General features: G+C 35.2%; 3 protein-coding genes across 3 annotated transcripts; all 3 read right to left on the minus strand.

Annotated features, from left to right (window-relative positions):
- Positions 1 to 3,623: 3,623 nt before the first annotated feature.
- On the minus strand, positions 3,624 to 4,570 carry LOC129237605 (NADH dehydrogenase [ubiquinone] 1 beta subcomplex subunit 8, mitochondrial). Its single transcript, XM_054872441.1, has 3 exons — positions 4,417 to 4,570; positions 4,055 to 4,284; positions 3,624 to 3,989 (listed from the first exon to the last, which is right to left on the minus strand). The coding sequence occupies exons 1-3, from the start codon at positions 4,499 to 4,501 to the stop codon at positions 3,774 to 3,776; spliced, it is 531 nt and encodes a 176-aa protein (XP_054728416.1). The 5' UTR covers positions 4,502 to 4,570; the 3' UTR covers positions 3,624 to 3,773.
- Positions 4,571 to 11,407: 6,837 nt separating this feature from the next.
- LOC129239331 (alpha-tocopherol transfer protein-like) lies at positions 11,408 to 18,520 on the minus strand. The gene is made up of 6 exons (XM_054874768.1): positions 18,055 to 18,520; positions 12,592 to 12,751; positions 12,431 to 12,512; positions 12,054 to 12,368; positions 11,846 to 11,982; positions 11,408 to 11,779 (listed from the first exon to the last, which is right to left on the minus strand). Exons 1-6 carry the CDS (start codon positions 18,137 to 18,139, stop codon positions 11,698 to 11,700), a joined length of 861 nt encoding a protein of 286 aa, XP_054730743.1. The 5' UTR covers positions 18,140 to 18,520; the 3' UTR covers positions 11,408 to 11,697.
- Positions 18,521 to 29,597: 11,077 nt separating this feature from the next.
- On the minus strand, positions 29,598 to 58,131 carry LOC129237913 (alpha-tocopherol transfer protein-like). Its single transcript, XM_054872892.1, has 6 exons — positions 57,886 to 58,131; positions 41,623 to 41,782; positions 36,966 to 37,047; positions 30,211 to 30,612; positions 30,002 to 30,138; positions 29,598 to 29,935 (listed from the first exon to the last, which is right to left on the minus strand). The coding sequence occupies exons 1-6, from the start codon at positions 57,965 to 57,967 to the stop codon at positions 29,863 to 29,865; spliced, it is 936 nt and encodes a 311-aa protein (XP_054728867.1). The 5' UTR covers positions 57,968 to 58,131; the 3' UTR covers positions 29,598 to 29,862.
- Positions 58,132 to 72,089: the final 13,958 nt, after the last annotated feature.

Consider the following 72,089-nt stretch of genomic DNA (forward strand, 5'->3'; position numbering starts at 1 on the left):
CTTGGAATTTAACTCTGAAAATTTGTGTCTCATGTTCTTGAATATCTAAGCTATTGATTTCAGGAAAAAAAAAATCGATTTTTTTGACCTTTTAATTGGCCCGCCGGCCTTAATGTTTCCTTATCTTCGTATTGCTTTCCTCCTTCGTATACCTTCCGTGTTAGCCAGCCCCAAACATTTTCAATTACGTTAAGATCTGGAGAATATGGTGGCCAGGTCATGATATTAACGTTTTGACTCGAAATAAAAGATTTTACTACTCGAGAGTTATGAATAGGAGCATTGTCTTGTTGAAAATCCAAGGAATTGGTCCAAAGAGATCATTTAATTTTGGAAATACGGACTCCAACAATGTTTTGAAGCGATCGCCGTTCATCTTTTGATCGATAAAAATCAAGTCAATTGTTCCATAAAACGTGATAGCACCCCACACCATTATTCCCGGCTATGGTGGCGACTTAAATATAGCTAATCTTTCCGCAAATCGTGATAATAATATTGAAATCCATCAGGGCTATCTAAATTAAAACGTTTTTCATCAGTAAATACAACTGAACGCCAATCATTTAGTCGAGTGTCAGATTGGACAGTTCACGTCATGTATTCTTTCGCGAATTGAAGCCGGTTTTCTTTGCGTATTGCATTCAAAGGGGGTTTTTTCTTGATTTTTAGACGCTTCAGGTGTTCTGCATTTCTGATCGTACGCTGAACAGTTGATAGGCTTGCTTTTACTCCGGCCAATTCTTTGATCTTAGCAGCAAATTTAGTCGGTTTCGAAGCAATTCTAACAATTTGGCGTACTGCTTGTTTTGATAGTGCCTTTTTTTCCCTTCGAAGTTATTTCCATATGTCTCTGGATCCTTCAAATATCTGTCAACAGTTCTTGAGCTGCGATTTATTTGTTTGGCAATGTTCCGATTGGACAGTCCTTGCGAGTGAAGAGAGTCTACTTTTTGACGTTCCAATAAGCTCATAACAGCAGCTTTTCCCATTTTTTTCTTCAAATGTAGCTCAAAAGCACTTTATTTGTTTATTTTTGATATTTTTTCAATACGAAAGTTTACACTTGTCCACGCAATACGAAGAAATTTAAGCTGCGTCTAATTCAATGACCAACCGAAAACACGTGTGATTGCCATAGAAATTTCTATAATCTCCGAATGTACAGTTATTTTTTCGCAAATCAACCAGCTGTCAGCATTTTTTTTTGGACAAGATTCGCACTTTGATAAGAAAAGGATTTTGGACAATTAGAACAAGCATGATAATAAATAATTGATTTTGTTTAAAAAAAACGATGGTGCGTCTAGTCTAAGACCAGCAGTGTATGTACACCCAAATGGTTAGACCCATCATACTGTATGGGGCACTAGTATGGTGGAGCAAACAACAGCGATAACCAAACTGGGAAAAGTACAAAGGCTTGCTTGCCTATGCATCACAGGGGCTATGAGAACTACCCCAACAGCTGGCATGGAAGCACTCCTTAATCTCCCACCACTTCATATAGCAATCCAAGAGGAAGCAGCTACGCAAGCACTCATGCTACACATGAAAGAAAATTTCAAATTAGGCAACTTCACCGGTCACCTAAGCATCCTAAATAAAATCAAAAACACCATAAGCATGGCTCAAGTCTCAGACCACATTGACCCAATCCTCTGTTTCACAAAAGGATACACAGTTACCTTTCCTGAGCGGATCGAGTAGAAAACAAACCCGAAATGGATGAATGATGATTCACAAAAATGGTACACTGATGGATCAAAAACCCCTTATGGTGTAGGAGCAGGAGTAGTGGGGCCCAGAATCCACAAATCATACACTCTCACCAGGGACACCACTATCTTCCAAGCGGAACTATACGCAATAATGGAAGCAATAAACATCATGCAACGTAGAAACCACAAGAGAGTAAAGATCAAAATACTCTCGGACAGTCAATCACTTCTAAAAGCTTTAGATAGCTATACCTACAACTCAAAAACTCTCTTAGAATGCCACAAGGCACTCAATAACCTGGCATCCAAAAACAATTTCTCATTAATTTGGGTACCAGGACATGAGGGATATGACGGCAACGAAAAGGCAGACTTTCAAGCCAAAAAAGGGGCAGATGTAAGCTTCATCGGACCTAGTCCCATGTTCGGATTCAACAAAAACAGCCTAAAACAAAAAGTAAAATACTGGGCCAAAACTCTAATAAATCAGCATTGGAACAACGTAGAGGGTCTTAGACACTCCAAAAAAGTTCCTAAGTTTCAACGCTAAAAGAGGTAACATGGTCCTCACGTTAAACAAAAAGAGCATTCGCACTCTCACAGGCGCCCTCATGGGTCACTTCACCTGCAACAAACACCTACATAAATTAGGCATAACTAACACCAACACCTGCAGATTTTGCTGCGAAGATGAGGAGTCTTTAGAACATCTCATCATCGAATGTCCGGGGTTGACGCATAGAAGGAAAAGGTTTTTAAACAAGTTCATGCTTACAGATGAAGACCTTCAATCACTCCCTCAGAAGAAGCTGGTACAATTCATAAGCATACTTAACAGTCAATAGACAGCATGGGTGCACAATAGATCAATATGGTCGCAGTGGTAAAGGGCCATACCTTAACCCTTTACTACCATTAACCATTAACCAATATTTACGGAAAACTAGCGTAGTTTACGCACTTTTTATCCGATTATTGAAAGTAATACATTAATTTCTTCGTTAATAAATGCACTCAAAGAATATTAACAAACATCTTTAATTTTGTTGTAAAATTATGCAATAAAAAATTGTTAAAGTTAAAAAAAATAATAAAAAAAGCACTTTCTCCAGGTTTAATCAAATAAAAATCACAACTAACCAGTTTGAATAATTACTTGTTGTACATCATTTGAAAGGTCTGACAATATCATTTTCAAAACATATAAAATATTGAAATTCGCTAAAAAAATGACTGAGATATCCGTAGATTACCGCGCAAGTCTTAAAAAACGGTTTTTTATAAATAAATAAAAATTGGAGGGTACAAAAAATATAACAAAAATATTTTTATGCATTATTCGACCATATAAACAACCTACAGTGTGTAATTTATCAGGTGTATTTTCAGTGTTGCACCGTGTAATTGGCGCGTACACTCTTTTTGGGTGTTTGGCAGAGCTCCTCCTCCTGTTTGTGGTGTGCGTCTTGATGTTGTTCCACATATGGAGGGACCTACAGTTTCAAGCCGACTCCGAACGCCAGATATTTTTATGAGGACCTTTTTCATGGCAGAAATACACTCGGAGGTTTGCCATTGCCTGCCGAGGGGCGACCGCTATTAGAAAAATGTTTTTATTAATTATGCTTTCACCGAGATTCGAACCAACAACCTCTCTGTGAATTCCGAATGGTAGTCACGCACCAACCCATTCGGCTACGGTGGCCGCCTATTAGAAACTATTACAAAAGTTATTTAAAAAATATTATTATTGTGACTTCACACCAACCCATGTCTTCAATGACTTACTGGATTCGAAAGCATATACATATATGTACGTATGTGCACACTTTAGGTTAAGAAAGAACATTTGCATTTTCACAATAAACGGTTCTGAAAAGCAAAACAACCAATTGATACGACTTCATTTACTATTAACAACTTTTATTAATATTTCAATTTGTTGTCCACATTAACCACACCACATAACGTTTCGTTCATAAAGACTTGAAAATAAAAATATTCAAGAAAGTGAATACAAATGTCCTTTCCCTACTAATCTTCCCTATGATTTTATTCACGTTCGAACGTGTAATGTTTTCGGCCATCGCCAGGATATTGTTTAACGGCAACTGGTCGGTACATACGGTAATTTTCCAACCAGTAATACAAAGCAAAACAACCAGACATTACACCTAAAAAGCTAAGCCAGTATTGAGCATTCGTGAATCGTGGTTGCTCCGCCTGAGAATAACGATCTTCTCCATATAAATCAACATCCGCATGCACCTGCAAATACAGACATATATTAGAAAATTGTATAGTTTTCAAAAGCTCAGCACAGAATTCGTTACCGTTTCATGCAGATTGCGCTTATGCTCGGGAAAATCATAGGGATAGTAGGGATCTTTCGATTCAACACCAAGACCCTTGCCCAAGTCAGGGTAGTCGCCGTAGCCTAGTCCATTGTCGGCATATGGGCGATATTCCTCTGGCAGTAGATAGTATTTTTTGGCAGCCGCCTCACAAGCTTTTTCGGTTTCAGGCATTGGGCCAGGTTTATAATCCTTGTTCCAACCAGCGTCTGCCAAAGAGATACAATTATATGATGCACACAAGCGAAAGGATAAAAGCAGACGTTACGTAAAAAAGTGTGAGCATTCAACAACTTTGTGCTGTTATGCCCTCCGCAACTTGCATTCAATTCTGTACTTACAGTTTCGGGCCAAATGCTGGAAAAGCATCGGATTGGCAGCTTGCAGCCTTTGCGCTGCTTTTAGTCCATTAAATAGTGCGGACATGTTTTGGAAATGGTTACTCGGGCTGTGTGCTTCCAATTGCTATACGAAAATTACCGTGCTACAGATGATAAAATGTCAATTTGAGATGTCAGGTTTGTTGACATTTTATTTTGAAGTTAATTCTTTGTCATGATGTTGCCACCTTCTTATTTTGTAATTGAGTTACCCTGTAGGAATTGAAAAATAAAAACAAAAAATTGTTGCTCTAAAGTTCGCTACGCTTAGTGCTGACGATGTACAATTGTTTGGTGACTGAACTTTGTTGTTGTTGTAGCAGCATAAAAGTTTCCCCATATATGTAGGGGTAATGGTGTTGGAGTGACAAGTCCTTGGTTGGATATAAATCCGGGTTATTCCGGAACGTAGAACCGACTGTCGTGGAAATAATTGAATATTAATAGTTACTTTGTGTTCTCCGTCCGTTTTTGGAATACTTTACCCAAAAAATGTATAAAAGCGAACTTGCGTTTCAGACATAAATTGCTCCGATGCCTTGCCGAATATTGCTGAATGTACTCAAATAATTTCTCATTCGTTCAATTAATTCCAATTAATCTCTACTATCACATTTATTATTTATTTTTTTAATCCGTCTTCTTTAATACCTTCTATAACTTCAACTTGTTTACTACTAATTAAAATTTAAATTTTAGTTTTATTTAAAGAATTCATCTTTTATCTGGGATCTGATTATTTGAGCTATTTCTTAAGTCGATGATGGTAAAAATAATCTGCGGCTGAATGTGTGACTTAACTAAAGGAGTGAAATGAAAACATAATTGTTTTTTTATAGCTTAAACGAGGGAATGACCAAAGAAAGTAGGGGAACTAGTTCGGGGTTTCAAATGTTCTGTTCTATATCTAAAGAAAACTTAAACGAACAATAGGTATATTCACCACAACAAATTTCATAACACCAAAATTAAAATTTCTAGAAGTAAATAACATTGAGGAATGATATTTTGTCCAAAGAAATTTGCATTTAGGCTAACCTACTTTTGACGTGATAACGTCTTATAATTCGATTTAACAGGCTGCACGCACGAAAAAATGTGTCGTTACCTTGCTCATTAGTGTTACCTTGCTCATTGCCGTTACCTTGAATGAACTGCAAGCGAAAGCGCGGAACGAACGACAAAGCAAACAAAGCAAACGAACGGCAACGTTCGACATCTTGCTCTCTCCTACTTAAGTGAGCGTATATATGTATGTATATGCGCATATGTACATATATAAATTCACGTATTTGTATTTGCATATGCCTTCTTATTGATTATTATTAATTTGATTTACTTGAAGAATTTAAAATAAAACCAAGTTTGTTAATAATACCTGCTGTTTTAATGTTATTATTATTTTTTGCCGTGATAACGTCTTATAACTCTATGTAGCCGGCTGCACGCACCAAAAAATGCGTCGTTATCTTGCTCATGCGTCGTTACCTTGCTTGAACAGCATGTTATGTTATGTTATGATATGTTATGTTATGTTATGTTATGCTATGTTATGTTATGTTATGTTATGTTATGTTATGTTATGTTATGTTATGCTATGTTATGTTATGTTATGCTATGCTATGCTATGTTATGCTATGTTATGTTATGTTATGTTATGTTATGTTATGTTATGTTATGTTATGTTATGTTATGTTATGTTATGTTATGTTATGTTAGTTATGTTATGTTATGTTATGTTATGTTATGTTATGTTATGTTATGTTATGTTATGTTATGTTATGTTATGTTATGTTATGTTATGTTATGTTATGTTATGTTATGTTATGTTATGTTATGTTATGTTATGTTATGTTATGTTATGTTATGTTATGTTATGTTATGTTATGTTATGTTATGTTATGTTATGTTATGTTATGTTATGTTATGTTATGTTATGTTTTCTTATGTTATGTTATGTTATGTTATGTTAAAGTATATTATGTTATGTTAATGTTAACTCATTCTCTATATCCATACAAAATATCTATCAAACAAATAAAATTAAAATTTTCTTTTGAAAAATGCAACCATTCAATCAGTGGCCCTTATTATGAGCAACATTCGATCTTCGACTGTAGTCGAAAGTGCTGATCGAACGAATTTTCATTTGGTATTATGGTGTTCATTCGTTGAAGAATAGGACTATTGTGAATTTCGATCGCTCGACGCACTTACAATAGATAATTTTTTATCAGCTGATACAGCAAATCAAAATAAAATAAAATAAAATTCTTTGTTAACAACATTTTTAAAAGTTAAAAAAAGTATTTTTTGTGAAAATGAGTACAACGGGGTTGTGGTTCGCCGATTCATCGCAATGCGAATAATGTAAATTTTAGGTTTGTGATCATACAATGAAAATAACTTATATAAATGCGAAGAATCCAGGAGCTACTCATGATTCTACGGCTTTCAACATGTCCCCATTGAAAGCGGATTTAGAGGAGCAGCATCTCAATGGCCGTCGCAAACTTGGCTCCTCGGTATGTAATAAACACCAATTGAAATTCCGTTTTTAATAATTTTTGTCTGCCTCAGGTGATGCTAGATACGCTCCAAAACCATATTTAATGACGGCGTTCAGAAACGGAGGAAGGGTCTCCAAAATGGACATCCAACAAACAACATGCTAAAGCGAGAAGTATCATTGAGAGAACAATTTGAGTCTTGAAAAACCGATTTAGATGTTTGTTGCAGGCAAGAGCTCTCCATTATTCTCCAAAAAAAGCAAGACAAATTATTAATGTGTGTGCAGCTTTGTACAACAGTTGTCTGCTTTACAATGTTCAACTTCCGAATGAAGAGTTATCCGATGAGACCCTCAACGATGATGCTGGAGATATTGAAGTGGAGTCAAATAACGGAGAAGCAGAAAACATAAGAAATGAAATTCTTAGAATATTATGGAAAAAACTAAAAAGTATTAAATAAAAACCTTTACGCCATAGTTTCTTTTTTATTTTCGTTATAAATTTTCTTTATTCAAATATTCGTCATTCGTCAGCCCATACCTACCAAGGGAAAATAAAAATGTATTTCTATAAACATCACAAAAAAAAACCATTATTAACCTTAATCCATTTTGCTGCCGTTCTAACTGGTGGTCCCAAGCAATTCAGCTCCGTTGTAAATTCCTCCCATTTTTTGCTGCTTGAACTTTGGTGCAAATCCCTTTTGCGAATTGTGGATTCTCTTCCATTAATGAAACTAGCCTTTCTAATTGCTGTTTGGTACTCACGACCTTCGACCTGCATAAAATTAACAAAATTAGTATATATTTATTATTTGGTTACTATAAAACCATAAATAATCGCAAACAACTTACATTTTAACAAGTTTACCTACAATACGCAACACAATCGAAAGCAAAATTGCATTCGACTCTAAATTCGGTATTCAACGAAAATTTCGACAGGGCTGCACCGCTCATAATACCAAATTGACATTCGATTTTCGATCTTCGACAACCAACGAATATCGAAGATCGAATCTAACTCATAATAGGGGCCAGTATTTTCTTATGACGTTATCACGTTAAACTATCGTCAGTAAACCGACTTTACAGACAACCTCTTTTTTTCCTTTCTTTTTGGTGAAATTAGCGGTAAATTCGTATAATTTGTAGAAAGTAATCACCTGATTTTGACAAAACTAAAACAAAATCCATGTAAATTTGGATGTTGTACTACAACTCCACTGTAGCCGAATGAGTTGGCGCGTGACAACCATTTTGAGTTGTGAGAGAACGTAGGTTCGAATCTCGGTGAAAGATTTTTCTAATAGCGGCCGCCCTTCCACAGGCAATGGCAAACCTCCGAGTGTATTTCTGCCATGAAAAAGCTCCTCATAAAAATTAAAAAAAAATATCTGCCGTTCGCAGTCGGCTTAAAACTATAGGTCCCTCCATTTGTGGAACAACAACAAGACGCACACCACAAATAGGAGGAGGAGCTCGGCCAAACACCCAAAAAAGGATGTACGCGCCAATGATATATAGGGTTTTTCAGTAAGAGCGCTTCAACTTTTGAACTTTTTTGAATTAAACACAAACGGTTTGACTTTTTTGACTAATTTTTTTTTTATTATCGAGTTTGAACATATACATTTAAGTATGAAATTCGATTTCTTTTGCATGACCACCGTGTGCACGTTTTACGAAGTCCAATCGTTGAACCCAATTTTCGACCACTCTTTTGCATAAATCGGCCGAAATTCCAGCAATTTCGCGTTCAATATTGGCTCTGAGCTCACAAATCGTCGCCGGCTTGTTACTGTAGACCAATGACTTCACATAACCCCAAAACGGGACGGCTAGTTAAATGGACCGTAAAATGGCCGTAATGCTCTTAAAGTAGCAGCAACAGAACGATTATTTTCATAAAAAATTTGCACGATTTGCAATCGTTGCTCAAGTGTGTAGCGTTCCATGATGAAATGTAAACTAATGAAGTTTACAAATGACAAGCGAAAAATAAAAAATATTGCGTCGTTCGCCCTCCCTATCGGAAAAAAGTTGAAGCGCACCTATTGAAAAACGCTATACTACAACTCTTACCTTGTATCAATTCGCTTTGGATTTAGGAGGCGAAAACATTTCAGTTACTAATAAATTTAACCTAAATTTTAAGACGTAATCTGGGAAGAAAGTTCGTATAAAGTTACGAAGCTGTAATTTCGGTGAGATTGTCTAACAAAACTCTAATTATGATAAATTTTTAATTTGGTGAAATTTACTATCTAAGTTTGGTCAGGGAAACAGACGAGAATTGTAGCAAAGCATGAAGAAAAGAAACTCTAACTCCCGTCCGTTACGCTAACAAAACTAGTGTGGGAAATTTTACCAAAAAAAAAAAGTAGAACCAAGTATTATCATTTCAGCTATTAATTTTTATGTGGTGTTTTCTGACCGAGTTTCGTTAGAGCAATGAACCAGAAGTGCAGTCTCTGGCTAACTTAGTCGACATTCATCATCAGTAACTTTTCTAGATCTACCTTCTAAATTTATGAGGTTTAAAGAATGTGTCCCACAAGCGAGCTTGGCGGGCTGATGTTACCTGTCACATCCGACTAACTGTCGCAGGTTCTCCTGTCATTAAGCGGAAGGGACTGTAGGCAGCTGGTTGTACTGATGACGGGCCACTTTCTATGGGCGAAGCACATGGAAAAGGTAGGCATCTCAGACAGTGCACTCTGCCCAGCATATTGAGAGGAGGATGAGACGGCGGATCACTTTCTGTGCGTCTGCCCCGCCTTTGCCCGAATCAGGCTTGAGGGACTTGGCACTGATGTGTTAAGAAGCGACCACCTTGGCTCCTTGGCACCATAAGATCTACTCAGATTTCTTCGGAGGTCGGGTCAGTTTAAAGAAAATTAAAAAGAGAACTCGAGTGCAGTACAATGGACTTAATGTTGCTAGTTGTTCTGACAAAAAAAAAAAAGAAAAACAAAAAACCAATGTGTTCACCCAGATAGTATCTTCTACTCCAAGGATGATATACATACTACCAGTTTTTTCCTTCAGCTTTGGAATGAAGTAGCATATTTAGGGGTTGTGCTGAATTTTTTCGTATACAGTCTTATTCGATTCAGCTGATTCTTTAAAATTCGCTGAGCGCCGGTTAACGGTTTTATATAAGCTCCACTTTCTGAACCTTGTAACCTTATTCTACCCACTTCTGCATTTCCAAGGTTCTCCGCCCATCATCACTATTGACTTTTTAACGCACTAGGAGTGGAGGACTTCATTTACAAGCGGAACTCTGATATCAATATGCCAAATGCTACTCTGGACTGAGCAGGTAATTGAGCAGTAAAGCTCTTTTGGGTTTACCTTGCCGAAACGACCCGGATCCGGCAACGGAAGGTTATTACTCAAGCAGCATTACTCAAAAATTGTTGGGGGAAAGAGGTCGTATTTGTTATTTTTTGCTGTTACAACAAAAACAACATGAAAGCCAGCTTTTTAAGGGGGGAAGCTGGTCTAGAATTAAAAAAAAATCGAAAAAATTTTTTTTTGTCTTAAAAGGTGCTTTAGGGTCTTAGAAATAATATACCAAATGAGGGATGCCAGCAAAAATGTCTAAATGCCCAAATTTTTCATTCGACGGCAGTGCCTCGCAGGTATGCCCCGAACGCTATTTACAACTTTAAACGCGTTTTTCTCGAAATCACTTTTTTTAAACTGGCCGAAGACATAACTCGAACAAATCTTTACCGATTCTTACGAAATTTTGACAATACATTCGAAATACCTTTCTCCGGAGACGTACGTAGGATTTTTTATTTATATTACATAGTTTTTTTTTTAATCAACAATTTTATGTCGTTCTTTATAGTGAAAATTGTAACTTTTTGTTCAAACGTGCACCATTTCGCGAAAAAACAAAATATCGAAAAAATCCTACGTACGTCTCTTTCTGTTGTTATATAGAAACTAAAAAAATTTTATTTTTTGATCCAAGACAAAAATTAAGGAGTTTACGTCTTCGGCAATGGACCCACTAGAAAAAAAGGCGCCTTAGGAGAACTGCTGGACAGCGGCCATTTTGAAATTAATTCAGACGAAAAATTTTGTATTTGTACCATGAAAGCTATATTATTAAACCTATTTCACAGATTTTCGATTGATTCCTTTGTTGAGTCAAAATAAATTCATAAAATATGCCCATTTTTTGCGCTCTAGACCAGCTTCCCCCCTTAAATAAATTAACATAGTCCAGCAAATACGAGTAAAGACCACGCGGCTCACGTGTTGTGTGAAGAGATACAAAAGCTCCAACCCATAAAGAATATGACGACATACCGGATCACAGCATAAATTATTTTGTACTCGTAACATTTATTTTTGTGAACCTGAACAGCAGCGATAAGCTCGCAAATATAGATAATTCCAGTAAATATAATTTGTAAGTATGTATGCATAATTCCTTTTATTTTTATATTGCTTTTGATTTATTCAGATTTGATTCAATAATTTTAGTGTTATATAAATAGGTACATATACATTAAGGTTGCTCTTATTTATATGAAAAATATATATGTATGCCTCTCCTTGAATAATTGAAAAGCACGAACTGATTGGCATGAACTTTACCGGGTACTCTCTATTAGTAGGTATAAGAACATCAGTTTAGAGATATATGTAAAAGAGTTTACATTCTAAAATTTTAATAGTTGAATTTTGTGAAGTAGAAAAATGTATTATAGAAATGGCCATCGGCGACGCTCAGTATTTCCTTTGTCCTCGTCAATTTTCCAATGATTTGGATCCATTAAATATTCGCTAAAAGTAAACACAAAATATTAAATAAAAGTAAATGTTTTTTTTGCTTGCATTCACTACACCCACCGCTTGCTTGACAAGTCTTTTAAAAGTTCCGCCTTTAAATCTGTCAATTTTCCATTTGTTCCGCCATATTCCTCCGGCAATATGCTACGAGGTACATGCTCGTACAGGCTATCCAGACTGACGGTATGGAAGCGTATCTTTTATAAAAATTGTAAACTGTAGTGTTTGTGGCTTCATAAAAAAAGTATAGAGTGTTTTTGGTATTTACCAGTTTGAAGACTTCACGACCAATGAACGGTTTCATAATACTAACTATTCTATCCAGATAAGGCGGACAGTTGATGATATGAATGGCTTTCAAATGTACTGGCAACGCTTCTTGCAGGAAAGCCATATATATGCGTAATGTGCTGAAGGTCATCTTGCTGAGATGTTTCAATGTGTAGCCGTCCATGTCGAATATTTGCACCTCACCATCGGCGAATGCTTCGGCATCCGCTTCGGTAGACGCAGCGCCATCGTACATATTAAAACGGTAATCGCTGATCATGAAAAAAGCTTTGGTATCAGCCGTATGATTCACCTATCGAAATTCCAAGATATCTAAAAGATTATGAAATACGAAATGCTAAAAAGTTAAGCAACCTTTGCCGGATCAAAATTAACCAAGCGGTAGCAGCTGACTTTGTAGCCTTCTGGTGTAAGACCGGGCAGCGGCACTAAATCACTGTGAAATTTTGAAAAGGAAAAAAAAAATCCATTTCAATGGAACCTCCCACTCTTTTAAGAAATACACATTTACTCACGCATAGTCGAATGTTCGTTTACTATCGCCATCGGTTGGGTCACGTTCGAGGAAGATGTGCGCATGCTTATTGCGCATACTGTAATTAATTTTTATTAAGTTCTTGGTGCCTTTTATGTCACCGTACATACACTTGTAGAAACGCTTCAATAGAATACGGTCTGAAAATAGTTAAAATATTTAGTAGCTCCAGTTCAAATTGGGTTTGAGAAAATAAAAAAATTAAAATATTTTAGAAAACATGCACGGCATCTAACGTGAATTGTATATTGATATTGATAAATGCCACTTGGTCTCATATGAGTCTCTGATATGGCGTAGAGGAAACAAGTGCGATATTCCTAAAGCTAAAAATTGCGTAACACTTAAGGGTGCGCTGGGTGCATAAAAAATAATTTTATACCTGCTTTAATTATTTTTATTTCATATAAAATTAGGGCCATTCAATTAATTTTACATTCAATATACGCCCGGACTCGTCTAGCCATACGAAACTCCATGCGAAATCTTCTATTGTTCAAAAAAATGCTGACACTTGAAATTTAATTCCAAGGCGAAACACTGATTCTAAGACGAACGAGGGCTCATGGTGAAACGATTTCAAAGGTGAGCTCTTTAACAGACCGTTATTCGGCTCTGAGCGAATTTGACAGGATTAGCTGATGGGTGGGCGTCAATTGAGGTGAGCTGAGATTGTGTTGCTGATCTACGAAAAAATTAACCAATGACACCTCTTTGCCGTCTGAACAACGACTGATTGGACAAGTGTGTGAGTGTGAGAATATGTGTGAAATTATCGTGCAGAATTCGGCTGCCGAATCCACAAGTGACGTGGCAGCCAAAGTTCCTCTCACAATTTTCTTTTTCACCATTACTAAAAAGAAAACCTGGTGATCTATCACTGCCTTCGAAAGAGAAGGCTTCACGTCCAGCAGCTGGCGTTGGGCTCATTTGTACTTCTGCTACAACAGCGTCAGCGTCATTGCATAATAGTCACAACTTCCACTTTATTTATTTAATTTACATTTTATTTTGCTTAATTGATAATAGAAAAGTTTAGTAGTTGCCAAGAATGCGATCAGATGCAAACTTGAAATAGAAAGGACGACGATAGAGCAAGTTATGAAATTTAAATACCTGGGGACAGAAATATCCAATAACCGCGACATTATTAAGCAAGTCAGAGAGAGAGATGTATGCAGGGCGCACGTATTGCAGGTTGCAGGAAGTTGTATGGTGGAACAAATATATGACCACTGAAAGCAAGACGCGTATATACAAGACTGTAATAAGACCATTCCTGACCTATGGAGGCGAAGCACGAGCTGAAAACGCAAATACAAAACAGCTACTGCGTACAGCTGAAATGCAAGTTCTACGATCCATCGTAGGAAAAACACGTCTTGACTGCATTAGAAACGAGGTCATTCGTGACGAAACTGGCGTTAATGACGTAGTGAAGTTTATAAGAACAAGAAGACGAGCTTGGAATGATCACGTTTCTAGAGCTAGTGACGACAGAATTATCCGAATAGCGAGGGACTATATACCATATCGAAAGCGCGGACCTGGAAGACTACCAAAGAGATGGCGCGAAAGCTGAATTTCGACATCAGCGGAAGGACAATAACATTGCGTCATATTGAATTTGAATAGTTCTTTGTAATACTTGTATAATTTATAACTATGTAATTGTGTGAAGAAAAACAGGGGAAAACCTATAACAAAAGAAGAAGAAGAAGAATATAATAGAAACAGTGTTCTCAAATAGCGATAACTTCTCAGCGGGCAATGGCATACCGCCACATGTATTTGTGCCATGAAAAGGCTTCTCCTAAAAAGCCATCTGCTGCTCGAAGGCGGCATAAAATTTTAAATAAATACTTCAACTTGTAAGACAAAATCAGGTGGTATACCACGAATTGGAGAAGATGCAAGACCAAACGGCTGACCGAGGACGTACGCATCAAGTCTATAAGTTTATGTATGCATTTTATTTGATTTCATTTTGTTTTATTTTACTTTGTACCATCTTAATTCCCTTTGTTTTTCAATTTAGTTTAATTTGCTTTAATTTAATTTTATTTTATTTAACTACATTTTGTTAAATTTTATTCCAGATTTTTATTTAATTGGATTAAAAATGTTTTTTGTTTTTAAGTTAATAACAACTTACTTTATTTTTCAATATTTTTTTATGTTTTATTTCATTGCATTTTAGGTTTTTCATTTTGATATATTATAATTTTTTTAATTTTATTTTACTTTAAGATTTTATTTAATTCAATTTACTTTAATTTAATTTTATTTATTACTGAATTTTATTGCGTTTAATTTTATTTATTGCAGGGTTTTATTTAATTTAATTAAACTTACTTTTTTATTTAATTTTATTTTATTTCACTTTATTCTATTTTATGGTATTTTATTTCGTTTTGGTTGGTTGGTTTAAGGGTGACCCCGCATCGGAGTGCCACATAGACCGCAAGTTGGGTCCGTTGTGTTGCCCTAGAGCTCATTATGTTATATAATATGATTTATTTCGTTTTACTTTAATTTAATTTTGTTTTACTACATTTTTTAAATTTCTTTTTCTTTCATTTTAATTCAATTTAAATGTACTTTATTTTTCAATACATTTTTACGTTTTATTTCATTGCATTTTACGTTTTTTATTTTAATATATTTTGTTTAACTTTATCTTATTTCAGGTTTTATATTTAATTTTATTTTATTTATAATTGTATTTTATTTCGTTTTATTTTCATTCAATTTTATTTCAGGGTTTTATTTAATTTAATTTAATTTCACTCTATTCTATTTTACGTTTTCTATTTTAAGGTAATATATTTTATTTTATCTCGTTTTATTTTAAATTAATTTTGTTTTACTAAATTTTTTAAGTTTCTTTTTCATTCATTTTAATTTAATTTAAACTCACTTTACTTTTCTATGTTTTTCTATGTTTTATTTCTTTGCATTTTACGTTTTTCATTTTAATATATTTTGTTTAATTTAATATTATTTCAGGTTTTATATTTAATTTAATTTAATGTATAATTGAATTTTATTTCGTTTTATTTTATATTATTACATTCTGCTGTTTAATTTATATATATATATATATATATATAATTGGCGAGTACACCCATTTTGGGTGTTTGGCCAAACTCCTCCTCCTATTTGTGGTGTACGCAGGCCCGACGAGAGGGGGGGGGCGGGGGGGGGGGATCGGGTACTTTTTCCCCCGGGCCCGGAGTTTTCAGAGAGGCCCGGACTCGAGATTATACGTATTTATATGAATTAGACATCATAGGAAAGGGCCCGCATTTGCAATTTTCCCCCGGGGCCCGGATTTTCCCCCGGGGCCCGGATATACTCTCTACGACCCTGGGTGTACGTCATGATGTTGTTCTACAAATGGAGGGACCTACAGTTTCAAGCCGACTTCGAACGGCAGATATTTTTATTAGGAGCTTTTTTATGGCAGAAATACACTCGGAGGTTTGCCATTGCCTGCCGAGGGGCGACCGCTATTAGAAAAATGCTTTTATTAATTTTGCTTTCACCGAGATTCGAACCAACGTTCTCTCTGTGAATTCCGAATGGTAATCACGCACCAACCCATTCAGCTACGGCGGCCGCTGTTTAATTTAATTTAATTTTATTTTATTTCATTTAACTTAACTTTTTTGATTTAATTTAAATTTACTTTGCTTTCCCATATTTTTCTATGTTTTATGTAATTCAATTTAATTTAATTTATTTTATTTTTATTTTTATTTTAATTCAATTTTATTTTCTTACATTCTGCTTATTATTTTTATTTTATTTCAGGTTTCCTATTCAATTTAATTTAACTTATTTTTTTAAATTTAGTTAAATTTTATTTTACTTTATTCTATTTTATGGTATTTTATTATTTTATTTTACTACATTCTGCATAATATTGTTTTAGGTTTTTATTTAATTTGACATAATACTTTATTTTTTTTATTCTGTTTTATTTTACTTACTTTTTTTTTGTTTTATTTCATATTATTTATTTTTTATTTAAGTTTTTTTTTATTTTAATTTATTTTATTTTATTTTATTTAATTTTACCTAACTTATTTTGTTATACTTTATGTTTTTCGTTTCTGTTTTCGTTTTCGTTTTATTTTGATTTTATTTTATTATGCTTATATTTTTATTTTATTTAATTTAATTATACTTTTCTGTTCCATTTTATTTTATTTTAAATATCTTATCTCGTTTTATTTTATTTTACTACATTCTGGTTCTACTACTACATTTTTATGTTTTGATATAATTTAACCCTTCGTTGGGCATCGGGATCAGACTTTTTCGACTTTGGACGTGAATTTAACATTTTTCTATTATAGCTAACGACTTGAGCTTCCAGGTAGCTTCCTAAAATTTAATTTTCTACCGATTTTTGAATATAACCTTTTAAAAAGAATTCTCGTATAGGACGCAAAAAGGCCAGACCCGGGTGCCCAACCACAGGTTTTAAAATAAGTTTCTAACGGAGGGTTAATTTTTACTTAATTTTCTGTTATTTAATATAGTTGAATTCCATTTTATTTTACTTTATTTTATTTCGTTTTATTTTATCACATTCTGCTTTATATTATTTCGGGGTTTTATTCAATTTGATAAAATTTTTTATTTATTTACTTGCTTACATTTTTATTTAATGTAATTCTATTTTCCTATACATCGTTTTATTCTTTATTTTATTGTACTTGCTTAAATTTTTATTCAATATAATTTAATTCTATTTTTCTATGTTTCATTTCATTTTCTTATATATTTTAATTAATTTAATTTAGTTCCCTTGGTTTAGGACTGCTTTATTTTAATTTACATTGTTTTATTTCATATGATTCATTTTTTCAATACATTATTTTTTTTAATTCATTTCATTTTATAAAAGTTTGTCATATTTTTTGTTTTAATTTGCTTTATTTTACTACTAAACTTATTTGTGAATTTCCCATTTATTTTTCTAACCTTAAAATACTCGTCTTCTCATAACATTACTAACATTAACAGAGAATAATGGTGTATCACTTGTAATTGCCGAAACTGTCATCTGTCTTATTTGAAATAATGAAGTAATTACTTTGATAGAACACGTAACGGTAATTAGCACTTAATTTCAAATATGGTCCATTACGAATTAAACGCGCTTGTATTCATGTGTGCGAATGTATGCGTGCGTATGTTGACACTTATGACTATTATTTCCTAAAGTTCTCGTAAAAATCAATATGGAGAGTCACAAAATTCGCTGCCCGCACTTTGTTTTGCACACACACTTTATTTTGCCAAAATAGCACTTACGATTATCACTTAATTCAGACTTGATTTACCACCGTTATCAATTTGTCTATACATACATATGTAATAACATACGTACACACATAGACGTGCAGTGGTCTTCACAGCTAATACTTACCGATTTCTTTTGGCAGTTTCGGATTTTGTTGAAACCACTCGTATAATTCATCAATTTCCGCTTCTGCAGCTGCGTCGAATTTCATTGCGTATCAGTTATTAATTTATGTATTACTTTGGCAACTATTTAATTTTAATTTTTTTTACTTCCTTATTATTTGAAAAAATCCCTGCTTATCCTTCAATTATGCATTTGTGTTTTCAGCTTCTTCCGCAGTGTTGCATCGCTACGAAGTCCATTTCATACTGAGTTGCATGGCTCAAACGGCAATTTATTATTCTTATTTTTTTCGATTATTATTTATTTCTTTACTTTTGATTGATATATTGTGTGATTATAAGTAAATAGGTACGTCTGTACGTACATATGTATGTATGTATGTGGCTACTCCGCCTTTTCCTTTCGTGCTTGCTTTATGCGTTCAGTTGCACAACTGTCGAATCTAAAGCTTGGCGCTTCACTAAATAAAACGCTTGAGTTGTTCAGCTTGAGCTATTGTGCCCGCGAAATTCGGTGCAACGGCCGTTGTATAGCTGAAGTGTTTCTCAAACTTTCGTGCTGTTAATAATTTGTTTTTAAACTTAATTTAAACGCAATGAAATGCCGGTTCATCCATAAAATAGTAAATTCGCTAAATTCATCCATTATATAGTAAATGCAGCCAAAAAAACAATAGAGAAAGAGAATGTGGAATGGGCCTTGTCTGTGTATCTTTTTAACCGACCAAGTGGATTTTGCGAAATTCGATTTTTCTTTGCATTTACACAAACAACAAAATCTCGACGTAAGTGATGGGTTGATAAACGGTTTGAACTTTGAACGTTTGAGACAAGATCAGAGAAGATCTTTCTTTACCAGCCCGTTTTGTTATGTTTGAAACGGGTCAATGGTACCGGCGCATGAGAGAGTAGTCACTCTAAGAACTGTTTACTTTTCATGAAAGCAGAGAGAGATCTTATTAAGGGATATACTTTCTACTCAAATATGAACGAGACGTTATCAATAAAACGGTCCGCGGATGACATATGGCAAAAATAAATTTTTTGTTTTTTTGGTAGGACTGTTATAAGCTTACATGGCAAATTTCAGCGTGATATGTCACATAGTTTGTTTTCTGTGCTACTGTAAACAAGTCAAGCTCGAGTGTGTTCTTCGAATTTAACGATGGAATTTCAAAGAATTTGTGTGAAATTTTGTTATTCCAACAAAATTTCGGCTTCAGACGCCTTAAAAATGTTGCAGACAACCTATGGGATCCCAGTGGTTCAAATCGTTCAAAGAGGGCCGTACATCAACCCAGAAAACCACGCCAAAGTCGCTCAAAAATTAAGGTTATGCTGACTGTTTTTTTCGATTACGAAGGTGTGGTGCACTCGGAGTTCCTTCCGCAAGGCCGATCGGTTAACGCTGAATATTATTTAGACGTTTTAAAGCGTTTGCGCGAGAACATTCGTCTTAAAAGGAAGGAATTGTGGGACAACAAGTCATGGTTCTTGCATCACGATAATGCACCAGCTCACACATCACGTCTTGTTCGCGATTATTTGAACAAAAATAATGTTAATATCGTTCCGCAAGCACCGTTATCGCCTGATATGGCTCCATGTGACTTTTTCCTGTTTCCCAAGCTCAAGTTGCCGCTCCGTGAAAAACATTTTGAGACAATTGAAGTCATAAAAGAGAATTCGAAGAACACACTCGAGCTTGACTTGTTTACAGTAGCACAGAAAACAAACTATGTGACATATCACGCTGAAATTTGCCATGTAAGCTTATAACAGTCCTACTAAAAAACAAAAAATTTATTTTTGCCATATGTCATCCGCGGACCGTTTTATTGATAACGTCTCGTTCATATTTGAGCAGAAGCTATATTTTTTAATAATAATTCAGCAAATATTTCTTTGTTACTCCTTCCTGGTGACTTTGCTATAAAATAGCGGCAGTACTAGCAATCTTTAACTTTAACTAAGGTTGATGGCGAAAAAGTAACGTCACTAACAGAGGTTGCCATGAATACTCACAATTTAACCGGTAACGAACATATGCAGAACTTAGTGAGCCTACGCAACTTCTGTATGCTACATGAGGAGATATATCGGGTGTTTATTTTAGCTGTATGAGCTCCGTGATCGATATGGATAACTATGAGAATGACAAACTGTGTTGACATTTCTGTTTAGTAAAGTTTAGCAAGTCATCATGAATCGTTTAATACCAGAATAATTGTGAATGGCGAACGCTATCGAGCCATGCTGAATAAATTTTTGTTTCCAAAAGTTAATTAGCTGAACATTGGCGACATTTGGTTCCAACAAGACTTTGAAACAAGCGTGCCATATCGCCTAAATAAATAAAAATAAATAAATAAATAATTGGCGCGTACACTTCTGTTAGGTGTTTGGCCGAGCTCCTCCTCCTATTTGTGGTGTGCGTCTTGATGTTGTTCCACAAATGGAGGGACCTACAGTTTCAAGCCGACTCCGAACGGCAGATATACACTCGGAGGTTTGCCATTGCCTGCCGAGGGGCGACCGCTATTAGAAAAATGTTTTTATTAATTTTGCTTTCACCGAGATTCGAACCAACGACCTCTCAGTGAATTCCGAATGGTGATCACGCACCAACCCATTCGGCTACGGCGGCCGCCTATCGCCTAACAATCGATTAATTGGACTGATCGAATGGACCATGTAACTCGTAGCTGCGGCAGACATGTGCCGGATATGATATTCAATAAATAAATGTCATGAAATTATCTACCAGATTAAAAATGACAAAAATAAAATAACATTCATTCCAATAATATTTTTGTTTTTTATTATCATTTTAAGTTCTCAAACTCTTAAAAAGCACCCGATGTATGCCTTCGGTAGTTAGAGGCCCCCTCTTATTCTTGATTGGTGCGATAACTGCTTACGCGATTTTGGCCGAGTTTAACAAAGCTCGTCAGTCGTTTCTTTCTCGTCAGTCGATTCGTTCCAAATGAAGCCAAGGTATTTTTCACATGACCTTTCCAACGCAGAGGAAGCCTTCCTCTTCCTCTACTACCAGCAGCTGGTAACGCATTGAATACTTTCAGAGCCCGAGCGTTTGTATGTCGCAGTAAAGCTCATACAGCTCATTGTTCCATTGCCTAAGATACTCGCTATCACCAACGTGCAAAAGCTCAAAAATCTTCCGCAGAATCTTTCTGACAAACACTCCAAGGGACGCCTCATCGGATGTCGTCATCGTCTAAGCTTCTGCGCCATACGTTAGGACGGGCATGATGAGAGCCTTGTAGAGTGTTAGTTTTGTTCGTCAAGAGAGGTCTTCACTACTCAGTTACTTATTTAGTCCAAAATGGCACTTGTGGGCAAGAAATATTCTTCGTTGGATTTCAAGGCTGACATTGTCATCGGTGTTAATACTGGTTCCTAGATAAATGAAGTCTCTTACCACCTTGAAATCATAACTTTCAGCAGTGACGTGGGTGTTGATCCGCAATGCGTTGACTATTTGTTTGATACCAGGAGGTACTTCGTTATGTCCTCACCACCAGACCCATTATCTTTGCTTCTTTATCCAGTTCGAGAAAGGCAGAACTAGCAGCGAATATCATCGACATACATACGCCGAAGAAGTCACACGACAGCGAGTCAGCCTGTCTGAAACCTCGTTTGGTATTAAGCGGCTCGGAGAGGCCCCTCCCAATTCTGATGACGCCGCTAGTATTGAGCAATGCTATTTTGCATAGCCGTGTTAGTTTTGCGAGGATACCAAATTCAGACATTGCGGCATACGAGTATAGGCAACTCCTTTTCGTGCTGTCGAATGCAGCTTTAAAATCGACAACTAGTATGTGTGTGTCGATTCTCCCTTCATGGGACTACAAGAAAGCAGCTACTCGTATCGTTGGTTACACTGCTGTACAAATAATTGCCAATTGATAACGAGTCCGAGAATCCACATAATTTTTTTTCGTAATATTAAACATCCTATAGGAAGACGTATAAATTTTTGCAAATGCCGTCGTACGTCACACTTGACATTTATGACCTAGACAGCTCCAGTATACATACAAACAGACAAGCAATGGACTGCATTTAGGTCGAAATAAAAATTTCCATCACTCAAAACCATTTTTTTTTTATAAAGTAAAAAAGTTATTCGACTAAAAGGCGGCCGACATTTGAAAATGCGTAGGTTCGAAAACCCGTGCATAAAACACCAATTAATAGAAAAAATAATAGCAGTCGCCTCCCTGCAGGCAAACATGTGATTGTATTTCTGCCCTGAAGGAGCTCCTCATTAAAAACCATCTGCCGTTCGGAGTCGGCTTAAAAGTGTGTAGGTCTCTCCATTTATGGAGCAACATCAAGACGCACACCACAAATAGGAGGAGTAGCTCGGCCAAACACCCCAATATATGTATATACATGTACAATATATATAAGGATGATTAATTTTGCACCACCTTATTATAAATGAAAGTCTCTCCTACAACAGATATAAAAGTTATCGCATAAGAATAAAAATAATAATTTTTGCATTGGACATAAGTAAAATTAGGCAAGTAGCCTAAACAGAATCGATTTTTGTGATACCTAAACAGAATCGATTTTTGTGGTTTGTTTTCCTAGTAACAAAGCCAGCAAGGCTTCAGTCAAATGGTTGTCGCATATTGCGAATCTGATGACAGCTTTTCAAAAGTTAAACTGAGTTAAACAAAAAAATTATCGCTCGAAACTCGGTGCAGGGGTTCGCTTTTGGGGTCGCTGATTACGAAACTAATAATCGTATCACGTTTCTCAATTAAAATTAGCGCATCTAATAAGGCTAAAAAAAAATACATTAAATTTTATTAAAATTGAAATTAAGATTAAAATATTTTAGAAATTTCTAGAATTTATTTTGAAACATCGTGTCGATCCGCCTTTATTATCAAGCATTATTCTTTATGCAATTATCGCATAAGAAGTTTCAATAAATTTATTTTGTAAAGATTTTGCAAAGTGAATATTTTTTGAAAGGGAATCAAATTCGATTGAAATTCGGGACTCTGGTCTCTTGCGAAGTCAGTATTTATGAATTTAATGCCAGATTCGTAAAATCACTGAATAAAGAGTTTCAAATGAAGCTCTTCAGTTAAACTTTTCCGCCATCTTGAAGATTTGAAGCCAGATTCCCAATCAGTGACCCGGAAAAATTGCAAGTAACAAGTTTCAAGAGAATCCTAGAATTTTTGGACTTTTATTTAACCCTCCGTTGTGCACCTTCTTTAAAACCTTCGGTTGGGCACCCGGGTCTGGCCTTTTTTCGTCCTGTTCGAGAATACTTTTTAAAAGGTTATATCCATAAATCGATAGAAAATTAAATTTTAGGGAGCTACCTAGAAGCTCAAGACGTTAGCTAGAGAAATGTATTGAATTCAGTCCAAAGTCGAAAAAGTCTGGCCAGAGAAGTCTGACCCGGGTGCCCAACGGAGGGTAAATTTTTATTCTATTGGCCTTTTCAAGTTAAGTGTCCGCTATTTTGAAACGTAACTGCAAAAAAACTAATGAAACTATCAAACTGCGGTAAATGCAAAAAATAAATAAAATATTTTATGATGCGTTGGATGATAGGACCGTTTATTCAGTGGAAACATTCATTATGAAATTAAAATGATAAGATAAAACATAAATATTTTTCGAATTAATTTTTTTTATTATAATCTGGTAGATAATTTCATGGCATTTATTTTTTGAATATTATATCCGCCACACGTCCGCCGCGACTACGAGTTACAAGGTGCAATCGATCGATTGTTAAGCACGTAGTGTGGCAAGTTGCGCCGTTTTTTTGGTACCAAATGCCTTCGATGTTTATCTGATTCATTTTTAGAAACACAAATTCAGTCAGTATGGCAGCCGCGGCTATGAACTTCGTGAACAGATTTATTTCTTTCAAGTAAATTTCCGCAATTTGGAAGCGTTTTTCTGGCGTTAAACGATTTGATGACTTTGCAAACCTTAAATAAATAAATAATTAGCGCGTACAGCTCTGTTAAGAGTTTGGCCGAGCTCCTCCTCCTATTTATGGTGTGCGGCTTGATGTTGTTCCACCAATGGAGGAATCTACAATTTTAAGCCGAATCAGAATGGCGAATGGTTTTCTGTGAAATACTTTTTCATGGCAGAAATACACTCGGAGGTTTGCCATTGCCTGGCGACGGACGACCGCTATTAGAAAAAACTGTTTCATTCATTTTGGTGTTTCATTCACAGAGCTATTTAGGGAACCTTATATCGGTTCGAGGTTCAAGCGTTGATCTCAAAAGCCGAATAAAGAAAGCTGTGAAGGCAATTGGCTCTCTGCAAGCAATTTGGAAAACATCACACATTTCACGGCGCACAAAACTGCAAATGTTTGACTCTAATGTAAAGGCGATTTTATTTTATGGTTGTAAAACATGGAATGCAACGTCAGATGACACGAGCTCATTACATGTTTTTGTAAATAGATGCCTTCGAAAAATTGTCAAAATATTCTGCCCAAAGATTATCTAGAATGCTGACCTATGGGCCAGACCCCAGCAGAAGCCAATACTGGCCTCGGCGCGTACACTCGTTTTGGATGTTTGGCCGAGCTCCTCCTCTTATTTGTGGGGTGCGCCTTGATTTTGTTCCACAAATGGAGGGACCTACAGTTTTAAGCCAACTTCGAACGGCAGATATTTTTTATGAGGAGCTATTTCATGGCAGAAATACATTCGGAGGTTTGTCATTGCCTGCCGAGGGGCGACCGCTATTAGGAAAAACTTTTCTTAATTTTGGTGTTTCACAGAGATTCGAACCTACGTTCTCTCTGAATTCCGAATGGTAGTCACGAATCAACCCATTCGGCTATGGCGGCCGCCAATACTATTAGAGATGCGAAAAATATGGGGCCGTATTAGCCACGTTCTGTCCACTGTCAATAATCTTCTATAAGAACTTGAAAAAATGGGAGGTAAAATAATATCATATGGCGATGATATTGTTATAGCAATCTCGGGGAAACACCTTTCAACATTATATGATCTCCAACAAAGATCTCTCAACAGATTATCACTTTGGTGTAAAAGTCGAGGACTAGAAGTAAATCCGGAAAAAAACGGATCTGATACTGTTTAGTAGGAAACACAAAACACCTGCTCTTCAACAAATATTCCTAGGAGGGATACCACTTAGAGTAACAGAAAGGGCAAAATATCTAGGACTTGTAGTAGATAGGAAGCTAAATTGGGGGCTCACAGTCGCAGACAGAGCACGCAAAGCTATGACCGCAATGTACTCCTGCGGAAGGCTTATTGGGAAGAAATGGGGATTGGAACCCAGAATGATACATTGGCTCTACACAGAAGTGGTTAAGCCAATTCTCTACTATGGTATTGTAATATGGTGGGATGCCCTTCAGAAGGGTGTGAACATCAAAAAACTTGACAAGGTTCAAAGACTAGCATCTGTTCTGATAAGCGGCGCCATGTCAACCATACCATCGAAAGCATTATATGCAACACTAAGCTTCCTTCCGGTAGATCGGCAGGCAATATACAGGGCCTGCCATCTATCGTTACGGATTTGAACTAGGTATTATTTCAAGAATGGTAACACTTAGCTGTCATCTGATTTGACAGAAAATTAGTTTTATTCTTCTGCTGAACGAAAATGGTTGTGTATACGCTCAAAGAACGCTGGAAAATATTGCGTTTTCGCTTCGCTTCATGGGCTTGGGATCGACTTGAAGAAGATGAAGACTTTTACCGAAATCATCTTTTCGGATGAAGCTCATTTCCATCTCGGCGGGTATGTTAACAAGCAAAATTGCCGCACTCGAAGAAAAGCCGATGCATCGAGAGGCATCATTGGTCCATTTTTCTTCGAAAATGAGCGAGGAGTGGCCGTAACCGTCAATGGAGAGCGTTACTGGGCCATGTTGAACGAATTTTTGTTCCGAGAAATTGAAGAGGAGGATATTGGTGGCATTTGGTTCTAACAAGATGGCGCTACTTGTCACACAGCGAATGCTACGATCAATCTTTTGCACACTGACTTCGAAGATCGCATTATCAGCCGAAATTCTGATATCGTTTGGCCGCCTCGGAGCTGCGATTTGATGCCGTTGGATTATTATCTTTGGGGTGCCGTCAAAGACCAGTGTTATGTCAACCAACCAGCAACAATTGATGCACTGAAGACCAACATACGCGATGTCATAGCTGAAATACAGCCGCATACAATCGAAAATGTGTTGAAAAATTGGACCGATCGTATGGGATGGTGCATGGCTAGCCGAGGCAGCCATATGAATGAAGTTGTGTTCCATAATTAATCGGAAGGATTGTACTTCAAAATAAAAAAAACAGTTTGGAAAAATATTGAGTAGTTTCTTTTGTATAGCATTTTTAATTCCGTAAAGTTATATGGCGGACCCTGTATAACGCACGCAGTGCGGCAATAAGGCTGAACACTCTAAATAAGTGGTCAAACACGGATTATGGTAACGGTAAAATCCTGGCTGGCACTTTGGGGCTGCCCGGACTGGTGGACTATGCACTCCCGCCTATACTTGCCATTACATCGTTTACGACCCTCCTACCCTGAAGGGAAGAGTGGGAACGAAACGATGTGAGACAGGGCGAGTTCATCCATGTATACACAGATGGCTCAAAGCTCGAGGGCAGGGTGGGCGGTGGTGTATATTCCGAGCATCTGGGGATCTGCTTCAGTTTTCGGCTCCCCGACTACTGTAGTGTCTTTCAGGCTAAACTGATGGCAATAATAAAAGCCGCGACACTAATACAGTGTGATGCGATATCCGGAAATGATATCTACATTTTCACTGCTGATAGCCAAGCGGCGATAAAATCCTTCACAAAACATCGACCACCTCTAAGGTAGCCATGAAATGCCGCACAACTCTTAACGAGATGGCTGAGTCATTTCACCTAAAGGTAACATGGGTTTCTGGCCATCGCGACATTGAGGGTAACTGTAGAGCCGATGAACTAGCGAGACTCGGCACTAAATTGACTGATGAGCGCATAGATAATGACATAGGGATACCCTTACAAACATGTAAGCTATTCATCCTTGAAGAAATTGTAAAGAAAGCAAACGAAAGATGGCGCAATGAAGCCACCTACAAAATCGCTCGTCAACTCTGGCCGACTCTAAATGCTAAACGCACAGAATCTCTGCTAAGTCAGAATAAACACAGTCTTAGCACACTGATTTCAGTCATAACGGGACATTGCCGAATAGGTAGGCACGCCCAAAGGATGGGTGTGCAAACACATGACTTCTGTAGAAGTTGTCTAGATGAGGACGAGGAAGAGACAATCTCGCACTGTGCCACTGTCCTGCTCTATCCAGACGCAGGTTTACTATTCTGGGTGAACAATTTTTTTATGAGTTGGAAGATCTCAGTTCTACAGAAATCAGAGATATTTTAAAATTTTTGAAAAGCACACACTGGTTTTAGGAGAGATAGGGACAAGCTCCCCACGCGGCATCACAATGGGATATGAGCCTGAGTGTGTCCCACAGGACAACCGCTTCAACCTAACCTAGCCACGTTATGCACAAAGGAAATGGTGACTTATTAAGGGCCTGGAGACGACTGCTGGAGTCAGAAAGCATGCAGCTTAGCTGGAATGAAATTAAGAGATAGGCGCAAAACAGACCTGAATGGCAGAAGTTCGCTGTAGTCATATGTTCTACACTGGAACTCTAGGAATTTATGATGATGACTTCCGAATAGCAGTCACGCACCAACCCATTCGGCTCAAACTCGATTTTTTTTAATTATATAAGAAAACATTTTTTTTAAATGCCCATAACTTAGTCAAAAATGAACCGATTTTAATAATTCTGGGTTCAAAATGATCGTCATTACTTACAGGAGCGACTTAATGTAGAAAAAATTGCAAAAAAGTAGTTAAAAATTTTTTATTTAGCAAAAAAGAAAAAAAAAATGAAATTTTTTTGAAATTCAATATTTCAAAAAGTGTATTTTTTTTTTTATAACTTTTTCCAAATCAAAAGGACATCTCAAACTTTAATTGAGCTGAATGCCTAGTAGCTAAAATGAGTTGTTTTTGAGTAATGAATTTTTGAGTAAAAACCCTGTTTTGCACTTTTTGTTTTTTGCAAAATAAAAAATTTTCAAATACTTTTTTGCAACTGTTTCTACATGATATCGCTCGTGTAAGTAATGACGATCATTTTGAACCCAAAATTATTAAAATCGGTTCATTTTTGACTAAGTTATGGGCATTTAAAAAAAAATTTTTCTTATATAATTAAAAAAAAATCGATTTTGAGCCGAAAAACAAAATTGCCGATAACTCTTGAAAAAAAATTTTTTCGGGCGAACAAAAAAATACGTGTCTCATTATTTTGACCAGAGAGCAACATATTTCAGTTACATCGAAATCGAAGAACATGTCTCGAATAGCCCTTTTGAATTGAAATGGAAAGAATCTATATAAGAAATTTTTTTTTAATTACTCATAACTTAGTCAAAAATAAGCCGATTTGAATGATTCTGGGTTCAAAATAATCGTAATTACTTACACGAGTGACTTCATGCAGAAACAATTGCAAAAAAGAAGTTGAAAATGTTTTATTTTGCAAAAAACAAAAAGTGCGAAACAGGGTTTTTACTCAAAAATTCATTACTCAAAAACAACTCATTTTAGCTACTAGGCATTCAGCTCAATTAAAGTTTGAGATGTCCTTTTGATTTGGAAAAAGTTATAAAAAAAAAAATACACTTTTTGAAATATTGAATTTCGAAAAAATTTCATTTTTTTTTTCTTTTTTGCTAAATAAAAAATTTTTAACTACTTTTTTGCAATATTTTCTACATTAAGTCGCTAAGTAATGACGATCATTTTGAACCCAGAATTATTAAAATCGGTTCATTTTTGACTAAGTTATGGGCATTTAAAAAAAATGTTTTCTTATATAATTAAAAAAAATCGAGTTTGAGCCGAAAAACAAAATTGCCGATAACTCTTGAAAAAATTTTTTTTCGGGCGAACAAAAAAATACGTGTCTCATTATTTTGACCAGAGAGCAACATATTTGAGTTACATCGAAATCGAAGAACATCACCCGAATAGCCCGGTTGAATTGAAATGGAAAGCATCAACACAGTTTGCCTGAGTTTGTTCTCAGCTATTAAACCATAGTTCTCGTTATCGATAAATCTCATACAGCTAAAAAACACCCGATAAAATACACCCGCTTGACATATTCGACCCGTCTTCTTCGCAATGAATTGACTTCTATCGGTTTAATCTTAATTTAATTGCAAAGCTCTTTACAATCTGCCAACTATAATAAAATTTACAAGCAATAACGGTTGTCTGATAGGTTTAGTTTGAGCTTCTCTATCAATTTGAGGCGGAAATCGCTGTAATTTTATACTCGTGGCAAATTCTTTTTACATTTTTCTATGGCAGAAATAAAACTAAATAATAAACAAATTGCATATCATTTAAAAACATTTTCTGTATATTAGGAATGACAAATATTAATGTACAATTGTGTAGTATAATAATTTTCAAAGTATAAAAGTGAAAAATTCACTACAATTTAATCTACATATTGATTATATTAGGCGTGTAATACCCCAAACAACAACATTAACGTTATCACATAAAACATTAGAAATTCAAAAAATGAATGCTTCAAAACATTACTAGTTATGTATACAGTTGCAGGAATTCACATATTTACATACATACATTAATATATATTATAGACGAATGAGGCAAGAAAAACCGGTGAAACTTCAAAACCAATACCACCGCCGTGCGTTTTGAGTTTGTGCAATTTTCCACTGCTTTGGGTCCATTAAGTAATCCCTACGCGAACATACAAAAATTATACAACTTTTGGCAATGCATATTAAATTACTATTAGCCCTTTACCTCTTAGTTTTTAGCTCCTCTGCCCATTTCTGTTTCAACTCCGCTATTCGTCCCGCTTTGCCGCCATATTCGTTGGGCAACAAGTCGCGTGGTACTTTTTCATATAAGCTATCCAGTCCCTCGGTGTGGAATTGAATCTGTTGGTAAACAGGAGAAATTGAAATCAATACACTACCAGTAATATGTGTGTATGTATGTGTAATATATACCATATTATAGACGTGATCATTTATGAAAGGTTTGACGATAGCGATCATTGAGTTCAAGAATGGCGGACAATTGATGATGTGCATAGCGCGTAAACGCACCGGATATGCCTCTTGCAGGAAGTTCATGTACATGCGCAAGGTCGGATACGAAATGCGTGTCAAGTGGGATAAAGTATAACCGGATATATCACAAATCTGAACTTCACCATTGGATATGAAGTTATCTTCCAGCGCGTCATTTTGCAGCGAGTCCAGCGTTTCTTTTTCAGTGGCAGACGCCAACTTCGTATCTTCGTTCGATTCCTTTGCGTTTGTTTGTGGTGGCTGCTCTTCCAAATCGAGATCGGCAAAACGACAATCGGCGAGCAAAAAGGCTGTCTTACATTCTACCTTGCTATTTAACTATAATTGAAGTGCGTACATATTATCATATAAAAGGCGATTAACACAGGCAAACATTTGGAAGGGAAATATTTTGTTCCTCCGAGAAGGACGGACGGGGAAGACAGAGGGGATTTTATCTCCCGTACTTGCGATACGCTTTGTACTCTTATTCAATCTTAACGTTGCACAGTGCGGCCGATTCCCGAAAAGCTGGCCAAACCTCAAAAAATTAAGTAATTGATTCAAAATTTCTTACTCGGGGGTTGTCGGGGTCGCTGATTACGAATTTGATCTTAAAATTTTGAAAATCCACCCCCTTCCCCCCCTATTGGCCACCCCCTCACGTGAAATAGCGTATATTCAAGAACATAATCAAGATGCATGTAAATTTATATGTTTTCGGGGTCGCAAGGTAGCAAGTGGTAGCAGCTGAATCTTGTTTTATTCAGTAACCATTACTTTTTTGAGTAACCTTTAATAGGTTTCAAAGCAGCATATGACGGCGTTGTATTACTATACAGTTTGAAAACTCAAATTTTATAAAAAAAAATGCAAAAAATGTATGTACGTATTGCTGCAGCTAAAAATTTTGTGTCGAGGTATTGATATGTACTAAAGATTTCTCGTATTTTACTAAGCTTCCGAAGATGATTCCATTTGGTTTTGTTCAATTTACTCCATTACAAAATCTTTCAAATGTGTACAACTTTCACTATTCATCGACAGTAATACGATGCTCAAACGAAGGCCACGTTGCGACTGAAAACACAGAGGATACTTAGGGTACAGGACGTTGCTATGAACGGTTTTCACTACTCAAGGCATTACTGTAGCCAACCCAAAGACAAAAAAACTCTATCTAGAAACTTTTTTTTTCGACTGTTGGCCAGCTTTTTGGGAATCGGCCGCACTGTGCGTTGGCTGCAAAACGATTTTGGACAGTTGGTTAATTCGTTCTGCTTTTGTGGGAGGAAGTTCTGAGTTTTGTGTTGGTTTCCAATCGAATGAAAGAAATCGACGATGACAAACATCAGAACACTGCTTGGGATATACAGGATGATTTTAACTAGTATTCGTATAGTAGGCATGATTTAGAAACTTTTGGGACATATGTATTTATGTTCAATTCTATTTTTTCCCATTCTAGATATTCAAGTTACGTTTAAGTCAAGTATTTCTATATGAAGTATTTTAATTTTATTTTTTTTACTCAAGTATAAACATTTATATATACTACTGTGGGCAAAAAGTAAGGTGTTGTAAAATGAAAAATCTTTATTTATTCTTGTAAATCAATTTCATCCCCTTCAAAATAATCCCCTCTCGATGAAATACACTTATGCCAACGATTTTTCCAATCCCCGAAACATGCCAAATAGTTCATTTCCGGTACGAGTATAGCCATCAGCACCTTCTTCGATTCAGCTTTTATCTCCTCAATCGACTCGGAACGCGTTCCCCGGAGTGGTATCTTGAGTTTTGGGAATAGCCAGAAGTCACACGGAGCCAAATCAGGCGAATACGGTGGTTGCGGAACGATATGCGTGGAATTTTTGGCGAAATGGTCACGAAGAACGAGTGCAGTGTGAGAAGGTGCATTATCGTGATGCAAAAACCAAGAGTTGTTGGCCTATAATTCTGGTCTTTTTAGACGAAATGCTTCATGTAAACGACTCATAACGCTCAAATAATATTCCTTATTAACAGTTTGGCCAGGTGGAAGGAATTCATAGTGCACCACACCACGAAAATCGAATAAAACTGTCATCATGACCTTTATTTTTGAACGACTTTGACGTGCTCTTTTCGGTCTGGCCTCGCCTTTAGCACTAAATTCGCTTGATTGGTCGGTTGTTTCAGCGTCGTAAGCATAAATCCAAGTCTCATCTCCCGTAATGATGCATTTGAGCTTGTCCTGATAGTCTGAAAGCATTGTTTCACACACATCAACGCGACGACTTTTTTCCAAGAAATTGAGAGTTTTCGGTACCAAACGAGATTTGACTTTTCGTAGGCTCAAATGGTCTTTCAAAATGGTTTTCCGATCATATCAGTAAGGTCTTTAACAGTCAACCGACGATTTTTGAGCATCCTTCACTTTATTGACGTGTTGGTCATCAGTTGACGTCGATGGTCGTCCGGAGCGCTCCAAGTCATCAACACGTTTTCGACCCTCTTTGAAGTCTTTGCACCACTTATAAACATTTTTCTGCGATATGGTCGAATCACCAAATGTCTTCTGCAACATGATAAACTTTTCCGCAGCCGAAATTTCATTCCACAAACAAAATTTGATGGCACTTCTCTGCTCAATTAAATCAGTCATTGTAAAAATCGAAAAATGCACTCTTGGTCGTTTGGTAAACACAAGCGTAAATATACGAGTATTACTGATAATGACATTCACATGAAAGTTGGCCCAGATGTTATTAACAGTGCTGCCAACTCATGAAAAAAATAACAAGAGCGAAATTTTAAACCCGCGAAGTTTGACAAATAAATTCACCTTACTTTTTGCCCACAGTAGTATGTGACCTGGTCTATGAAAAGGTACCTTACGTGTCAAAAAATCATTTTTCACTTTTTTGTTGATTCGAATAGTGTGTGAAAGGCTCTTTAAAATGGTGAAAACCAGAAAGTCATAATTTGTTTAAAAGTTTGTTAAAAGTAAAAAAAAAGAAAAGTACAAATACGAAAAAGACTGATTTTTTTGTCATGATACAAATTAGAATAACGAAGACAATAATTTGTGCAAATAAAAAACTGAACCATTCCTGGACAGTCTGAGGTGTAATGAATACGATACTGAAGTCTGTTTTCAAAAAATTTTTGTCACCGGGTCTTATAAGTGTTTTTTGGCATGGATGTCGGTACAAAAGCTAACTTATTTTTTAAAACGATTTCTACGATTTGCATTAACTTTTTCTTATTTATTTATATATGTATAAAAAAAATATTTTTTCCACTGCTTCTGTGATTTTATTGATACTGTGATCTATGCTGAAGAAAATAAGCCAAACCGAATTCAAAAATATTAATATTTAAAAAAGTTACAAGGGTTTTTAGAAGTTTAAACTTTAACTGCTGTTTTCTCGAAAACTTGTTTTCGCACGTAAGAAAAACAACAAATTATTTATTATTTATCCAATCCAGTTTGCCTTCTTCATTGAAATATTTAAGAAATTGTTGACGAACGTTCTCCGCTTTACATGTTAGCGGGTTGTAGAATATGTCCGAACCAGAAGATGGTAAAGAAGTAAAAGTCAAAAGCAACGAATGAAGTGAATGAAACATCAAAAGAGAATTCCCAGTCTCCCTTCCAAATGGCTATGTGTGTAAATCGGCACTAAAAATACTTTGAATGGTAAGGGTTTTAAGGGGTTAGTTCCAACGGAAATTTTGAAAAAATTGATTTTCGCAAAAGTTCAAATACTTACTGTAAACATTCGTAGAATTGTTGAGGAAAACGTTATTTTGGTAAAAAACGCGAACTAACGTAAGCGTATCAGAAGAAGGCGTTAAAACGAAGGTGAAGGTGTTAAAGGCGATTTTCTCGAAACAATGCTTTACGACTTGGTTGATATGATTCATGAGCTTTAAAGATTACGGTACGCATATATCATTTAAAACATGAACTATTATCATAATTATTAATTAATATTTAACCTTTTTTTTAACAATTTACGGTTAAAAAAAAATCGAAATTTTCAAAGCGTCAAATTTACTCTTTACTAATACCTTTTTTGTTTTTGTTTCAGAGCCTACAAGCTTGACCCACCGTATCAGCCGGACTTACTAATGAAAACAATATAATTCATGTAAGGTTTGTTCATGAAGCTAATAATTTTTAACAATTGTGTGTGCCAAATTTTGGCGTTCATGTATGCAAAATCTTTCAAAGAAGGGGAAAATGAGAGAGCCAAATGGCATTTCATTTTGAGGGGAAGTTGCCAGTTTTTACTGGATGAATTTCTACTTGTAAGAACTTGTAAGTGAGAAAAACCGCTGATCGCAAAGTAAAAATAAACACGAATTAAAATTTTCGAATTGAGTAAAAATTTTAAATTTAAATAAAAATGGTAATAAAAACGCAGAGTGTAAGTAAATATATTTTAGATAAAATTTATAAAGTTTATTTGAAGTCATATCCTAAATACAATCGGCCAATGATATAGATGTATGTAAAGGGTGTTTTTTTTAGACGTTAGGTTTTCAAGATGAAATAAAACGTATATAATTTAATGTTATGGCCAAGAATTTAGCTTGCCATTATGTTTTAAAAATGATTTCGGGCAAGTGGCCGCCGCGGCTGGCTCGAATAAATTCCAGCCGAGAGGCCCAATTTTCGACCACTTTTTGCAGCAATTGGGGCCGTATGTCAGCAATAACGCGCCGAATATTCTCTTCCAAGACGTCAATCGTCTCGGGCTTATCTGCGTAGACAAGCGACTTCACATAGCCCCACAAGAAATAGTCCCGTGGTGTTATATCGCACGATCTTGGAGGCCACGCCACAGGTCCACGGCGCGAGATAATGCGCTCACCAAAAGTTTCCTTCAATAAATCGATTGTTGCGTTGGCTGTATGGCATGTAGCGCCGTCTTGTTGGAACCAAAGGTCGTCCACATCAACATCGTCCAATTCAGGCACGAAAAAGTCATTAATCATGGCTCTATAGCGCTCTCCATTGACTGTAACATTATGGCCGGCTTCATTTTTAAAGAAATATGGACCAATGATTCCCTCTGCCCATAGAGCACACCAAACAGTGACTTTTTGAGGATGTAACGGCGTCTCAGCAATGGCTTGTGGATTATGTTCACTCCAAATGCGACAATTTTGCTTATTGACATACCCATTCAACCAAAAGTGAGCTTCATCGCTGAACAAAATTTTCTTCGATGCGTCGCGCGAACCGAACCATTATTTTCGTAATAAATTTGCACGATTTGCAAACGTTGTTCAGGTGTAAGTCTATTCATTATGAAATGGCAAACCAGACTGAGCATAAATCAAGTGACAGCTGTCAAAAAGACCATCTACGAAAAAAGTAGTGCCAACTTGAAAACCTAACCTCTAAAAAAACACCCTTTACTTCTGAACAACAGCCTCCACTCACAGTTGCTGCAGTTTCCGAAATACAAATCGAGAGCATTGAAGGTATCTTTTGTGTTTTATGCTTGTACGAGTACTTCTTGGTTATTAACTAATTTGGGAATATATACATACATATGTATATGCATAGACGGAAGCAAGGAAAATATAATGAAAGTTCTGATTGCTACAAATTATTGCGGACAAAATAAAATCATGTGATGTTAAGCTCTTTTTGCATTTTATTTGTTTTATTTTTTTGATTTAATACGAGGTAAATCAACTGAAAAAAATTTTAATTTTTGTGATTTTTCACGCCAACAGTCTATTCAGCTTTTCGTAAAACTTGCAAATTATTACTGGTTTCGCGTTCATGTACTTTTTTGATATTTTTCTTTTTGAGAAAATTAAGTTACTGGCAACATGAACAGACCTATACTAAATATATTTTTTCGGCATTGATATTTGATGTCAATATTCATGTGTTAAATGCTTAAATCAACAAACTAAATTTTAATAAAGGGTCTTTCAAAACACGCGCTTAGGTGTTGTTTTAAAATAAATACACGTACGAGTTTAGATCTTTTAAGTTGTACTATTTTTATTAAAAATCCAGTTCTTAGCAATTATACGTGAAAAATGACATCATTTAAAAATCCGCCATGAACGCGCCTACAGGAGAGTTCGTGAAAAATTTGATTCATGAATCCCTAATTATTGAGAATGTCGGGACATCGATGTGGAAGGTTAATCTGGAACTATTCGGGAACATCAATAAAATTCTTAACATCACATCCAGTTTTTGGTCTGGTCTGTCAGTCCTTTTCCTGTTGTCGACAGAACCAATTTCTTGACATTTTTTCACCAACCTTTGATTTGTCGACTATGACGATTATTTCACAAAAAAAAAAAAAAAAAAATAAGAATTTTGCGATATGTTTTTCTTAACCCTCCGTTGTGCGCCTTCTTTAAAACCTTCGGTTGCGCTCCCGGGTCTGGCCTCTTTTCGTCCTCGTCGTTTAAAACGTTATATCCATAAATCGACAGAAAATTAAATTTTAGGAAGCTACTTGGAAGATCAAGTCGTTAGCTATAATGGAAATATGTTAAATTCATGCCCAAAGTCGAAAAAGTCTGGCCATACCCTAGAGCCTAACGGCCTGTGCCTTTCCCGCCTAGGAAATATTCACTACTAACATTTAGGCGTCACTTTTGAAAGACTCTTTATAAAACTAAAAGTGAAAAAATTTGATACTAACCCCTTAAAGTGTAGTTACCTTTTTGGGATCCGAGTCTGCTAGCCGATAGAATAGAATTTTATATCCTTCTGGTGTTAGGCCAGGTAGAGGTATCATGTCCCTAAATTAGAATGTAAAATTAGAAAAGAAATATGTACTTATATATATATGTATATATATATATAATTGGCGCGTACACCTTTTGGGTGTTTGGCCGAGCTCCTCCTCCTATTTGTGGTGTGCGTGTTGATGTTGTTCCACAAATGGAGGGACCTACAGTTTCAAGCCGACTCCGAACGGCATGTATTTTTATGAGGAGCTTTTTCATGGCAGAAATACACTCGGAAGTTTGCCATTGCCTGCCGAGGGGCGACCCCTATTAGAAAAATGTTTTTCTTAATTTTGGTGTTTTACCGAGATTCGAACCTAAGTTCTCTCTGTGAATTCTGGATGGTAGTCACGCACCAACCCATTTGGCTACGGCGCCCGTAAGGGTAGTTCAAATAAATAAACCATTAATCCAATTTATAGAGCTTTAAGTGAACTTAATTCCCTTTCAAATTATTTAGCTTTTGATTTATTATCTCCTAAGTTTAAGTTTGTACTATTTTCTAATGAATTTTATACAATAATTAATTTTAATTTGAATAATATCCACTAAATCTGTAAAAATACTTGAATTTCTAGATTACAAGATTAATAAAAAAATAAATAAACAAATAAATAAATAAATAAATAAAGAAATAAATAAATAAATAACTAAATAAATAAATATTATTTTTAATAAGTAGTGTTCAAGTCGGAAATTTAATGCCAGGCATCGCCTTAAGACTCTGAAGATGACTTCAGACTGGAGTCGAAATATCGACAGACCAAATAAATAAAACAGTATAAAAATAGATGTTTTACTTGAGTTCCGGCCGTTTGCTCAACTTATTAAAAATAATGTTTCCAATTTGATGGCCAAATTCAGACTAAACAATAAAGAAATAAATAAATAGAATTCACTTTTGATATTTACAAAGATCAGCCCGCGATAGGTGATATACCTACTTGTAGATCAAGATGAGCCCATTCGACGGGCTCAAACTTAGAGTTTGGCTTAAGTTTACTGGTGAGCGAGACAATAATTAAAACCATTAAAAAAGATGCATGCTCCTAAAGAGAATGCAGTCTGAGGCTTTCGTGAGAGAGAGTTGGAAACTATCAGCAAGGACTTGGAGCATTGGATTGAAAGGATGGGCTATTGAGATTGATAAATCATGAAAAAATTTCCAATTGGAGTTCAGCTGAATATAAATAAATTAAATTGCTTCGATAGGGAAATACTTCAAATATTCGAAGGGCAGAAAAGCATTGTTCGATCGCTTTGGACAAGTTGCATGAAACCACTGCAAAAGCGATTTATGCGTTCTCAGAAGCATTTGAGCAATTCGATTAAGATTGAATTAAATGAGTCTACTCAAGTATGCCAGCAACATTTTTTCACACCTCTTTAAAATGCTCATGTCATTTAAAATTGAGTGAAAACTGACAGTTCGTGTACAAGTTCGAATACTCCGAAGATATGCCATTTTTAAGCGAAACGTCTTCGCAAAGAGCGTAATTAATTTATATTTTTTGTGTCAATACTCGTATATATCTGTATTAATTTGTATAGAATCACTTTTCTTATCAAAATGTGCCAATTGCTTCTGAGGCGATGCTAATTAATTTTACGTTTCTTCTCATTAGCCAACAATGTTGCTAGCAACATCTCACGGCTGCAGTAGTTGTAGCCATAGTAAATATTCATGAGTGTACATTTCTCTATGTGCCTCTTTTTTCGCCCAGCATTAGCAAGTGGCGAATAGATGAAACAACATACATATATTGGCAGCGCGGGATTATAGCTGCCTTAAATGACATGTGTTTGTACGAGAGTGAGTTATACCAGTCTAATGAGGTATGACCACACTCGCTAGCGGGAAATCTTGCTCCATGACTTTGTTGTTGCTTTCGTATGCAAATTTGTCGTTGAGTTAATCGGGCATAGAGATAGCGAGCGGAGAAATAGCGAATAGAAGAGGTCTTCTAATTCTTGATATGTGTTCATATATGTACATTAGGGCAGGTAAAATTTTTCGACGTCGTTCCAAGCAGATTAGGATTCTACAAAATATTATAGGAAAAAGTCAATTTCGAGCCCCAAATTAAAAAAAAAATATGTTCAATTAATGGAGATTAGTATTTAAATTACATTTTGATCTTAGCCAGAAGGCGAAAGGAAGAAAGGCGAAATTGACATTGAAATACAAAAATGATTGATGTCCAGTTGTAAATGTTCCGTGTAGTACTTTTTCCGAAATGCTGCTTAGTATTTCGTGATTAATCTTCTACTCTCTAATTAATTTGTAAGTCGCTCGTTTAGTGTGCCCATCATGATTTTAGCAATGCGATTCATGAATGATATACCTCTGTAGTGCGAAGCTTCGTCCTTATTATCTTTCTTAAAGATCGGGAATATGATACTAGTTTAAAAGCAACTTCTGCGTGCCCATTATTATATTCCAGTGTACAGGGTGAACGCTACCTATTCAAAACACCATAACTTTTTTGTGTGAAATTAGTTTTTATTGATTTCAAAGACAAAATTGTTCAAAAATGATTACAATTTTAACATATATTCACTTTATCTCGATATGACCACATTTTGCCTTGACTATAGCCTTAAAACGGTCAAAAAATGAGTTGCATGCTGCACGAATGTGATCTTGAGGTATTTTGGCCCATTCTCGTATAATTGCTTTTTTCAGCGCATCCATACTGGCATATTTTTTAGTCCTCACCCTGCTCTACAAAATGGACCAGATGGAATAGTCCATCGGATTTGCGTCTGGCAAATTCGAAAGCCATTGTGTGGACGAAATGAAGTGTGGAACATGATTTTTTAACCATTCTTGGTTCACACGATCTTTATGAGACGGTGCCGAGTCCTGTTGGATCGTCCATGGTCTACGACCGAAATGTTTGCGTGTTCACGGCTCTAAAGCAGCTTCTAAAACATTTTCCCCATAATAAGTCGCGTTCACTTTGACACCAGGCTCGATAGAAACGATTGGAAAGCGTCCATCTGCGGTCACTGCGGTCCAAACCATTACTTGCGATGGGAAATTGCTTCGAGTGGCCATACGTAGGCTCAAATTCTCGTATGAGCGATCGGTCAAGCAAACACGATCGTTTTGAGTGTTTATGAACTGCTCAATTGGGAAATTTTTTTCATCAGAAAACACAATGTTAGGAAATTCGCCACGTTCGTGCAAGCGCAACCACTACTTTGCTCTTTCGCACCGAACTTTTTTTTGCTGGGGTGAAAGATCGTGTGCTTTTTGTAACTTGTAAGTCTTGACCTTGAGCTCATTTTTCAATATGCGTAGAATGCTGTCTTGCGATATTTTCAGTTCTTTGGCTATTTTTCTTCCACTTCGACGTGGATTTCGTTCAACTCGAGCCTTCACTTTCCGAATTATTTCTGGCGTTGTTGCGGTTTTTTTTGGTCCACCTCCATAGCGTTTTGCAATGCTACCAGTATCATTGTAACGTTTTATAGTGCGATACAAAAACACTTTATTCACTTTGCGGTGACTGAGCTCACGAACAATGGCTGGTTGTGATTTTCCAGCCAAATATAACGCAAACACACTATTACGTTTGAATTCCATCGCAGAAAAAAAATTCAACAAAACTGAGACGCAAATGCTTTTGATGGCTTATAAACAATATATTGAACTGTCATTAGAACAATTTTAGCGTTGATGTCATGAGCTGTTTTACTGCTGATACAAGCAGTGTGAAGTTGGATTCTTGGCAGAGCTTCTTCTCAAAAACGGGGCTCCCTTAACGGTTCTATCAGGAATCGACTTGTAAAGCTTCATACGGACGCTATACACTAGAACAAAATTGGGAAATATTGAAAACCTATTTCCAAAGTGGTGAGTCTTCTTCTTCTTCCGCGGTTACAGTAAATGGCGAGCGTTATTGTGACATACTCAACGAGTTTTTGTTTCCAAAAATTGAAGAGGATGCCATGGAAGACATTTGGTTTCAATAGGACGGTGCAACTTGTCACACTGCCAAAGTTACACTCGAACTTTTGGCTACCGTTTTTGAATTCCGATATCAATGGGCCGCTTCGGAGCTGTGATTTTAGCCCGTTGGACTGTTTTTGTGGGGAGCTGTTAAGGACAAATTATATGCGAACCATCCAGAGACGATTAAAACACAAAATCGAAGTTGCCATTCATGAAATTGGAGCCAAAAAAATCAAAAATGTGCTTAAAAATCAGGTTGATCGAATTCCCTACTGTAAAGTCAGTCGAGACAGCCATTTGAACGATATTATTTTTCATTCATAAATGACAATGTTCAATCTTCAAAATAAAAAAAAAATTGAAAAAATATTGATTAGTGTTTTTTTATAGCCGATTCAAAAAACAAATTTTACCTGGCCCACCCTACATAAAACAAATGGTACGTGCTGGACTGCAAATTGGTTCTACAAAAGTGGTATATGGTACGATATACTTCCAGTCTTATACATATGGGCGATTTTCAGTTCTGATAAAATAATATAAATTTCCTCTATTTAATTACATGCTAAATTTTTTTGAATTTCGTATTTGACAGAATGCAACTTCTTTGCATAAAATTTACTTACGTTGCTTCTCGCACTGCTTTAACCGCATCCTCCTCGGGATCCCGATCGATAAATAATTGTGGATTTTTGTTTCGCATTGAAAAATTTAATTCAATGAGTTTTTTGGTATCCTCCATATTGAAGTACATACATTTGAAAAAGCGGCGCAAGAGAACACGATCTAAAAATATAATATTTATAATTAATAATATTTAATTTTATAATAATATTTTATATTTCGTATTTATATAGTTAATAAAATGCCATTAATATATTTTACTGATAAGTACTTAGACTAGACTAGAAAATTTCATTCATTTAACTTTAAATTTCCTTTGAGAAATATCTCTGGGTGCTTGGGAAACCTGGAAAGGAATTATAGTCCGGCGGTCGTAAGGTCGATGTACTCCTACATATTTTCAGAACCCCATATTGATTACACAGGCCTGCAAAATCTCGCTCTTTTACAGTTTCTAAAACCGCTATGGGTGTTTCCTGAAGGTTTTTTATGCTGAAAACGAATATGACCTTGAAAATGCTCGAGCACGTCAGGATTTTTGGCAATTTGAGGTTAAATAGTCAAAAAATGCAGATTTCGGCCATTTTTAAAATTTTTTTTGAGCAAGGTAAAGATTTTTTTTAATTTTCCACAACGGCATCGCAAAGTACTACTCTTTAGCTTTAAGGTCTTTTTTAAAAATATTTTTACGATTAATATAAAAAAAGATATTCTATTTTGAATTGGAGACTTTTAGATATATCTATGCAAATTCAACCTTTCTAACTCTCTAACGCCCCTGTAAAGGGCGAATTCAAAATAGTATAACTTTTTTTATATTAATCGCAAAAATATTTTTAAAAATGGATTTTAAAGCTGAAGATTAGTACTGTGCGATGCCGTCGTGGAAAATTAAAAAAAAACTTTACCTTCCTCAAAAAAAAAAATTAAAAAAATGGCCAAAATCTGCATTTTTTGACTATTTAACCTCAAATTTAACTAACAAATTTAACTCAAATTCAACTATTTAACCAAAATTCTGACGTGCTGGAGCATTTTTAAGGTCATATTCGTTTTCAGCATAAAAAACCTTCAAGAAACACACATAGCCGTTTTAGAAACTGTACCTCGCAGGACTGCGAAATATATCCGATACATTTTGGTACATAAACTTTATTTTTACTTAATTGTAAAATGTGAAAAATTGATGGGTGATATAACTTTTTAATAATTTTTTTCGTAATCAGGACACCAAATTACAAAGTAATTAGTTAAAATGATCGAAAAAGTTTTTTGGCTGTTGGCCTGTGTTATCAATCTCGCCTTCCTTGTTACGTTTATAATTTGAGCTATCAATTTTATTGCCTTTGACAGTGAAAATAACACCCGTTTTGTGTCAGAAATTTAGTATATGGTTAGATATTTACAAAATGGATCGCTTTACGTTTGACAAAGTTGGGAAATATTAGAATCGAATATGAATTAATCAGTCGAAACGGTGATGCCAACTGGTCACCTAGAATCTACGATTCTTGTGGGCCGCCGTTAAGGGTACCTGTAACGACAAACATCCAGAGATAATTCAATCTTGAGACATTAATTGAAGTTGCGTTGTTGAGATAAGTGCCAAAAGTCGCAAACTGTCAAATTGTTTTGACAGAATGGGCTGCTGTAAAGCTAGGCATGAAAGTTATTGGAATGAAATTACATGTTTAATGGTAAAGTTTACTCTTTCATTCGAACGTCTTTTATTTATACTCGAATTAAATTAAATTCAAAATGTTTGATGGAGCACTATGTATCTCTAAAGCTGCAACATTACAGTATTTGCCGATTAGTCATGGCGTAACCATAAACAGCTTTTCCATTTTGTCATAAAAACAGGGATAATTTTCCACTAAGTCAATTAATTTTCCGTCGTTCATTTTGAATATTCAAATTTTTATCGCAAATATCAAAACAAATGTAGTATTACGGATTCGGCGGGAAACCAAAGCTCAATAGATACATACGGCTACGGTAATGGTTACGGCGTTATGGTGCGGCACCTATATTCGTTTATAGTGATGTCCATATGTTTGATCAGAACAGCTGATTGCTGTGGTTACGGTTATGGCTAAGGTACGGCACCACTAATCGCGGCTTAAAGTTGGTTTGGGAAATTTGGGAACTCTCCGCAACTTTATTGCAGACCCACATCCTTATTATTACAAAGCTGACTTCCCCTCTTGTAGCGGTTACTATGATTAAGAAAAAAGACGACAAGAGTTGAAGCTTGGAACGAGACAGATGACACTTCTGCATAGAAGCATAAATCTATACTATAAAGTTGAATGTCTGTATGTTGTCCGCGCATCACTACGAAACGACAACACCAAATGACGTAAAAATTTCTATACATTCATATTTTCACCCAATGAAGATTATAGGCATGTTTTTATGATGGAACTCACTCCCTACAGCCTCCAGGCCGCGCCACCACTCTCATTCGTTGCTAATAATCGAATATTTGCTTAAATTTAATCTAAAAAATCTTAGTTTTTCCTATTTCCTACTATTTATAGCACACTCTAGACTTCATAATCCGCATAAGCTGTTCAGCTATGACCCAAATGCAAAGTTCAAAAACGGTTTGAGATAGAAAATTAATAAAAATAATTTTGCTTGATATTTTTCTGATTGGTTATTTTGATTTTATTCAACGAGGCATAGCAACGGATGCTGGGTATTGTAATATTATGGTTATTATTAAAAAAATATTTTCTATGAAATTATTGTTTGTAATTCTTTTATATACATATCCTAAATCCCTCAAAACTACTCCTACGCGAGCGGGGCCCCGGGTTAAAGCTAGTATAAAATATAATATAAATAAATAAATGATCTTAAAAATAGCAGACACATTTATGATGAGCAGCTTCCAATCAATTAAAGAAATTTAAATAAAACCTCTTCAGTTCTGACACATTGTTGTTTCTAATAGTAAAAAAAAACGTGTTATACTATTTATTAACCAGTTGAAAACAAATGCTGTAAGCATTGTTATCTGCTACTGACATTGTTATCAATCCCTCTTTTGTGGCGAGCTTACGTGAGTTTATATTATATTTCCGCGATTAAACCGCTGATCGAATATACACGCATGCACATCCATACACTATACATATACATACATATTTACATAAATATGTATTTACATATGTAAATATGTATTCTAGTGCATTGCACTGGGTAGAAAATCGCGAATATTAAAAACTCTTCAATATTAATAGTTTGCTTGTAAAAGCACGCAAGCCCCTAGCAAATAAATGCAACTAAGTACCAGCTGTCGCAGCAATACGCGTAAACGTGTTTTAATAATGTATGCAGACATTAACAATGCACCAGTTTACAAAATTGAAAAATTTTTCTGTTTCCCAAATGGGTTTTATGTCAATCAACTTGAAAATCACACTTACATAATTTTTCACAGATATGTTTTTTCGAATTTTTTCCTCCGAAGTTTATCTACTAATTGACCGATTAGACAAAGAAAAATTGTTGAATGAGCACACAAAGTAAATTTTGTAAAATTTTTACTTTTCAAGACTTATGAGCAAGAATTTATGGTCGCGCACACCGTCTACGACTACAGTAAATTCTATTAAAACCCTTTTTCGTTTCACTTAATTTATAATATATTTCACAACCAATGAAATATAATATTTGCAATTAAATGCGTCCTCGCCGAGGCCGGGCTGCCATCTATCCTTGAACGATACAAAACGGCCACTTTGAGGCTCATTCCGAAAATATTGACCACAACCAACAGACCTCTATTTGATATCTTGAAAAACGCCTCCATGCACAAAGGAACTTACAAAATAAAGTCCGCCATACGACATTGCATCTCCAACCTTAACGACCTGGATATAAAAATACTTCCAACCTGTTCGACGGTAAGCCGCCAGGCGCCATGGCTCCTACATCCTAACATAATCAATTATAGTCTTCACTCCTTCAAAAAAAATGACACCAGTCCTGACACATTTAAACAGCTGTATCATGAATTAGTCAACAAGAAAGATTTAGCCAATAGATCCCTATTATTTACCGATGGGTCCAAAATCGACCACAGTACAACTTTTGCTGTCGTTGATAACAACGGTAAACTATTAACAGGTGGTCGACTACCAAGTTACAGCTCTATCTATTCATCAGAAGCCTTTGCAATTCTGAAGGCAGTAACCCTCGCATCTAATGCAAAAGGCAAGTTCGCAGTCTTCACCGATAGTTTCTCTGTCCTCCAGAGTCTGGACAATATTCACAACAGCAATCAAATAATCTCCCAAATACGCGACCATTTAATAAAAAAACCTGGCTAAACAAAAATAATATGGACCCCAAGTCACAAAGGTATTACCGGAAATGAACATGCCGACTCTGCAGCCAAAAGTTTACACCTCTCTCCCGTCATCACGTTCAACCCTCTCATGCAAAAAGACTTCCGCAAGCTTATCACTCATTACCTCTACTTACAGCAACATAACACCTGGACTCATTTCAACCACCCTTACACTAACCTCAACCCTGAATGCAAAAAGTCAATTTTTCCATCTACACTATCGAAAACGCAAACCAGTATCTTCACCCGCCTAAGAATTGGCCACTCCAAACTAACTCACGAACACCTCCTCTCATCCACACCCCCTCCTGCTTGTCCATATTGCAGAAACAACCTAAGCATACTACACATCCTCGACAACTGTCCTCCTCTGTCCACCAAAAGACAACTCCACTTCAATTCCACACAACCTTCCAAACTCCTAAAAAACATAACCGTAGACAATGTACTTAAAATATTCAATTTCATAAAAGATACCAACCTAATCAACAGCATTTAACCAATATCGACGATTTAAAAAGCTTAACAATTTTCTATACGTGTAAAATATTTAGCATATAAAGTTATATTTAAAACAATAGTACCGTAGGCCTAAGTAGCTAGTGTGCTCTATCAATTAGTGTTATATTTCATATTGCTCTAATAAATAATAATAATAATAATAATATTTGCTTTCACGACAAGAACATCTATTTTTTTGTTTATATGCGGCACAATGAAAGGGCACCACGGTATGTGTGACACATCACGTAAGTCAAATACGTTGCCGCACCGAACGTAAAGGACTCATTCTGACAGCCCTATTGCTCACGCACTTGCTTCATCAGTCGTTGTTCCGGGGCAACGAAGCGATTTAATAATACGTTTACATATGCATTAATCACCTATAAATCCACCAAATTAATCTACCCGTTCACAAATGACAGATTACCTGCAAAATTGACAATCAGCTGTCAATAGTGCTTTGAGAGGTTTTTCTTCATAGAAATTATTTTGGTGGAATATTCGGTGATTTTGGTTTCTTTAATTATTTTTAATGATATGAAGAAAACAATGCGTTTTTCAATAGGTGCGCTTCAGCTTTTTTCCGATAGGGAGGGCGAACGACGCAATATTTTTTATTTTTCGCTTGTCATTTGTAAACTTCATTAGTATACATTTCATCATGGAACGCTACACACTTGAGCAACGATTGCAAATCGTGCAAATTTTTTATGAAAAGAATCGTTCTGTTGCTGTTGCTGTTTTTCCAAAAAATCATCTTCAGTGATGAAGCTCACTTTTGGCTCAATGGCTTTGTCAACAAGCAAAATATGCGTTACTGGGCAGAAAGCAATCCACACGTGATTCATGAGGCACCGTTGCATCCCGAAAAAACCACTGTTTGGTGCGGTTTACATGCCGGCGGCGTAATTGGGCCATATTTTTTCGTTGACGAGAACGATCGCCATGTTACTGTGAATGGAAATCGATACCGCGACATGATAAACGATTATTTTTGGCCGCAATTGAATGGTTAGACGACATGTGGTTTCAACAGGACGGGGCCACAAGCCACACAGCACACGCTACAATTGATTTGTTGAAGAGTAAGTTCGATGAGCGCATTATTTCCAGAAATGGACCGGTCGAATGGCCGCCGCGCTCGTGTGATTTGACGCCTCTAGACTATTTTCTTTGGGGTTATGTGAAGTCATTGGTCTACAGTAACAAGCCGGCGACGATTTGTGAGCTCAGAGCCAATATTGAACGCGAAATTGCTGGAATTTCGGCCGATTTATGCAAAAGAGTGGTCGAAAATTGGGTTGGTCGATTGGACTTCGTAAAACGTGCACGCGGTGGTCATGCAAAAGAAATCGAATTTCATACTTAAATGTATATGTTCAAACTCGATAATAAAAAAAAAATTAGTTAAAAAAGTCAAACCGTTTCTGTTTTATTCAAAAAAAAGTTGAAACGCTCTTACTGAAAAACGCTTTACAAGGAGAAGGAATAGCTAATTTAATTGCGCAATCCGTATGCGACGTTTACTAAGGTTGCAACAAACAGTTGATTTTGTCTTATTTTATTATTTTTTTTTTTTGAAAAATATAAATGGATAGTGGTTAAAAAAGCTCCAATGCTTAATAAAACATATAAATTGAAACGAAAAATTCATGGATGATCAGGAAAAAAGACGATTGTTTCTTAGTTATTCATATGCGTTGATTTGAAATTTAAAAACAATCTTCTTTTTTCCTGATTTTCAATTTATATTTTATATTTACTCAAAAACAAATAGAAAAATAAAAAATATTGTTTATGCCAAAGCGCTTGAATAAAGAATAAAGAAATAAATAAAATGAAAACCATATATTTTCTGTTCTAAACCATATCTATTCTATTTTACTGTGCCCAGCGAAGGGGGCCGGGTTTGCTAGTTTCATTATAAAATGGATTACCGAATAGCGAAATCGTTAAAATTGTGGTTAAGGAAGGATAACAATGGGAATATCGTTAAAATGTGTTAGGCAATCGCACTACTGGTCTCATATCATTTATTTCAGTATTGTCCTATTCATGTTTGACAGTTATCGAAGCCAAGCACACAAAGCCAGCCTGCATGGGCCTGCACTGTTACATACATACATATACTCTCGCCGCTAACAGTTTCGTCGCTCTAACTTTTGTCGCCTATTTGTTGTAACTGTAAATACAACAGTATACCATCTCAGATGTAGGATCATTCCCCATTTTTCTTTTTGTTGCTGTATATAAGACAACTATTACAGAAAGTCATTCTCTATTTTGTTCTGTACCATTATTTTAGTGCTAATTAAAATCTTGAATATAAATATTATGACAAGAAGACTCAGTAGTGTTTCCGGCGCCTCGGCAGTGTTACGGTGCCATTATCGAAATTCGGGGAAAAATCTCTTCAAATTAGTAACTACCTTGAAACTTATATGAAATACACTTGATTTTCCTAGAAAGAAAGTACTTTCTTCACCACTAAAAATCTTGTTAGCTATACATACATACATACATACATACATACGTAAGTACATATATTACACTGTAAGAAATAAGTAGAAAATGCTGAAATTAGAATTCCAAATCAAGTTTGAGATCCATATATTATATTCTTCAATAGGTTTGTCTTTTGGGAGCATTTCTGCATAGTTTCTATACTTTGGTAAATAATCATAAATTGTGGCCCAAATCCTTCCGCAAATCAAAAATCAAAAATCAACAAAGTTATAGAGAATTGTGATGGTGATGATATGACTCCGTTATATTGTTTTCTGTGGGAATGTATTATAAATCTTTTTATACGTATCGAGCCATTAAATTTTTTCTTCGAGCAACCCTGAGCTTGTTTACGTTCTATACTATGTTTAGGTATATTGGAAAAGTGAAATAATAAAAATTTAATAAAATCAATATTAGTAGTTTTTTGGCAAAACCTCCGAGTGTATTTCTGCCATGAAAAAGCTCCTCATAAAACACTATATAGGTCGCTCCATTTGTGAAACAACAACAAGACACACGCCTCAAATAGGCGGCCAAACATCTAACAGAAGTGTGCGCGTCAATTATTTATTTATTTTTAAATAGTTTTTAATTCTACTAAAATTTAATGAGCTATAAAACTCTTCGTACACAAATTTTCTTTTTTAAATCCGGATTAAAAATTTTGAAAATTTGATGAAAATTTCTCTAATTTTTTTTATACATCTTGTACAAAGTTTTTATAAAAAATAATTAATTAATATTAATAAATAAATAAAATGTCAAATCTTGTCAGAATGTTTAAGTATATTTTTTTTCGTGCGCTGGAACTATAAAATTTTATTTATAGCATGAAAGTTTACTAAAAAAGTTACTTGAGCTACTGAATTCCGAATTGTAATGTTAAAGAACTCGGCTTGGGGACCACTAATTTTTTACGTGTGATTAATGAAATGAGGCGATAAACTTAAACTAGGTTACGGGACGCATTTGAAATAAATCATTTCATTAAAATTATACACTAAACTTTGAACGGGAAATTTTGTTCTATTTATGCCACTACAAAATGAGGAAATTTTTATTGAAGAGTTCTATAAATGTATATGGGGCTCAGTTGTTGGGTCCATAAATTTTATATGTGAAGACGTATATTTAGTGCCATTTATAAAAGTTTGCAAAAAAAGTTTGTTAAAACTATTCGTGTAGTGTATTTACAGTTAGTAACATAAATAAGTATACAGGAGCCTGATTTATGGAATTGTTTGACGCTAACGCCTTCCTTAATATGTAATCAAAATATTTCACATATGGTAATTGTGCACTGGGATAAGCTTTCATATGCGCCTTAATTTATGTGTACATTTTAGGTACCGTTAACCACGCTTTGCTTTGTCTTTGATGCCAGCCAAATTTATGTCACAAAAGTTAGTATACAGGAAACGATTGTTCAGTTAGCATAACATTTATTTTTACGCATTGATTAAAAAAGTTAAAGCTATTAAAACGAAATATTCAAAGTGAGTATAAAAATTTATGGAAGTAAGTTTTGTATTAATTTTTGCGACATTTTTAGTAATGACACCAAGAGGAAAAGAGCTTTCTGATGATTTAAAAAAACTGATTATAATATATCACAAGGTACATACATAAATCATTGCGAGAAATCCGTTGTGTGATAGATAGGAGTTTTGCTACAGTTCAAAAGATAGCGAATGAATATAAAAATGCGGGAAGCACCACTAATAATGAGCGTTGTGGGCGTCCGCCGCTCTTAAGTCCCAGAGGAAAAAGCTTAGTCGTACGGAAAATCAGGACAAACCCCAAAATAAGTGCCCCCAAATTGAAATCTGAAGTTGAAAATGAGACTGGAAAACAAATTAGCAACCAAACTATTCGCTAGGTTTTGCATAGTGCTAGTTATCATGGGCGCAATGTTAGGAAAAAGCCCTTCGTGAGTAGTGTCAATCGGGGTAAACGGATTTCATTCGCCAAAGATTATGAAAAATATGACCAAACGTTTTGGAACCAAGTCATATTTTCTGATGAGTGTAAGTTCAGTATCTGTGGATCTGATGGCCGTGAAGGAGTTTGTAGGCACTGTGAAGCATGGAGGGGGCTCTGTGATGGTGCAAACAGGGTTGGAAATTTGGTATTTATCGAAAATATTATGAACCGATATGGTTATTTAAATATTTTGAAAAATAATTTAAAAGAAAGCGCTACGAAATTAGGCGTTGGAGGAACGTTTATCTTCCAGCAGGACAATGACCTCAAGCACACATCCAACATTGTACGAGAGTGGCTGTTATACAATATGCGAAAACAGCTGAAAACACCGCCATAGTCCCCGGACACCAACTCAATCGAACATTTATGGGAACATTTAAAGCGACAAATACGTAAACATCCGATTAGAAATAAGGAGCAACTGAAAAACGTCCTTCAAGAGGAATGGAATAAAATACCAACAGCTGTAACTGAAAACTTGGTGAAATCAATGCCATCACGACTTAAAACGATTGTAAAGTCTAATAGTTAACCTACCAAATACTAGGATTTGATTTTAATTACGTTTTTGATTTCACAAATTAATAATATGATGAACTGTATACTTACTTTTGAGACATGCATTTTTATAAAGTTTAATATAAAAAGCTATAATTTTGTTCCTTTTTAAAATTTTGTCATTATTTGGATTAAATATGATTTTTGTATTTCATCCATGTAAATAAAACACAATTTTGTTATAACTTAGGTTGTTTGAAGGAATCGATTGTGGGAAAATTGAAAACGTGTCCGGTGTATACTTACTTCTGTTACTAACTGTATGTGCCCCAACTAGCAAAAATCATAATATACTAATTGAATGTTTGTATGTAATAATTCCATGTACATTAGGGTGTGCCACTTTTCATACGAAAATAAATCGCAGAATTCTAAAATTTATTCTAGTTTAAGGCTTTCACAAAAACGTGATATTTCGGAAAATAGTAAGATTTATAATACATTAGCTGGAAAAAGAAATACATTATTTTCTCGGTAGGTGGCTGATATCTCGTAAAGTATCTAACAAACAATTTAAAGCTTATGCTAGTTGTTAAGACGACATTTCACACAAAAAATTCGTTTGCTGTTTTTTGTTTGTTCCATTCAGTTGTGAGTTACAGGGTGTTAACAATGGAAGTCAACAAAGAGAAAATGCGGTACATTTTACAGTTTTTCTTTAATAAAGGCGAAATTGCAAGCCAAACCATTGTGATTTTGAATGGGGTAACAGCTAATTACGTGCAATTTCGTGGTTCGTCGCCGTTCAGGCATTTTTGATGTTAAAGAAAATATCGATAATGTCACAGAAATAAGCGGAGTTGACCGATATGTTAGTAGTCGAAGCATCGCCCAGGAGCTAAAGATCGACCATAAAACAGTTTGGGGATTCTGCTGTTTCCGTGGCGCCGCAATCTTATGGCGGATTCTTATAGAACTCGACAAAAGAAAACGAAATGAAGGAGTAAGATTTTTTGATATCTCGCTTAGTTTTCGAGATATTGAATAAAAAAGGCCTTCAAAATGCCCTTTGGAACTTCACTATAATTTGCCACATTACACTATATATTTTTTAACACTTCACTAAAATTCACGAAATATACACTCACACGCGTGTTTTTACTTATTTTTATCCTTATATTCGAATTATTTTTATTAAAATAAAATGCAAATGCATTTGTCCATACAGTCACTTTCTAATTTTAAACGCGAATAAGAAGAAGATTGGAATGACAACAGTATGGTGTTGCCGGATGCCTGCAAATGAAACAAAAATATGAACAAAAATTAAGTATTTAAGTTTAGTGTTAATGTTGGGGATGGGGGTTATTGTGCCTCCTTACTACATACACGCATATGATGTTTTAATTTTGGGTTCAATGGTTTTAACACGGAAAGAAGTTCTACGCAAAAATACTGTGGATTGCGTAGCCGGAGTTGGCCGAAGGCCGTCCACGCGAAAAGAAGTTCTACCCAAAAATACTGTGGATTGCGTAGCCGGAGTTGGACTGATGAGGGTTATTTTTTTGAAGGGCGCCGAAGGCCGCCCACGCGAAAAGGAGTTCTACGCAAAAATACTGTGTTAATTAATATAATTTAATATTAATTACTTTATTATTTTTGGAGATACGCTTAATATCATTGTTTTTTATTTTATTTATTTTATTTTTTTATTTTCAAAATTATTTCTCAACTTAAAATTACAGCAAAAAATACTGCAGTTTTACAATGAACCTTCTACTGAACATCTCTGCATACGAACTTCGTTTTTATTTCAGGTGTATGGCAACACCAACTTTTCGCTAAATTAGAGAACTTTAACATTAAATTACTTAAAAACTAAGCGAGATATCAAAAAATTTCACTTCTTCATTTCGTTTTCTTTTGTCGAGTTCTATAAGAATCCGCCATTAAATTGCGGCACCACGGAAGCAGCAGTATTGCCAACAGTTTTAAACCAGTTGCGCAAAAACTTTACGGAAAAATAATGGATTTCCTTTTCCCCAAACTAATATTATATCTCATTATTTTCATTCCGCTGATGAAATTTTCAAATATTTTTATGTACATCGACATTTTATGTATGAACTCCTCTATCAGCTGAGTTGACTTTTTGAAAATATAAATATTTTTTAAAATAAATTTTATTTATAAAAAACTCGATTTTGTTTTAGATATTTTCAAGTGAGTCCCGCTCACGTAAATCTTAATATTTTTCGGAAATATTTCACCAACATTTTTTGTTGAGCACCTTAGCGTACATTTATAACATTGATAAACGCGTATCTTGATTATATTTATTACTTGTACATGTGTACATATTTTTTGCGTGTGATTTTGAATACAGTTATATACATACATGTGTGTACATACATACAAATTTAGATCGCTACTTAGTTGATGCTGTTGATAAGCCTAATTATCTACATACATACTACTATATATGCCCATATTTCAACGCATGATTAAGTTCGGCTTACGTATTGCTTCATATAAATAAATAAAACATATTTTCAATATTGCACAGACCTTGAAAAGTAAAATTTTTGGTTTGTTTTGTTTTTTTTTTTTTTTTTGTAGAAGAAGAGTCTGCGGTTGATTCGCGAGTACTTTTGCGCACTGATTACAAATCTGGCACAAGTGGTGTGTCGAGCAGATTTAAGAGTAGTTCTGTGTTAAATGTACGAAAATAGCAATTTTTGTGATTGTTTAGAAGGGTAAATTACATTTTTTGATTTTAATTTTGTAAGCATTCTAGGCTGTAAAACCCATTATTAAATAGTTAATTGCAATGATTTTTTTAAGTTATAAATGCTTGAAATTATGACCTTTAAACATTTGTATGTTTAAAGCAAATTAACCCTTGGGGGACCGCCGTCATTTTAAATGACAAAGTATGCAAGGCTTTGCACTCCGATCTATAATGGTTGGGTTACTCTCTGATCTTCCCTTCAATGATTGGGTACTGTGTTCCTTTAACTTTGTAGGTTGGAATATCTCCCGATCTAGCCTTGGTTTGTTGTTGTTGTTGGTTTATTCATGCAAATTATAATATGAATTAGAATATTTAAAAACTTATTAGAAAAGATTGTTTATAAAAATTTCCTTAAGGAAACCATTTAATGTTGTTTATTATTAATTATTTTATTTATTATTTATTGTTTATTTATAATATTTATTATTCAGTATTTGTTGTTTATTTATATTATTTATTATTCATTATTTATTATTTCTTATTAAATAATTATTATTAATTATTCATTATTCATTATTTATTACAATATTTATTATTTATTTTTATTTATTTATATTATTAATTATTTATCTATATATATAAAAATTAAGCCGAAAAAAAGTGTGCATTTGTCCGGGGTAATCTCAGCAACGCGTCTAAGGAAAACAATGAAAGTTTCACACATTATTGGTGTTGCCTTGGCAAAGGTTTCTGTGAAGTTTGATTGAAATCCGATAACGCGTGTGTGTGCGGTGCGTCGGTTAAGTGAGTGTGTTTTTGCTATTTGCCGCACGTATTTTTTGTACCGCACATAGCATTCATTAGAATTGAATACATTTTGGTCGTGTGTGTCTGGGCCGATTATTACGAAATTTGTTATACATATATATTTTTCCACGGTGAGGGTTAGTATAATATGCTTATTGATTGCACTTGCCACCAGGTGGCGCTGCCGAAGGCCAAAACGAGGACCCGGGTACCCCTAGGATGTGTTTTTACATTGTGGGTATCAAATCAAAGCTACTGATGAGTGCTTTAATACAGAGTATTTTTTAGATCTCTGAGTGACCAGGGTCTCGAGATGTAGCCGAAAAGGTGGACCAAGGTACCCTTGGATGTGTTTGTACAATATGGGTATCAGAAGGAAGCTGTTGATGAAAGCTTTTAAGTGAAATAATTTTTCCTGCCCGTTTCCGGGATAAAGAAAGGAGATGGAGCTGGAGATGGAAGAAGAAAAGGAATAGCTACAGGAAGAGGAAGAGGAAGACCACTTGTTATTAAAAATTAAAAAAAAAATTCTAAAAAAATTTTAAAATGTTACATATACGCTTATTATATAAACGTTAATCTGAAGTCAGTTATAGTGAAAAATTCATTGTATCATTGCCGGCGTGATTGGTGATCGTTTTATTAATTTTTTGCAGAAAGGTTATGCTAATATGAGGTATTACCTATATCATTCATATATTTACGTATTACCTGTGTACTCAAAAATATACGGTTGAAGCAAATATATGTCAGTTTTTTTACTTCGTCTGGAAAAATTTATATAAATTTAAGAAGAGTAAATAGAACTTATTTTATATCAGACTTCACGCAAAAAAGTCATTTTCACCTGAACACATAGCTGGGTTAAAGCGGAGGGGAATAGAACAGTTATCTTCTCCTTTCCGTTTTTTCGCACACGTAATTGTATGGGATGAGTGCACGATGGCACATAAAAAGTCACTGGAAGCGCTTGATAGGACATTACGAGATTTACGTAGTAAAAATGAAATGTTTGGTCGTGCCTTAGTGCTGCTGGCAGGTGATTTTAGACAAACACTGCCTGTTATTCCTCGAGCAACTGTAGCAGATGAATTGGCTGCATGTTGGAAATCATCATATTTGTGGAGACATGTTCAAACACTCAAACTAACTACAAATGTACGTGTTCTAATGCAAAATGATCCATCAGCTGCTGAATTTTCACAGCAATTATTGGATATTGGAAATGGCAAAGTTCCTGTCGATAATTTAACTGGCTTAATAACTTTACAACCAAACTTTTGTCAAATAAGTCAAACGAAAGAACAGCTAATTCAAAGTATTTTCCCAAATTTGCCTCAAAATTACAAAAATCATGATTGGCTTAGTGAACGAGCCATCATGGCTGGCAAAAATAAAGATGTGAATGAAATGAATGCGGCTATTTTGGCTAACATACCAAGTCCAGAACAAACATATCGATCCGTTGACACTGTTACAAATCAAGATGATATTGCAAATTATCCCACTGAATTTTTGAATTCGCTTGATTTACCTGGATTACCGCCACACATGCTAAACTTGAAAATAGGAGCACCGATTATTATGTTGAGAAACATACATAAATCAACCACGACTATGTAATGGCACTCGATTAACAGTTAAGAGATTGATGAATAACGTCATTGAAGCAACACTTTTGAATGGAAAATACTCTGGTGAAGACGTTTTAATGCCGCGAATACCAATGATACCATCGGATATGCCATTTGAAATCAAACGTCTTCAATTTCCTGTTCGCCTTGCATTCGCGATTACTATTAATAAGTCACAAGGCCAAACTTTATCAATTTGTGGTATTGATTTAGAATACCCATGTTTTTCTCATAACCAACTTTATGTTTCATGCTCAAGAGTTGGTAAGCCATCGGTATTGTTCATTTATTCAACAACGCATGGAAAAACGAAGAATATTGTACGTATACCAAAGAGCATAAAAAAGTAATAAAGTAAATCACATCAAACGTTTTTTAATTGCTACTACTATTCAAAACTTCTTTCATTACTATTCATGCGCGAGAATTTTTATAAAAAACACACAGTATTTTTCGGCTTAATTTAATTAATTAATCTAGATTTTTTTAAAGACGACTAGCGAAACGGGCGGGTTTTCGCTAGTTTAAATTATTTTTAATTTATCATTTGTTATTTAATATTTAATATATATTATTATTTATTATTAATTATTCATTACTTATTATTTATTAATTTTGTTTATTACTTATTTATTTTATTTATTATTTATTTTTTATTGCAATACTTATTATTTATTACTATTTATTTATATTATTAAATATTTATTTAAATAATTTTTTATTTATTATTTGTTATTTAATATTTGTTATTTGTTATTTATTTACATTATTCATTATTTATTGTATATTATTTATTATACACTTAGACTTTAATGTTTTTTATAAATAGTTAAATGTCTCAAATAGGAAAACTCATACTCGTAACCCCTTTTAGAAATCATTTATAAAAAATTCACAAAAATTACTGCTTTGGCCAATAGACCTAAGAAGTACTCAAAATCCTGGAGTAATGGATAATTTTAGAGCTCACACTTGATTTCATTAGGGATAAATAAATAAGAAACACCTCCAACTATTCTTGTACGTGACTCTCATAGGCTTGTGTTGTTAAAAAATTATTAAATTAAAAATTCATTGCGAACTCATCATTAAAACAACACCACGAAGAATAGCTAAGTTCAGTAAAAAAATTATTTTCACTGTAATATTGCCATAACATTAATGTTTTTTTAAAGTTATTTTTAAACATTTGTCAACACATACATACATATGTACATGTATGCGCACATACCAATTTCCTCCGGTAAATTAGGATTTTCCTTGAACCATTGTTCCAATTCATCCAGTTTCTCATTCAGCTGTTTCCCAGCCATACTTTATTCTATTCTTCAGACCCTCGCAATAGTTTTGTTTATCTTTGTAGACGTTATTTTATTATTATTTTTTTAGTGTTGCATTTATTTATACTTTGTCAAATGCTTTCACAATAACCGCTTTCTCGGACGCAGTCCCTATCACAACTGACCAGATTACGATTGCATTTGAATATACAGTTGATTTTTGAGCTGATTCCCACCAATATATAAGTAGTAAATATGTATGCTAACCGTTCAGCAGTGGGACTGTGTGCAGGTTAATAAATACTTACATACATATATCTATATTTATATACATAAATACATATGTACAGTGGTGGTCACGATTTTAGCACACTATAATGCAGTAACATTCATTTTGCGTTTATTGCTTATATTCAAATAATCTAGCGGCAATATTTATCCCTGGCGGGTCTTTGTAGAAAGGAGAAAGAGAGGCCTTATAATCAGAACCTTGTTTTTTTCTCCTTACTTATTAAAACTGGTGTAAATACAAGCACCCTATAATAATGGAGGACACGAATTTAGCACACATATGGATATTTCTCATTTATTTTCAAAGAACAACACATTAGTGAAAGAAAAACTTAATATTTAATTGGATATCCACCACTCTTAAGAACAGCATCGCATCGGCGTGGTAGACTTTCCACTAGGGCAGCACATCTCGTCTGGGGTATTCCATACCAAGCAGTCTTAATCTCCGACCACAAATCGTTCAAATTCCTCGGTTTCACGGCTCGAATATGTTTCTCGACATCATTCCATAAATTCTTATTCGGATTGAGATCCGGTGATTTAGCTGGCCACTTCAAAATACTAATTTTGTGATCCTCCAAGCAACTCTTCACCAATCGTGAAGTGTGCTTAGGATCATTGTCATGCATGAAACGCCATATTAAGGGCATATTTTCCTCCGCATAAGGAATCATAACATCAGTTAGTATGTTTTTGTAAACATATTGATCCATACGCGAATCTATTTTTTGTATGGGTCCAACACCTCGCCAGGAAAATGATGCCCAAACTATGACGCTTCTTCACCGTTTTTAATGTGTAGCGAGGATCATGTTCCTTATTTTACGGTCTCCAAACATATTGTTTCCCGTCAGATCCGAGACGACAGAACTTCGATTCATCGCTTCATAAAATATTTTTCCAGAAGTTTATTGGTTTATGGATATGTTCCCTTGCAAAGTTCAGCCTGGCCTCCAAATTTTTTTTTGACACCAAAGGTTTGTGTTGAGCTATGCACCCACGCAACCCGTCATTTAAACGCCTTCTAATGGTTTTGGAAGAAACATTTATTCTATATTCCGATAAAACTTACGATTTTATGGCATTAGAACTCTTAAAAGGGTCTGTTCGCGAGGCTTTGCATATTAGTAAATCCTCCTTAGCTGTTGTCTTTCCGAGTCGTGGGCGTTGTTTTACCTTCTTAAATGTCTTATGGCGCTTAATATGAGCAAGAGCATTATAAATCATTTTGCGTGAACACCTTAGAAGTCGGGATATCTCAGACACAGAGCTCCCAGAAGAATTCATACGTTGAATTACTTCCCGCTGCGCTTCGGAGCACCAAGAACCTTTCGCCATGTCAAACATATTTTTTTTCACATTAATTACCTTCAACATAATAGCTAAAATATAAAAACTTACCATAAAGTTCAAATACTTTGAAAAAATTTAGTGGGAGGAATTATTTATTGATATGTGCTAACTTCGTGTCCAGCTCAAACAAGCAGCTCTTGCACTCAACTGAATTTTAAGAAAAAAATTGCAAAACAAATGCTACGGATTATAACGGTTCTTGTTATTTTAATTGTAAACAACACCCAGAGAAAAATATTCGTAGTGAATTGTCGAAAAGCAAAGAGGAAAGTGGGACAGTGTCAAGGTTGTGTATAGTGTGCTAAAATCGTGACCACCACTGTATGTGTGAAAATGACGCTTATATTAAGCACAGTGCTGGAAATACAGTACTTGACCAATTTATTATATCCGCGCAAATTCTATTATACTTCTGTTCAAAAAGTTAGAATTTCTCACGCTTAATATTTGATTAGGCGAATTCATATAAGGTGGTATCACTAGAGCAACTGATTTGTGCTATCTTCTTTCATTTTGGTGGTTTGAATGTCAAAGTGAACTGTTTTGTTTACATTTTGATTGAAGTTCGTGAAAAGTAATCGGCTGATTTTGACATTTAAACCACCAAATTACAAAAACAAAACATATATAATTTTTTTTTGTGCTACTGCTACCATCTTATATGAATTCGCTCTGTGTTTGGCACTATCCCACATCAAGAATGATAGAAACAAGATTGCGCCCATTAGAGAGTGCGTGACGTCACATTAGCTGAGTTGTGCAGTGTTACCTACCATTTGCTCTTCGCAAGCAATTTAGTACTTTTTTATACCCAAAATGCGAAAATTTTTAAGTTTGGTGTTTGTTTCTTTTATTTAATTTAAAGCTACCGAAACTGTAAGTTAAAAAAACTATATTATTAAACAAAAGAAGATTATAAAAGTTTTCTTCGATCTTAACAAATTTGATATTTTGAAAGCGCAAATTTAATTTTTTTTTGCTGATTTCAAGATTATGCAAGAATATTAAATCTTCTTCTCTCAATTCTTTTAACATTGAAAACCTTTTTACACATTTTAAAAAACGTTTGAACATACTAAATGCGAATTAAAACCATAGAGGTGTAATCGTTTCTTTCGATACTCAATCTTTAGTAGGGCATAGGGCGTCAAGAGGTGTATTCATGGTAAAAATAAGCAACAAAATACTGAAGAAACCATAACGGCAGTTTTACAAAAAGAGTACCTTACCTTGTTACATAAACTGAAATATAGCAAAAAAGTCGTTCTCGTAACAAAAAACCCATAAATTAAATTGTCCATAACCATAACACATTTATTTAAAAAAAAACACACATTTTTAAGACAATTTGTCACGCATACAAAGTTCTTTAAGTAATTCAATAAAAATTTGGTATTTTATTTTCTTTAAATGGGCATTTTAGTGCGTTTCTGTATCCAAAGCTAGGCAACACTGCAGTAGGGAGAGAGAGATTTGACTGCTGGAAGGAGAAGAACATGAACAATAACCGCAATCGCGGGCAATGAGACCAGAAGTTAAACAAAAAGAAGTAAAGCTAAATAAAACTGAGTGAATTATTGAACTAATTTTTAAATTAGAACAGGCTAGAAAAATGTCATGAAGAAAGAACTAAAACTCTGAGACTAAATAACAAAAAACAAAAAAGCTAAATCAAGTTACGAAAATGGTAACTGTTTTCAGAAAAAATCTCTTCACGATGGCCTCGAAAAGCAAGATTTTGTTCGGATAAAAATAGTGTTACATCTAAAAGTCGATGTAAAATGTCTCTCCACTTCTGAGTTTCTCTGTTAATTATTTTCAAGTTATCTTTATCAATGGTTTTATTAAGTTTCAAGCCCATAGTTAATGATTTCCATTTTTCTAAATTTGATAAAAGTTTATTGGATGATTCATGTTGTGAAACGTTTGGATTTAATTTCCATCATTGACAAAAACCAGAGACAAATTTACTTACACTTTTGTCCCCCTCAGATGCAAATAACCGACAGCAATAACAGTATAACTTCTTTGATGGTGGTGAATATAGCATCCATATCCTTAAATACTTAGTTTTGTTCAAACATGAGTAAAACCAAGACGAAGTTAAACAACGAGTGTTTGGTCTTTCTATAGATTCAAAAGGTCCGTCCTTGTTTTGAAATACTTCACTACTTCTTTCGACTATTAAGCTTCTAATATGATCGGGTAGTGGTATGGGACAGTCTGCAGCATCATTGGGTAACCAGAAATTTGAAGCAGTATTCTCTTTCTCAGTTTGTTTTCTGATTTTAACAGTCTCATCAATTTTATCGTCCTGTTCTTCATTGTCGCTTACGCCAGAGTTTTTGTTTGTATCGCAAGACGTTTCACCTGTTTTAGTAATGTCAGCCTCATTTATCTGTGTATTGGGGACTGATTCAACAGTTTCATGAATTTGTTCGCCGACGGCATCTTTCTTTATTTTACTATATATCTAATAGGTATTTAGATAAAGTACCAGCAATATCTCTTTGGCCTGTTCAGTCTTTGCTTTTTTTAGCTTCCTTTTTTGAGAGCCAGATGGGTCAATTCTTTTCACTAAAAAAAAATATGAATAAATATCCCAATATTATCAATTAAGCTCCGCGAAGCTAGCTACTAATATGAGGATAGTACTCACTGTTTCTTCAAGGGCACGACAGTATGATCACTATTAAAACTCTTTTGTTCATATTCCGCAACAAAAACAAAAAAAGAGGGTGTCTGTAAAGTTTACTGGCGATAGTTTAACGTGACAACGTCATAAGAAAATACTGATGGAATGGTTCCATTTTTCAAAACATAATTTAATTTTATTTGTTTGATAGATATTTTGTATGGATATAGAGAAGGAGGTAAATGGAATCGCAATGGAATTGATTAAGTTACATTTACACAAACGTGGAAAATGACGAAACATTTATCAAATTCATGAAAGATATCTTCAATTTCGATTGTGCATCAGACGTTAATAAGACAACAACACTAAGAGGCACCATCATCGATTTGACTTTTTCAAGACACATTACACTCGAAACAGTCCCTTTCATTTCCTACTTTTCCTATCATCGTCCTATTCTCAACAGAGAAATGGGTTATTACCATGCACACAGGAAGAAGGCATATGGAAATACAAATTTGTGAATTTATATATGTACATATGCGCATATACATACATATATATATATAGTATGCTCACTCAAGTAGGAGAGAGCCAGATGTCGAACGTTGCCGAACGCGGCGACCGATTGTGCCTCTTTGTCGTTCGTTCCGCGCTTTCGCTTGCAGTTCAAGCAAGATAACGACGCATGAGGAAGATAACGACACATTTTTTGGTGCGTGCAACCGACTACATCGAATTATAAGACGTTATCACGTCAAAAACAGTATTACTAACTAATACTAAAGTAACTTTATATGACTAAATATGATTACGAAATTAAATTAATTCTAAAAGAAAGGGCGTATTTCTCAATTTCAACGTATTTAGGTGCACAAGAATTACGAGACTGAAAAAATACACTTCGATCGACTACTTCGTTCATTCGTTCAGGGGATTCCCCGCGTGAGTATTAGACGATGTGGGCGCGTTCAATATTCGCTGTGTGCACGTTAGGTGATGCCCACATTTTGGACGCTTTTCCTATGTTAAATCAAACGGAGTAATTTAGTTTCAGTGGCCACCATCAGCATAAATGGACGCTCTTCCAGAAGATTTACACGTAAAAGTGATAGTCTCCAGTTCTCCCCACCATATACTCTGCACACAGCGCATAAAAGAATATTATTATATGTAGTACTGTACATACTGTTCATACTACCAACATAAATATGCTTCTTTCTCAGTAGGTAAGAACAAGGCATTAATGCACTGTCGTGCACAATATAGATGATTGTACTGTACTTAGTATTCTACAGTCGAAAGTAATATACAGTAGGTTCTGTTTTTATACGGTTTTTTTTATGCGGTTTTGAAATAGTGCGGTTTTATAAAAAATTAAAAAATGCATGTCCACCTATCGGGAATTGTACATATAAACAAGATTCTAAACCAGCTAAGCAGAAACTCATCACAGATTACATCAGAAATTCTAACCCTACAAGTATGGAACCGCCTGCATAACCATCTAGATCAGACGTGCACATTTCCTCAAGTGACGAAAGTGATTTTACGCCAAATCCTAAACGAATGCGCAACATGCGGGTATTGTCTGATTCTATTTCTGACGATGTACATTTATTTTTCGATTCTGACGTTTCTTAAATAAAGATATACATAATTTTCAAAAATACAATTTTTTGTTTATGCGATTTTATTTAATTATTTCAGATTCATGCGGCCTATGGAACGTATCTATAGTTATAATATGGGACTAGTGCCCTTTTTTATGCGATTTTATTACATTATTTCAAATTTATGCGGTTCTTAGCACTTTTGAAACGTATCTATAGTTTTACTATAGAACTGGTAGCTTTTTTTATGATGTTTTTTTATGCTGTTTCTTGCGGAACGTATATACCGCATAAAAACAGAATCTACTGTACTACGAAACTAGACATTAGAAATATAAGGCAGTAAACGTAATTTAAATATTTTAAAATGTTAACTATATTACAGGCTGTCTGTACTTATTTGTCTCTGGGGCCTCCAACTCCGATTAAGCGCTTTATACATTAACGTTTTTGACACGATGTAAAACGACCGTAAATAGGCTGGTCTGATGTCCTGTATTACCTGTTGTCGATCTGCTGGATATCAGCACTATTCACAGTCATTTTGCATCGTGTATGGTAATGACCTTGGCGGGAGTCCCGTCAAAAACGTTAATTTACAGGTATTTTTTTTTTTTTTTTTTTTTTTTTTTTTATTTTACATTGCGACTAGTTACAAAGAAAAAAGGTATAAAACGCTTTAATTACGATTTAATCAAGGGAACTTGCAGCCATTTGCAGGCCCCCAAGACCAGAGGCCCGGGGCGTACCGCCCCCTCCGTCCTCCCCTTAGTCCGCTACTGCTTTTGGCTTTATATAACATGAACATTTGAATATGAGAAAGTTCTGTTCAAAGTGGGTGCCGCGTTTGCTCAGCATTTGGTTCATCAAGACAACGACCGTGCCACAAGTCAATGGAAACAATGGCAAAACTATATGAATTGAGCTTTGGATTTCTACTGGCTGTTCGCAGACCTAAAAAAATGCTCGCTGGTAAGAAATTTCGCTCGAATGAAGAGGTTATCGTTGAAACCCAGGCCTTTTTGAGGCAAAAGATAAATCGTTCTACAAACGTGGTATTGAAATGTTACAGCGGCGCTGGAATGAACGAATGAGAAATACACTCGGAGGTTTGCCATTGCCTATCAAGGAATGACCACTATTAAAAAAAACTTTTTCTATCATTTGGTGTTTCATTCCTGGGCACTACCAAATGGTAGCCACGCTGTTCAACTAAAAATCGTCTCATTGCGTAAGTAGCTCTTTCCCATACAACTTTTCATCACCTGTGAAAACCGTGTAAACAGCTTATGCGTCTAATTTGGCTGAGCCAAAAGTCTGTCTGAACTTTTGTGTTTCTAACAAAACATTATATACCGAAGAGGTAAAAATATTGACTATAACTTACAAATACTGACGAAAACATCGATAAAGTTAAGAAAATTGTAGACAGTTAGGCAGGAGTCGTTATCTCATCGAATCGGGACGGATCTGCACAGAGCGCTAAACACTATGTCTTGGAAATTAGACTAGTTGATGCGGAAGGCAAGAACTATTTGGCTATTTTTTCTTGGGCGAGCTGGCGTTGGGCTTGCGAACAGATGCATGAATATAATAATAATTCATGCTTTTTGAAGGTAACTTTATTAATAATTTCTAAGGTTACACAATTCTTACAACTAAGTTAACATATATGAGCTTAAAAACTAATAGTGAGAGTCTAAATGTAAATTGTTGTTGCTGTATAACAAAGAGTAAGAGGTTGGTTCAGATAATGTCATTAAAGAAAAGATCGGTTGCTTAGGGAGCTCCTTCCGATCTTTCAATTTTTCGTCCAATTTCACGATTGGAATAGCCCTCCTCATGGTAAACACCCGTTCCTCATCATTTAAGTATTTTGCCTTAGGCATTTTAGAAAATCTGAAGAAATTAGGTTAAAAAATTTAATTTAACTAAGAAATTTGAATGAATGTGTAAAAAAATTGTAAGAATTTACCAAAATATTCAGTTACAAACAATATTCACAAGTTAATCACTTTTAATTTCACTACTGCACTCTTTAACAAACTGTGCGTTTATACGAATATGTAGCATTTTTAAGCACAATTTTAAATAGAGACCCGTTATTTTACAACAAAAAGCAATAGATAAGAAACAAATGCAACGATGGTTTACTGTTACCTTAACGAATAGTTTGGAAGAATATTTGTTGTTGTTATTGTTGTAATCTTAAGTAGGAGACCGAAAGAAAAAACGGACTCTATTTTAAGTATTGTCATATTCATTTGCCATTTTATTGTATTAGGCTAATTAATGCCATGTAATTCGCTCTCCCATTTTTAACTCGCTCTTTCATTCGTTATTCACTGACCAATTACCCTTTGAATTACGTGATTCGGCGTAAGTCGTAATGTGTTGATTTTTTTCGTATAACAACAACACAATGTAATTTTTTTGTTGTAAATAAACCCCGCGAACACATTTTTTGCATTTCGAGAGGAATGATTTTTCTTTACTATCGGTGACACGAACTTATGGTTGAATGCTGTTCATTTCGCATGTTCAATAGAAGATCAATAAATTTCTTGCTTTTACGTTGAATAAAAGCTGAAAGAGAATAAGCTTTATGTAGTTTTTAGAAGGTAATGCAGTTCAAATTGCAAATGAATTTGAAACGGGAATAAAAAACAACACACACAAATCCAGGATTTCATCAATGCTGGATACAACAAAGTTTCCAAGCTGGTAAGATGAAAAAAATAACAGTGAAATTTCGAAAAGATGATTTTAGTGTATTTATTAGGGTATAAAGGCTATCGAGATTTTACTCTTAGATGTACCTTAGCTTTAAAACATAGGTATATAAAACATGTTATGCATTGGGAAATATCATTAATAAACAACAATGGCTCTTGGTGGAACACCTGAAGATTTAGGATCATTATCTGCAATTAATACAGGGTATCGGTTATTAGGATTACGTAAATGTTGTCACATTTGCTTAATTGCCTGTACGTATGGTTCATAAAAGTAACAAAAACAAAATAAAATCACAGGTCATTGTGTTAAACTTATAGTAAAGGGTTTTTCAATTGGCGCGGGTCGATTTTGGCGCCCTGTGGCAGCCATTTTGTTTTGGTGACATCTGTCAAATCTTTTGTTTATTATTCAGTGGTTTATGCCAAATCATCATGGCAAGTTACACGATTGAACAGCACGTTCAAATGATAAAACTTTATTATCAAAATGAGTGTTCATTAACGCAAACGTTGCTCCCATTTCTCGGTAGACGTGGTGGACCTTCAAAGTCGACTCTTCAACGTTTGGTGGCCAAATTTGAGACGACCGGGTCAGTAAACAATCAGCCAATACCCATACGTTCAAGGAACGCAAGATCAGCCGAGAACATTGCCGCGGTACGTGAAAGTGTACAGCAGAACCCGAGGCATTCCTCGCCGTGCACAAGAACTTGGCCTTTCGCAGACTTCAACTTGGCGAATTTTGCGTCGGGACTTGGGCCTACACCCGTACAAGATCCAACTGACCCAGGAGCTCAAAGTTGATGACCATAGACAACGCCGTTTGTTCGCTGACTGGGCTTCGAATCGTTTGGAAGAGAGCCCCAGTTTTGGGCGAAAAATCATCTTTAGTGACGAGGCGCATTTTTGGATGAATGGCTGTGTTAACAAACAAAATTGCCGTATATGGGACGACACCAATCCACACGAGGTTCACCAGGTGATAATGCATCCCCAAAAAGTTACCGTTTGGTGTGGATTTTGGGCCGGCGGCGTCATTGGTCCGTACTTTTTTGAAAAAGACGTTGGTGAGGCGGTCACCGTCAACAGCGAGCGCTACACAACGATGATAACCAATTTCTTATGGCCCATATTGAACCATATGGACCTAGACGACATGTGGTTCCAGCAGGACGGCGCTACGTGCCACACAGCAAACGCCACGATTGACATTCTGCATCTCTACCCACCCTTATTGAAAATTACAATGATATATGTATGTGTGTATGTATGTATGTATGTATGTATGTATGTATAAATAAAATAGTTTGACGTGCAAAAATGCCAAATAAATAAAATGAAATGCAATCCAATTTATGAGTCGCCAATAGTTTTTGTAAAACAAACAAAGCCACGGTATCAACTAAATATTTGTACCCGTACATTATCACTTTCATATTACAAACAAAATGTTATATAAAGCAAAATATTGAGCTACCAGCATTTAATCACTCTAGCACCCAACTACCATATACAGTATGCAAAGTTCGTATTAGTACACCCTCTTACAAATAAAAATACCACGTATATTTTCAAATTTACTTATGGGGGGGTAGGGTCACAAAATCGAAATTTTTTTTCTTCACTCATCTTATAGTAAATCATTTCAAGAATGTTGTGTCAAAATTTTAAGTGGATCGGAGCAGAACTCTCAAAGTTATAGCCTTTGTAGGCACTCTACCTCGAATGCGGAGCATAGATAATTTTTCAGAGTCATTTTTTCAAACGCGTTTTTCCCGAAACGACTTCTTAAAAGTCGGTGCCAATCACAACTCCGAAACTATTCAACCGATTCTTTTCAAATTTGGCACACGTTTTCTAAATCAAAAATACCTCCCCCCACACTGTTTTTTTTTATTTTTTTTTTTTAATGTTGTTTTTCACTTACAAATATGGCGACATTTTTCGCCAAAAATGCTCGTTTTACGTTTTTTTGCCACCAAAACTACAAAAATGAAAAAAAAAAATTTATTCATGTGGAGGGGAGCATTACGTCATACTTTAACTGAAAAATTCGACTTTTTTGGTTTCAGATGATTCTACGACGAATGCCGATTGGCACCGCAGAGCACCTCTTGAAAAACATATCTCCAAAAAAACTCTGTCATGGGCTTATTTGTCAATATTTTATTATTAATATTTTTTAAAAACTTATTGAAAAGATGTACAATACAATACATGCAACTGATTTTATTAAAGTATCTTAAGCCATATTTCTGTAAAAAATTAAAAAAAAAAGTGTTTTTTTTTAGTGCTAAACCCTTAAAAACCGTATGTAAGCTCAGTCAATAGAAGAAAGCGTGTTATATTCGCCAGGCAATATTTAAACAAAAATATGCGGTTTTGGAAAAGGGTAATTTTTTCGGACGAGTGTAAATTTAATATAAAAATGTCCGATGGACGCATAAAAATTTGGAGAGAGTGTAATACTAGCCTTCAAAAACGAAATCTGCAGCCTTCTTTCAAGCACGGTGGTGGTTCTCTGATGGTATGGGGATGTTTCGGGGCAAACGAAGTAGGAAAGTTGTATTTTATTGATAGAATTATGACTGCGAGGCAATATATTGATATTTTAAAAACGAATCTACGCAAAAGTGCCAAAAAATTGGGTTGCAAAAAAAAATTTATATTCCAACAAGATAACGACCCTAAGCACACGCCGTTGGATACAAGGTTATGGATCATTTATAACTGTCCAAATTATCTCAAAACACCACCACAAAGCCCGGATATTAATCCCATAGAAAATTTATGGTCGATTTTCAAAAAGCAACTGAAACATCATCAAATAAGGAACCGAGAACATTTAAAAAAAGTCCTCTAATTAGAGTGGAAGAAAATTTCTCCAAATCTCACAAACAAATTGGTGGAATCTATGCCGAAGAGATTGTCTGCTGTTCTAAGGCAACGAGGGTATCCTACAAAATATTAATTTTCTGAACTATCTTTTATTTACTCTTTAAATCATTAAAAATACATGTGTACTAATACGAATTTCGCTTCTGTGAAAAGTGTTAATTTTTTTCTTTCTTATTTTTTTTTTTTGCAATTCAATACACTTTGTGAGCGGTTTTGTTATTTGGCCTTACTTTAGTTAATTATCTATAAAATAAAACAGTTTCAAGCATTTGTTTTAAAATTAATTTGAAAATATACGTGGTTTTTTTATTTATAAGGGGGTGTACTAATACGAATTTTGCATACTGTACATATGTATAATCGTACACTTGTTTTAGTTACAAATAGGGGCACATTTACACATTCACTTCATACATACATACATACATACGTACACATTTAGATGTAAAGCGCTGTTTTATGCACGTGTGCCTTTGTAATTTCAAAAAAATAAGTAAATAAATAAATAAGTCCGAGTTCGGAATTCTCAGGGAGCTGAAAGGTAAGCAAAGACAAAAAAAGTACTTCAAAGATTAAGAATCTAAAATAGTTTATTGAGTTTTAGAAAATTTTATTTATAAGAAAAGTGAAGTAAATATACACAAATTTTTAATGGTTTCTGATTTAGCTAGACAAGCAGATTTCAATGAAATCATCGAGACAATAACTTCATCTAAAGCAAGAAAGTTCAACTTTTAAATGGTATGTCCGAGATGATAAGATTTTAACTGAAATAACACAGTCACACAAAAAAGGGGCTATAAGGTTATAGGGAAATGGGCTCATACATTTAATGGAAGATCATCAATTTTGATTATTGGCCAATTTCTTCTTCAAAAACTCAAATTAAAAATCATCTTTAAAGCCCAACCTATAGGATGGGCCATGTAAAATTTGCTTTTTGAATCGGCTATAAAAAAAAAACTAATGAATATTTTTTCAAACTTTTTTTTTTGTTTTGAAGATTGAACATTTTCATTTATGAATGAAAAATAATATCGTTCAAATGACTTTCACGACTGGCTTTACAGTAGACCATTCGATCAACCCAATTTTTAAGCACATTTTCGATTGTTTGGGCTCCAATTTCATGAATGGCAACTTCGATTTCGTGTTTTAAAGCAAAAAAATAGTCCAACGGGCTTAAATCACAGCTCCGAGGCGGCCAAGTGATATCGGAATTTCGGCTGATTATTCGGTTTTCAAAAACGGTAGCCAAAAGTTCGAGTGTAACTTTGGCAGTGTGACAAGATGCACCGTCCTGTTGAAACCAATTTTGTCCATGTCATCCTCTTCAATTTTTGGAAACAACTCGTTGAGCATGTCACGGTAACGCTCGCCATTTACTGTAACCGCGGCTCCTCGCACATTTTCGAAAAAAAAGGCTCGATGATGCCGCCAGACCAAAAACCGCACCAAACAGTGACTCGTTGTGGATGCATTTGCTTCTCAACAGTAACGTGTTGATTTTCTGAGCCCCAAATCCGACAATTTTGCTTATTGACGTAGCCACCGATGTGAAAATGACCTTCATCAGAAAAGATGATTTTTCGGTAAAAATGCTCATCTTGGGTCAAACGATTTTCTGCCCATTGAGCGAACCGAAAACGCATTGGATGGCATCCCATTTTGTAAATGTCAAACTTTTAAGTAAATTATGAACACATTTGACATGTCATTTGTGTTACCATTCTCAAAAAAATAGGTGGTTCAAAAAGCAAACGCTATATGGCCCACCCTGTACAACTTACCCACAATTTGGTTCCAGTCGAACTTAATTTTTTCGATAAAAAAATAAACAAATTATATTGAATCGTAAAGTAGCTTACTTACTTTTCATCCATCTCAATTGAGCAAAGAAAATGCCACATGTTGCTGGAAATTTCGCTTAGAATGTGGTGCTACTCATAGAACATAGCTCCGTTGTAAGCTCCAAGTCACTCACAGTCAAAAATTGTTCAGCCGATGGGTCTTTTTGATGATGTAGCTTAGATTCCGAAATTCGTGCACCACTTTAATGTTTGTGTCATCAATTTGAGCTTTGCTTTGCGGTTCGAGACTATTGATAAATGGTGTCCAATCACCAACCTTTTCGGCTGCGGCGGCGGCGTCTTTAGGAAAATATGGGCTAAAGTACAAAAAAAAAGGACAAATCAAGAAATTTGATACATCTTATATTCTCTAGCACGGTGCAATCAAAGAGCGCAAACATCATCCGTGCGCAACCTGTGAGGTGTTTGATAGGGTGTGTCCGATCTTCTAGGTTGAATTAGTTTTAAAGGTTTTTTTCGAAGATTTGGGGCTTTATTGTGAAAAAACGGTACAAAATATTTTATTCGAAGTATTGGCCATCGCTAGCTACAACTTTCGCCCATCTTTCGGGCAATTTCCGGATGCCGTTTCTCCAAAATTCTGGCCGCTGCTTGGCTATCCATGACTCAACCCATATTTTGGTAGCCTCGTACGAGGAGAACCGCTGGTCCGCCAAATCGAGACTCATATGCCGGAACAAATGATAATCGGAGGGAGCTATGTCTGGACTATACGGCGGGTGGGGTAACACTTCCCAGCCAAGCGTTCCA

The sequence above is a fragment of the Anastrepha obliqua genome, chromosome 2, assembly GCF_027943255.1.
Source record: "Anastrepha obliqua isolate idAnaObli1 chromosome 2, idAnaObli1_1.0, whole genome shotgun sequence".
Classification (NCBI taxonomy): domain Eukaryota; kingdom Metazoa; phylum Arthropoda; class Insecta; order Diptera; family Tephritidae; genus Anastrepha; species Anastrepha obliqua.

Bases quoted from the DNA above. Each gene is read 5' to 3' on its own strand.
- LOC129237605 (XM_054872441.1), bottom strand. From the start codon at position 4,501: ATGTCCGCACTATTTAATGGACTAAAAGCAGCGCAAAGGCTGCAAGCT. The intron at 4,285-4,416 runs GTAAGTACAGAA...TCTCTTTGGCAG, and splicing joins CCAGCATTTGGCCCGAAACT to ACGCTGGTTGGAACAAGGAT. The intron at 3,990-4,054 runs GTAACGAATTCT...CTGTATTTGCAG, and splicing joins AGCGCAATCTGCATGAAACG to GTGCATGCGGATGTTGATTT.
- LOC129239331 (XM_054874768.1), bottom strand. From the start codon at position 18,139: ATGAAATTCGACGCAGCTGCAGAAGCGGAAATTGATGAATTATACGAG. The intron at 12,513-12,591 runs GTGAGTAAATGT...AAAATTTCACAG, and splicing joins AAACGAACATTCGACTATGC to TGATTTAGTGCCGCTGCCCG. The intron at 11,780-11,845 runs GTGGGTGTAGTG...GTTTACTTTTAG, and splicing joins AAAGACTTGTCAAGCAAGCG to CGAATATTTAATGGATCCAA.
- LOC129237913 (XM_054872892.1), bottom strand. From the start codon at position 57,967: ATGGCTGGGAAACAGCTGAATGAGAAACTGGATGAATTGGAACAATGG. The intron at 30,613-36,965 runs GTAACTACACTT...CTTCAATTATAG, and splicing joins CAGACTCGGATCCCAAAAAG to TTAAATAGCAAGGTAGAATG. The intron at 29,936-30,001 runs GTAAAGGGCTAA...ATGTTCGCGTAG, and splicing joins GAGGAGCTAAAAACTAAGAG to GGATTACTTAATGGACCCAA.